Here is a 51,076-nt window from a genome sequence, read left to right on the forward strand (position 1 = left end):
AATGAGCATCTCTCTTATTCATTGTTGTTTCCCTCAAGGGGTTGAAGTAGGTGTAGGTTGCTCAGTGTAGTGTTCATTTAAATGGTAAATAAGTGTTGAGTTTTATATACTTTGGGTGCATGTCTTTCAAAGAAGACTGTTTTCATTGAAGAGTCGAAGGATGAATACATTTCTTTAGATCTCAAATGGATTTCAGCTGTATGTATGAATATCTCATATCTCACTATGGTATATCCAGAAAGGTGATGGACCACTGTTCTCAGGCAGTTATACAATAAGACAGGAAGATTAACCACATTAATATCCATTATTTTTTAGTCACACAGCACATAGTGCTTGGTTATTTTGTATCTGATTCTGAAATGACATTTATGAAAGTCAGAGAGTAGTTTATTATTAAAACAAACTTTCAACTCAAATTAGAATTTGTGAGTGAAACTTGAGAGACACCCAAGTGGTCATTTAGAATATCTGAGTGCTGTTGGAAACTAACAGCTACCATACAGAAGGCTCTAGAGATTACATTGTAAGGAAATGTAAGATTACAGCAGTCTCACGGTTATTGGGAATCCTACATTAGTAGTGAGATCATGCAGATAATGTCATTTGAGTGAAAGGAGTTCTCTGGCATCTATTCCTGTGTATTAGTGATGTATTTACTTTCCTTTATTTGTTTGGACAGGTGATACACAATTTCAAAATGTCATACTTGGAGAATAGCACTAAGGTGACTAAGTTTACACTTTTGGGATTGACTGACAACCCGGAGCTGGAAGTCCCCCTGTTCATAACATTTACCCTCATCTATCTCATCACACTGATTGGGAACTTGGGCATGATTGTGTTGATCTGGCTGGACTCCCGTCTCCACACTCCCATGTATCTTTTCCTCAGTAACCTCTCTCTGGCAGACTGTGTTTACTCCTCAGCTGTGACTCCAAAGGTGATGGCTGGGCTTCTCACAGGGGATAAAGTCATCTCCTATGGGGGATGTGCTACTCAAATGTTCTTCTTTGTGTCTTTTGCCAGTGTTGACTGTTTCCTACTTGCTGTTATGGCTTTTGACAGGCATGCTGCAGTTTGTAAGCCCTTACATTACACCACTACAATGACTGCTAGTGTGTGTGCTCACATGGTGATTGGCTGCTATGCCTGGGGCTTGTTTGAGTCTGCTATACACACTGGATTCACCTTTTCCCTCTCCTTCTGCCATTCTAATGTGGTCCATCACTTTTTCTGTGATATCCCTCCAATCCTGTCTCTTTCTTGCTCTGATATATACGTGAATGAGATCGTGCTCTTTATCTTAGCCTCATTCAATGTCTTTTTTGCTCTGATAGTTATCTTGACCTCCTATGTATTCATATTCATTGCTATCCTGAGGATGTGCTCAGCAGAAGGACGGAAGAAAGCCTTCTCTACTTGTGCAGCCCACCTCACCACTGTGACCATATTCTATGGAACTGTAATATTCATGTACCTACAGCCCAGTTTTGGTCATTCCATGGACAATGACCAAATGGCATCTGTGTTCTACACCATAGTCATTCCCATGTTGAACCCAGTTGTCTATAGCTTACGGAACAAAGAAGTTCATAATGCTTTCAAGAAAGTTGTTGAGAAAATGAAGACTTTTTTCAGTTCTTAATTTTTAAAATTTTAGATTATAAATTTTATTGAAAATAAGTCATATTTTTGAAAAAAATATTGATAGAAATTTAAATTTTTCATGTAAGTATTAGTTTTGCTTTCTCCCATTTTGTTAAAGGATTACCTCCTTTTGTTAATGACTATTTTTATTTAAGAGCAAGCATTGTACTGATCCTTGGTGGTGGTTATTTGGTACTTGATAACAATACAAAGTTACAAAGCTGAATTACTGGAAATCTGACAGTGTATATGTATCTTCTTTTTTTTATTAAACTTTTTTTTTATTCATTTTACATACCAATCACAGATTCTCCTCTTCCCTCCACCTTTCCCTCCAGTCTCCCCCTGCCAAAATCCAGTCCCCATTCCCTCCTACAAGAAGGTAAGCCCTCCCATGGGGAGTAAGCAGAGCCTGGTACATTCAGTAGAGGCAGGTCTGAGCCCCTCCCTCTGCCTCAAGGCTGTGTGAGGTATCCCACCACAGGTAGTGGGCTCCAAAGAGCCAGCTCATGCATCAGGGATGAATCCTGATCCTTAGGAATGGATCCTGATCCTACTGCCAGGGCCCCCTTAAACAGATCAAGTTACACAACTGTCTCGCTATGCAGAGGGCCTAGTCCAGTCCCATGGAGGCTCCACAGCTATTGTTCTAAATTTCATGAGTTCCCACTAGTTTGGTTTGGTTGTCTCTGTAGGCTTTTCCATCATGATCTTGATGCTCCTTGCTCATAGAATCACTCTTCTTTCTCTTTGACTAGACTACTGGAGCTCGGCCTGGTGTTTGGCTGTGGATCTCTGCATCTGCTTCCATCAGTTACTGAAGAAAGGGTCTATGATGATAGTTAGGGTATTCACTGATCTGATTACTGGAGTAAGCCAGGTCAGGCACCCTCTCCATTATTGCTAGTAGTCTAAGCTGGGGTCATCCTTGTGGATTTCTGGGAACTTCCCTAGTACCCAGTTTCTCCCTATCCCCATGATGTCTCCCTCTATTATGGTGTCTCTTTCATTGTTCTCCCACTCTGTTCCTGTTCTAGCTCAACCATCTTATTCCCTTATGTTCTCTTCCTCTACCCCCTACCTTCCATTGCCCTCTCTCTCATCCCCAGTTTACTCATGGAAATCTCATGTGTCTTGCTACTTCCTTCCTTCCCTGTCAAGAATGACTGACACTTCAGTGAACACCTTTAAACTTGCTTTTCCACTGACACTCAGCCAAGCTCACCACAAAATATCTCTTCCTCAGTTTTTTATCATCTTTTTTAGACATGGTCTCCTATAGTCCAGATTAGCCTTAAATTCACCATATAGCCAACATTAATCTTGAATTCCTGATCCTCCTCCCTCTGCCTATCTCCAGTGCTGATTGTAGATGTGAACCACTAAGCCTGGATTTATGTGGTGCTGGGGATAGAACCCAGAGCTTTCTGCCTGTTAGAAATGCCCTTCGCCAGCTATGCTACATCCTCATCACTGTCTTTTTAAAGACAAAAAAGTCTATCAATATATATAAAAGAAACATAGGAAAGTCTCAAAGTAATTCAGACTATCAGCCAGATACCCAGACTAGGATAACAGAAAGGGAAAGTAGCAAAGCTAGTTAGTTTGTATGCAAAGGCAGCTTTTCAGTGGCCTGATTTGTTACTTTCCCCCCTTTCTTTTTTTGTTGTGATGTGTTTTGTTTTTGGAGACAAGAGTCTCATTATGTAGTCTTGGTTGACCTGGAACCAAGATGTAGAGCAGGCTGGCCTTGAACTCACAGAGATCCACTTACCTCTACCTCCCATGTGCTGGAATTAAAGGCGTGTTGGCACTTAATTTTAATTCAGGAGATTTAAAAATCTGTATGGTTAATCAGCTATCTATTGTTGTGTAAGAAGCTTCCTTAAAATTTAATGTCTTAAGAGAATGCTTTAATATTTTACATAATCATATAAACAGCACAATTCTTTTATTTTCATCTATGTTCACCCGTGACATTCTTTATATTAAATAAGGTCATCTGAGCTTGAAGGCCTGAGATAGGTTCATTCTTTTATTGGTATTAAACGTGGATATTGTCTGGGTCTGTTTTCTATCCTCCAATGGCTGGGGCAGCTTGTTTGCAGGATACTCTTAAGAGAGTGTTTTCAAAATCTGAAAGTAAAAGTAAAATACTTCCTCCACTCTAAACCTCCACATTCTTCTTTTTAACAACATCACTGTACAACAGGGAAAGCAAGGCCTACTCTAAGTTAGAATTTATGTATGAAGAATTATCAATTCTTGGGAAAAAGAGAAGCAAAGAATTTGTGGCCATAAGATGATGACTCAAATCTGGTGACATTAGAATAATTTGACTGAGCTAAAATGCTAAAATAAAGAAAGCAAAAAACAGTGGCACAAAACAATCTACTTCTCAAACATCATAAACTAGTGTAGCAGTGTGAAAATGCACTACTTTGTATGCTATGACATTTTTCCCATTTTGTAATGAAGGCTCTGTTAAAACCAGAGATATATTTATAGAAAGAAAAAAAAAACATTTCACAGAAATCCACTACTCCTTTCTCTTGGAAGTCAAGTTTACTTTGTCTTTCCTTTACCAGAATTTTTATGAAGAAGTCTACAGAATGTGTAGATTGTTTCCAGTAGGATGCTGAGCATATATAAGCAACACCATTTTATTCTTTTGCGGCACTGTTCTCAGACGACAATCTATAGACTCAGTCTAGGTGTCCTATGACAGATGGATGGGTAAAGAAAACATGACAATGTGCACAGCAGACTTCTATTCAGCCCCAAATAAGAAAGATATTATGATATTATAAGGAAAAAGCATGGCACTATAAATCATCAGTTTGAGAGAATTAAGGCAGATTCAGAAAAATTATCACATGCCTTCTTTCATATGGTTAAAGTTAGTATAAAATCAATAATAAAAATAATTGAAGTGGTAGATTTACTTCCTTTGAAGAGTATGTGGTGAGGCAAGGACTAGCACAGGGGGACTTGTGAGTGTAATAAAAGTGGTCACAATTAGAGCAAAATACATTCATGAATGAAAATGTCATAGTAATATCCAGTATACTAAGTAATATTTAAATCAATTAAAGAGGTATAGAAGAAACAAATTATAATGTATATGTTAAATTTTTTTCTTTAGAAATTTCATTAGTATCTACTAAATGTACACAATGCTGAATATAATTATGACTTTTCTGTATATACTTTGAATATAATTTGATCATATTTACCCCCACTATTATTCATTATTAGCTACTTTACCACTTGTTTATATATAATTCTCCCCCTTTCAATTTTATGTGTTTTTCTCCAGATATCACTTATAAGAGAAATGTGTTGGTTGCAATAGTTTATTTCACTTACATGACTGATCATTTTAAGTTAGAAATGACATGAATTATTTTTGCTTAAAGGTGGAATAATCCACTATACTATCTACCTCTCTGTCTGTCTGTCTGTCATCTATTACCTGTCTACTTACTGTCTAGCATCATTGTCTACCTATCATAGTTCATTAATTTGTTGACTTGTACTTCATCTAAGTATATGACAGTTATTTTGAACAGATCATCAATAAACATGGTTATGAAAATACCTTTTAACAGAATGACTTTGCTTGGGGGCAATTCAAACCCAGGAGTAGTGTATCAAGATCATAAGTTAATTTTACTTTCAGTCTCTTTTAGAGGTTACTTATAGCAGAGAATCATGAAAGACTCAAAGGCAGCTGCATGACTGGACTTCTACCATAGCATAGATGAAGACACAAAAGCTGAATACAACTTTCAGAGAGTTACGAGTCTCTCTTCCCCATGCCATTGCTACCTGTTTATATATCCCAGGGTTAGGGACTCATGATTTGGTAACTTTATAAGCTTTTGATCACGTAAACTCACACATTTGTTAGCTCCAAATCTTTTTTTTTAATTTAATATTTATTATTATTATTATTATTATTATTATTATTATTATTATTTTACAAAACCATTCAGTTCAACATAATAGCCACAGATTTCCCCGTTCTCCCCCTCTCGCCCACCCCTCCCTCCAGCCCACCCCCCCATTCCCACCTCCTCCAGATCAAGGTCTCCCCCGAGGACCGGGGTTGACCTGGTAGACTCAGTCCAGGCAGGTCCATTCCCCCCTCCCAGACTGAGCCAAGTGTCCCTGCATAAGTCCCAGGATTCAAACAGCCAACTCATGCAACGAGCCCAGGACCTGGCACCAATGCACAGCTGCCTCCCAAACAGATCAAGCCAAATGACTGTCTTAGCCGTTCAGGGGGCCTGATCCAGTTGGGGGCCCCTCAGCCTTTGGTTCATAGATCCTGTGCTTCCATTCATTTGGTTATTTGTCCCGGTGCTTTATCCAACCTTGGCTTCAACAATTCTCGCTCATATAAATCCTCTTCTTACTCACTAATTAGACTCCCAGTGCTCCACCAGGGGCCCAGCTGTGGATGTCTGCCTTCAGATTCCTCAGTCCTTGGATGGGGTTTATGGCACCACTATCTGGGTGTCTGGCCATCCCATCACCAGAGTAGGTCAGTTCCTGCCGTCTCGCGACCATTGCCAGCAGTCTTTTGAGGGGGTATATGTGGATCTCCGTGGGCCTCCCTAGCTCTCTGCTTCCTCCCCTTCTCACCTTCTCATGTGGTCTTCATTTACCATGGTCTCCTATTCCTTGTTCTCCCTCTCTTTTCTTGATCCAGCTAGGATCTCCCACTCTTTCCCTCGACTGTCGCCCTTCATTGTTCCCACTCATGACCAGGCTATTCATGTAGATCTCGTCCATTTCTCCGTGTCTTTTTTTGGGGTCCTGTTTTCCAGGTAGCCTCGCTGGTGATGTGAGTAGCAGTCTAGTCATCCTTGTTCCACATCTAGCATCTTCCTATGAGTGAGTACATACCATATTTGTCTTTCTGAGTCTGGGTTACCTCACTCAGGATGATTTTTTCTAGATCCATCCATTTGCCTGCAAACCTCATGATGTCATTGTTTTTCTCTGCTGAGTAGTATTCCATTGTGTATATGTGCCACAATTTATTTATCCATTCTTCAGTTGAAGGGCATCTAGGTTGTTTCCAGGTTTTGGCTATTACATACAATGCTGATATGAACATAGCTGAGCAAGTGCTCTTGTGGTATGATTGAGCATTTCTTGGGTATATGCCCAGGAGTGGTATAGCTGGATCTTGGGGGAGATTGATTCCCAATTTTCTAAGAAAGCGCCATATTGATTTCCAAAGTGGTTGTACAAGCTTGCATTCCCACCAGCAGTGGAGGAGAGTTCCCCTAGTTCCACATCCTCTCCAGCATAAAGTGTCTTCAGTGTTTTTGATCTTAGCCACTCTGACAGGCGTAAGGTGGTATCTCAGAGTTGTCTTGATTTGCATTTCCCTGATGATTAGGGAAGTTGAGCAATTCCTTAAATGTCTTTCAGCCATTTGGGTTTCCTCTGTTGAGAATTCTCTGTTTAGTTCTAAAGCCCATTTCTCAATTGGACTGTTGGTCCTTTTGATGTCTAATTTCTTGAGTTCCTTATATATTCTGCATATCAGTCCTCTGTCAGATGTGGGGTTGGTGAAGATCTTTTCCCATTCTGTAGGCTGTCGCTTTGCCTTGTTGACCGTATCCTTTGCTCTACAAAAGCTACTCAGTTTCAAGAGGTCCCATTGATTGATTGTTTGTCTCAGTGTCTGCGCTACTGGTGTTATATTTAGGAAGTGATCTCCTATGCCAATGCGTTCAAGACTATTTCCTACTTTCTCTTCTATCAGGTTCAGAGTAGCGGGATTTATGTTGAGGTCTTTGATCCACTTGGACTTAAGTTTTGTGCACGGTGACAGATATGGATCTATTTGCAGCCTTCTACACGCTGATATCCAGTTATGCCAGCACCATTTGTTGAAGATGCTTTCTTTTTTCCATTGTACACTTTTGGCTTCTTTGTCAAAAATTATATGTCCATAGGTGTGTGGGTTAATGTCAGGGTCTTCAATTCGATTCCATTGGTCCACATGTCGGTTTTTATGCCAATACCAGGCTGTTTTTATTACTGTAGCTCTATAGTAGAGCTTGAAGTCGGGGATTGTGATGCCTCCAGAAGTTGTTTTATTGTACAGGTTTCTTTTAGCTATCCTGGGTTTTTTGTTTTTCCATATGAAGTTGAGTATTGTTCTTTCCAGATCTGTGAAGAATTGTGTTGGTATTTTGATGGGGATTGCATTGAATCTGTAAATTGCTTTTGGTAAGATTGCCATTTTTACTATGTTAACCCTGCCTATCCATGAGCATGGGAGATCTTTCCATTTTCTGAGATTTTCTTCAATTTCTTTTTTCAGGGACTTAAAGTTCTTGTTATATAGGTCCTTCACTTGCTTGGTTAGTGTTACCCCAAGGTATTTTATGTCATTTTTGGCTATTGTGAAGGGTGATGTATCTCTAATTGCCTTCTCCGCTTCTTTGTCCATTGTATATAGGAGGGCTACTGATTTTTTTGAGTTGATCTTGTATCCTGCTATGTTGCTGAAGGTGTTTATAAGCTTTATCAAATCCTGGGTGGAATCTTTGGGGTCACTCAAGTATACTATCATGTCGTCTGCAAATAGGGAAAGCTTGACTTCTTCCTTTCCAATTTGAATCCCCTTAATCTCCTTATGTTGTCTTATTGCTCTGGCTAGAACTTCAAGTACTATATTGAATAAGTATGGGGAGAGTGGACAGCCTTGTCTCGTTCCTGATTTTAGTGGAATTGCTTTGAGTTTCTCTCCATTTAATTTGATGTTGGCTGTTGGTTTGCTATATATTGCCTTTATTATGTTTAGGTATGTTCCCTGTATTCCTGATCGCTCCAAGACTTTTATCATGAAGGGGTGTTGGATTTTGTCAAATGCCTTTTCTGCATCTAGTGAGATGATCATGTGGTTTTTTTCTTTGAGTTTGTTTATATGGTGTATTACATTGATGGACTTTCGTATGTTGAACCACCCTTGCATCCCTGGGATGAAGCCTACTTGATCATCGTGGATAATTGTTTTGATGTGTTCTTGGAGGATGTTTGCCAGTATTTTATTGAGTATTTTTGCATCAATGTTCATGAGGGAGATCGGTCTGTAGTTCTCTTTCTTTGTTGCATCCTTGTTTGGTTTAGGAATCAGGGTAATTGTAGCCTCATAGACGGAGTTTGGTAATGTTCCTTCTGTTTCTATTATGTGGAACAATTTAGAGAGTATTGGTATTAACTCTTCTTTGAAGATCTGGTAGAATTCTGCGCTGAAACCATCTGGTCCTGGGCTTTTTTTGGTTGGGAGACCTTTAATGACTGTTTCTATTTCCTTAGGGGTTATTGGACTATTTAAATAATTTATCTGGTCTTGATTAAACTTAGGTATGTGGTATCTATCCAGAAAAATGTCCATTTCTTTTAGGTTTTCCAGTTTTGTGGAGTAGAGTTTTTTGAAATATGACCCTATAAATCTCTGGATTTCCTCAATGTCTGTTGTTATATCCCCCTTTTCATTTCTGATTTTGTTGATTTGGATTATCTCTCTCTGTCTTTTGGTTAGTTTGGATAAGGGCTTGTCTATCTTGTTGATTTTCTCAAAGAACCAACTCTTTGTTTCATTAATTTTTTGTATTATTCTCTTAGTTTCTAATTTATTAATTTCACCTCTCACTTTGATAATTTCCTGGCGTCTATTCTTCCTGGGAGACTTTGCTTCTTCTTGTTCTAGAGCTTTCAGATGTGCTGTTAATTCACTAGTGTGCGATTTCTCCAACTTCTTTATGTGGGCATTTAGTGCTATGAATTTCCCTCTTAACACTGCTTTCATAGTGTCCCATAAGTTTGGGTATGTGGTGTCTTCATTTTCATTGATCTCTAGGAAGTCTTTAATTTCTTTCTTTATTTCTTCCTTAACCCATTGGTGATTCAGTTGAGCATTATTCAGTTTCCATGAGGTTGTAGGTTTTCTGTAGTTTTTGTTGTTGTTGAAATCTAGCTTTAAACCATGGTGGTCTGATAGAACACAGGAGGTTATTCTGATTGTTTTGTATCTGTTGAGATTTGCTTTGTGGCCAAGTATGTGGTCGATTTTAGAGAAAGTTCCATGGGGTGCTGAGAAGAAAGTATATTCTTTCTTGTTAGGATGGAATGTTCTGTAGATATCTATTAGGTCCAATTGGGTCATGACATCGGTTAAGTCCTTTATTTCTCTGTTAAGTTTCGATTTGGGAGATCTGTCCAGTGGTGAAAGTGGGGTGTTGAGATCTCCCACTATTAATGTGTGGGGTTTTATATGTGGTTTAAGCTTTAGTCATGTTTCTTTTACATATGTGGGTGCCCTGTGTTTGGGGCATATATGTTCAGAATTGAAACTTCATCTTCGTCGATCTTTCCTGTGACGAGGATGTAATGTCCTTCTTGATCTCTTTTGATTGATTTTAGTTTGAAGTCTATTTTGTTGGATATCAGGATGGCTACCCCTGCTTGTTTCTTAAGACCATTTGATTGAAAAGTCTTTTCCCAGCCTTTTATTCTTAGGTAGTGTCTGTCTTTGAATTTGAGGTGTGTTTCTTGTATGCAGCAGAAAGATGGGTCCTGCTTTCGTATCCATTCTGTAAGTCTATGTCTTTTTATAGGTGAATTAAGTCCGTTGATATTAAGGGATATTAATGACCAGTGATTCTTCATCCCTGTTATTTTTGGAGGTAGTGTGTGTGTACTTCTCTTCTTTGGGGTTTACTGTTGTGGCTTTATCTATTGCCTGTGTTTTCAAGTGTGTATCTGACTTCCCTCGGTTGGAATTTTCCTTCTAGTGCTTTCTGTAGGGCTGGGTTTGTGGATAGGTATTGTTTAAATCTGGCTTTGTCTTCGAATGTCTTGTTCCTTCCGTCTATGATGATTGAAAGTTTTGCTGGGTATATTAGTCTGGGCTGACATCCATGGTCTCTTAGTGTCTGCATTACATCTGCCCAGGTCCTTCTGGCTTTCAAAGTCTCCATTGAGAAATCGGGTGTTATTCTGATGGGTTTACCTTTATAGGTCACTTGGCCTTTTTCCTTGGCTGCTCTTAATATTCTTTCTTTATTCTGTACATTTAGTTGTTTAATTATTATGTGTCAAGGGGACTTTTTTTGGGGGTCTAGTCTGTTTGGTGTTCTATAGGCTTCTTGTATCTTCATAGGCATTTCCTTCTTTAAGTTGGGAAAGTTTTCTTCTATAATTTTGTTGAATATATTTTCTGTGCCTTTGAGTTGGTATTCTTCACCTTCTTCTATCCCTATAATTCGTAGGTTTGGTCTTTTTATGGTGTCCCAGATTTCTTGGACATTTTGGTTCATGACTTTGTTGGCTTTAGTGTTTCCTTCGACTGATGGAACTATTTCTTCTACTGTATCTTCAATGCCAGAAATCCTCTCTTCCATCTCTTGCATTCTGTTGGTTATACTTGCATCCGAAGTTCCTGATCTTTTACTCAGGTTTTCTATTTCCAGCATTCCCTCTGTTTATGTCTTTTTTATTTTTTCAATTTCCCTTTTCAGTTCTTGGACTGTTTCCTTTGTTTGTTTCATTGCTTTTTCATGATTTTCTTTCAGTGCTTTATTGTTTTCTTCCAGGACTTTATTGTTTTCTTGGAGGGCTTTATTGTTTTCTTCTAATTTGTTTGCCCTTTCCTCTAGTTGTTTACAGCGTTCTTCCAATTTTCTTGTCTTTTCCTCTACACAAGCCTCTACCTTCTTCATGAAGTTACTCATAAGGCTACTTTCTTCTGCTTCTTCCAATTTTTGGTGTTCAGGTCTAGATGTTGGAGGCGAGCTAGGTTCTGGTGATGCTGTATTGCTCTTCATTTTGCTGTATGTACTTCTGCCTTGACGTCTGCCCATCTCCTTGTGGTTCCTTCTTGGTCTTATCAGTGTACTTGTTTCACAAAGAGCTGACAGATTCAGGAAGACTCTCTCTCTTGTCCAAAAGGGAGTTCTCTTGTCCAACTCTTTGGTCCAGAAGGGAAGTCAGGGGCAAGCTCTGGTCCAGAATGGCAGTCGGGGACAGGCTGGGAGCTGGGGGCCGGTCTCTAAGTCTCAGGAAGTGGCTGGGGTCTCAGGCAGATGGGCGTGGGGGCAGGGCGCGGAGACTGCAGGGGCTGCTGGGGGCTTGGAAAAGGGGATCCCTCCCGGTGGGGCTAGAAGGGGAGCTGCCCGGTGGCCAGAACCCGGTGTCAAGCTGGGCAGGCCTCCCCGGAGTGGCTGGTGCCCAGGGATGGGGTCCGGGTTGGACCCGGGTACTCACCTCTGCTCCAGAAGGGAAGTCGGGGGCAGGCTGGGAGCTGGGGGCCGGTCTCTAAGTCTCAGGAAGTGGCTGGGGTCTCGGGCAGATGGGCGTGGGGGCAGGGCGTGGAGACTGCAGGGGCTGCTGGGGGCTTGGAAAAGTGGATCCCTTCTGGTGGGGCTAGAAGGGGAGCTGCCCGGTGGCCAGAACCTGGTGCCAAGTTGGGCAGGTCCTCCCGGAGTGGCTGGTGCCCAGGCACTCACCTCTGGTCCAGAAGGGAAGTCGGGGACAGGCTGGGAGCTGGGGGCCGGTCTCTAAGTCTCAGGAAGTGGCTGGGGTCTCGGGCAGATGGGCGTGGGGGCAGGGCGCGGAGACTGCAGGGGCTGCTGGGGGCTTGGAAAAGTGGATCCCTTCTGGTGGGGCTAGAAGGGGAGCTGCCCGGTGGCCAGAACCTGGTGCCAAGTTGGGCAGGTCCTCCCGGAGTGGCTGGTGCCCAGGCACTCACCTCTGGTCCAGAAGGGAAGTCGGGGGCAGGCTGGGAGCTGGGGGCCGGTCTCTAAGTCTCAGGAAGTGGCTGGGGTCTCGGGCAGATGGGCGTGGGGGCAGGGCGCGGAGACTGCAGGGGCTGCTGGGGGCTTGGAAAAGGGGATCCCTCCCGGTGGGGCTAGAAGGGGAGCTGCCCGGTGGCCAGAACCTGGTGCCAAGTTGGGCAGGTCCTCCCGGAGTGGCTGGTGCCCAGGCACTCACCTCTGGTCCAGAAGGGAAGTCGGGGGCAGGCTGGGAGCTGGGGGCCGGTCTCTAAGTCTCAGGAAGTGGCTGGGGTCTCGGGCAGATGGGCGTGGGGGCACGGCGCGGAGACTGCAGTGGCTGTCGGGGGGCTTGGAAAAGGGGATCCCTCCTGGTGGGGCTAGAAGGGGAGCTGCCCGGTGGCCAGAACCTGATGCCAAGCTGGGCAGGCCTCCCCGGAGTGGCTGGTGCCCAGGGATGGGGTCCGGGTTGGACCCGGGTACTCACCTCTGCTCCAGAAGGGAAGTGGGGGGGGCAGGCTGGGAGCTGGGGGCCGGTCTCTAAGTCTCAGGAAGTGGCTGGGGTCTCGGGCAGATGGGCGTGGGGGCAGGGCGCGGAGACTGCAGGGGCTGTCGGGGGGGGGGGGGGGCTTGGAAAAGGGGATCCCTCCCGGTGGGGCTAGAAGGGGAGCAGCCCGGTGGCCAGAACCTGGCGCCAAGCTGGGCAGGCCTCCCCGGAGTGGCTGGTGCCCAGGGATGGGGTCCGGGTTGGACCCGGGTACTCACCTCTGGTCCAGAAGGGAAGTCAGGGGGCAGGCTGGGAGCTGGGGGCTGGTCTCTAAGTCTCAGGAAGTGGCTGGGGTCTCGGGCAGATGGGCGTGGGGCAGGGCACGGAGACTGCAGGGGCTGCTGGGGGCTTGGAAAAGGGGATCCCTCCAGGTGGGGCTAGAAGGGGAGCTGCCCGGTGGCCAGGACCTGGTGCCAAGTTGGGCAGGTCCTCCCGGAGTGGCTGGTGCCCAGGGATGGGGTCTGGGCTGGACCCAGGCACTCACCTCTGGTCCAGAAGGGAAGTCGGGGGCAGGCTGGGAGCTGGGGGCTGGTCTCTAAGTCTCAGGAAGTGGCTGGGGTCTCGGGCAGATGGGCGTGGGGGCAGGGCGCGGAGACTGCAGGGGCTGCTGGGGGGTTAGCTCCAAATCTTATGAAATTCCCTCTGTCCTCTAAGAGGGAATATTTCATTTGTATGATGTAGCTACACAATAATACGTGCGCGCGCACGCGCGCGCACACACACACACACACACACACACACACACACACACACACACACACTTACTTCCAGGAAATGTTGTGCATGACTGTTCTTTCTCAACAAGCTGATATATGTAGGTCTTTATAGACCATTAGTTACTGCTTATCTTGGTGAATAGAATGAAGGCCTGAGGATGTCCTCCTGGGCAGCAATTCCTCTGTAGACTTTGTGCATGTCCAAGTCCTTTGAATTCAAGACAATGGTGTCTAATATCCAACATGAATCTTTAAGACACAATTTTAGAAGGAACAGCCTATGTGTCAAAAGCATTTTGGTATTTATTGAACATAGAAAGTTACTATTTTGTGAAGTTTTATTTCAAGATTGCATATTTATTATAGGTAAGCAACAACATCCAGTTCAAACAAATGCTCAGTTAAAATTAACATTCAAGTTCACAAAGTTGTGCTCCTTCCTCTTAGAGTTGCTGGCCACTTCACAGAGTGCAAACAGACTTCCTTCTATTTTTTCTCACAGGATCTCCATGTGGCAGGTTGGAGACTATTTTGTAACCCCCACATAATAATCACTTTTTCCTTGTATTTGTCTGTCTCTGGAGAACTTTGGTGTTCAATTAGTCATTAGTAAATAACTTCTTCATCAGGAGTTTTCCTTCTTTGAGAAGGACTTCCAACTGGATCCCAAGTGACACAGTGCCACCTTCCTTAAAGAGTAAGGAAGGTTTCGAGCTTAATCTGTTTTGTTCAGACTGCAGAAACAGAAGATCTGCTGTGTAAAGGTAACTATTTTCCTATAGAATAATCAGTTTAGCGTTCTGGCATCTAATATCCTCCTGAGTTCATACCTCTTTACCAAGAGTGTAGACATCAGAACTGCTTTCTCTAAAGTAGACAATGGGGATATTTCCAAATAGAAGATGGTATCATTATCACACTTTGAAATCTATTTTTAAGATTGTGCTTATAACATGGATAACTCTTAGCCAACAAATGAACGATTGAATGAAGTCTATCTATGAACAACCACTTTCTTGTTTGATGAGCTTTGTAGCATGTGTTTCTAAAGCAACGTTCTCACAGAACTTTACATGGACTTTTCATTGGCTCATGATCAAGTGTTCTGTTAGTATGGAATTTATAGATAGAAGTACAATTTATATTAGAATACAAAAAACACACATCTGTAACCACATACACACCAATGTGGATATATTCATAGAATAAATAAAGCTTCCATGCAGTCCCACTCTCCTTTACTTTTGAGTTCATCTTTATGCTCCTTTTTGTCTTAAATAAGTTAATATTTGCAATCATTAAGCAGAGCAGTGGCATAAAATACCTATTTTAGAAACTGTTACTAGCTAGGTAGTGGTGGTGCAGCCTTTAATCCCAGCACTCAGGAGACAGAAGCAGGCGGATTTCTATGAGTTCGAGGCTAGCCTGGTCTACAAAGTGAGTTCCAGGACAGCCAGGGCTGTTACACAGAGAAACCCTGTCTTGAAAAACAAAAAACAAACCAAACCAAACAAACAAAAAGGAAACCATTACTAATAATACCAATGGTATTTAACACAATTTTTTAAATTGCTGGTTTAGTCAGTTATTTAATTTTACCATCCACTAATGGATTGTGACTTTTCATCTATAAAATACTGTGAATAAACTATCATAGCTTAATTCTCAAAGATTCACATTAGGCAAATTCAAGGAGAGTACAGTGTATTTTAATAACACATGTATCACACTAAGCATATTTAAATTATATTTAAATGGCATTCTGTTGGCAATTATTCTCAGATGTGTTTCAAAAAGTTATAATTTCACAAAAATTACAATCTATTTTGAGAGAATTCTTCAAGAAGGACACTGACATTGCTTGTATGGAACATAATATAATATATAAGATACAAAAATACAGTCTTATGACAATATCAAAAAAAAGTGTGAGAGGCATTCCCTGGTTCTTCATGTATAGTCTCAGAGCAGGCATCATCAGGGTTTTTTTCAATTCTTTATGGGAGCTGCTCTTCAAAACTATTTTCTTTTAAATATTTATCTTTATTTTATGTGCATTGGTGTTTTGCCTGCATATATGTCTATAAGGCTTTTGGAGTCCCTGGAACTGGAGTTACAGACAGCTGTGAGCTGCCATGCGGGTGCTGGGAATTGAAACCTGGTCATCTGGAAGAGCAGTCAGTGCTCTTAACCACCGAGCCATTTCTCCAGCCCTGACAAAACTGTTTTTGAGGAGGAATTACAAGTATTTCCTATGTGGTTTATCCACCTAAAAGTGGATTTCCTGTGTGAAGTGTGTTATATGATGTGATAGTCACTTGAACAGGAGGAAAAATCAGAAGAAGCTACTCTGGGTTTTAATTCAGTATACAATAGGTACTCAAGTGTATGGGAATATGTTTCTTCAGTAACTACAAAGCATCTCATATCTTCACTTTTTTTTCAGAGGAAAATAGGATCTTTGGAGAATTTGGAAGTTATTAAGTAGAAAAGTAATTAAGTAAAATCATTAAGTTAAAAAAACCTAAGTTTCTGGCAAATGAGGTATATAGCCTGAAGCTCAGGCACTTTCTGTTGTCTCACATTGATTTACATTTACAAAGTTCTTGGATCATTCTGTAGCTTTATTTGTTTCTCTGTCCTTTCTCCATCTTTACCCTTTTCAGTCTCTATTTATTGTTTTGTGGTGTTGGGCAATGAACCCAGGGTCCTGTTCAAGGCAGACAAACTCCTTACTAGCTTGCTCTGCTCCCTCTCACTGTTCTTATTTATGTATTTTTAGACAGAGTCTTTCTGAGTTACTCAGGTTGGCCTTGAACTCACTCTGACACCCTGGTAGGACTGAACTCACAATCTTCCTGTTACTGCTTCCAGAAAGAATTATGTTCTATTATGTGTTCAGCTCTAGTCTAAATATAATGAATGAGTCCCAGAGAATTAACTTTGTAACAGCAAAGTTTATATTGTTTAGTTCTTGGGCTCAAATTTAGTATCTTTAGAGTGTAAACCCATAAGACTTAGGACAACAGTGTCTGGCACAAAGAAAAATATTGCTAGTGCTATGTTTAGAACTACAAAGAATGGACCCATTTATAGCTGGTCATGGATGGAAGAAAGATTTATGTGGCTTTACCTGTCACTGTGGAACTACTATGGCTAGATTCAGAAAAAGTGATAAACATTACTTTCAATGTGTATCCCCTGGTAACCCCTGTATGTTACAAAGGATAGTTCTAATCCAATGAATCTGAGAGATGAACAGATAGAGAGGAGGAAGAGTTGAACACTGTTGAGAGAATGTAAGAATGGTGAGAGGAGAGAGTAACAGGAATGACTTATATACATACACATGTGAAATTATAAGAGAAATAATAAAAGTTGAAAAAAATGTAGTCTGCACCAATGTGCTCTCTATTTGAAAACACAAAACTTCAATACTTACTTGTTAGCCCCATCATCTTTAAGAACAGATATTTGAATATCACATGAGGTTTCTTTGTCCCAACTTTCCCAGGGACTAATTTGAAGCCTCTGTTCTTTCTAGCTATGACCCAAATGGTAGTGTCTCCTGGAGGTAAGTGACTAAGGAATGCATTGAGGGTATATGTTGAAGAGACATTAACCATGTATGCTCATGGATTACATGTGGAACAAGAGAGTAAGAGACCCAAAGCTGAATTATTCTGGTATTAAATTCTTGCTTGCTGAATGATTTATCACATTTTCAGTAGATATTTACCATGGATTTTGTAAACTAAGGAAGCTATTTTATAATGAGATTATGCAGTCAAATAAGGTAAGTGGTCAAACCTGAGCTTCAACAGGTTATGCTGTAGCACAAGATGGTATTTTAAAATTCCCGTTTATTATTCCTTCTGAAACACCATCCTTGTTAATATTTAATATTTGTGAAATTTTCATTTTTGCCTAAGCAAGTTTGAATTAAAGTTAGACAATTATCTACATAAGCTGCTTAAGTAATATGGTTCAAATATTTTTTCTTTCTCATTTTCTCTCTTAAAATAACATGCATATATCTTTGCTTTTATTAATAACATCATATATATTTAGAATGATATAATGGTTGTTCATAGTGTGTTAACTATACATTAAGCAGTATTCTGAGCAATTTCAACCTATAACTCACTACACTGTTTTCTTCCCTATTTTATAATGTGTTTACTTGTGGGGGTTACTGAGAATTGAACCCAGGGCCTCATGTACTCTGGGAAAGGCATACTTCAGCAATGTGTCCATGTCTTTTCTTAATTTTGACAGGTAAAATACAATATCAAAATGTTATATGTGACCAACAGCAGTAGAATGAGTACGTTTATACTTTTGGGACTAACTGACAACCCGAAGCTGGAAGTCCCCCTGTTCATAACATTCACTTTCATCTATCTCATCACACTGATTGGGAATTTGGGCATGATTGTGTTGATCTGGCTGGACTCCCATCTCCACACTCCCATGTATATTTTCCTCAGTAATCTCTCTCTGGCAGACTGTGTTTACTCCTCAGCTGTGACTCCAAAGGTGATGGCTGGGCTTCTCACAGGGAATAAAGTTATCTCCTATGGGGGATGTGTTACACAAATGTTCTTCTTTGTGGCTTTTGCCAGTGTTGACGGTTTCCTACTTGCTGTAATGGCTTTTGACAGGCATGCTGCAGTTTGTAAGCCCTTACATTACACCACTACAATGACTGCTAGTGTGTGTGCTCACATGGTGACTGGCTGCTATGTGTTCAGCTTAGCTGAATCTTCTCTCTATACTGGGTTTATCTTTGATCTCTCCTTCTGCCATTCTAATGTGATTCATCACTTTTTCTGTGATATCCCTCCAATCCTGTCTCTTTCTTGCTCTGATATATACGTGAATGAGATCGTGCTCTTTATCTTAGCCTCATTCAATGTCTTTTTTGCTCTGATAGTTATCTTGACCTCCTATGTATTCATATTCATTGCTATCCTGAAGATGCGTTCATCAGAAGGACGGAAGAAAGCCTTCTCTACTTGTGCAGCCCACCTCACCGCTGTGACCATATTCTATGGAACTGTACTCTTCATGTACCTACAGCCCAGTTCTAGTCATTCCATGGACAATGACCAAATGGCATCTGTGTTCTACACCATAGTAGTTCCCATGTTGAACCCGGTTGTCTATAGCTTAAGGAATAAAGAAGTTCATAATGCTTTCAAGAAAGTTGTTGAGAAAATGAAGACTTTTTTCAGTTCCTAATTTTTTTAATTTTAGATTATAAATTTTATTGAAAATAAGTCATATTTTTGAAAAAATATTGATGAAAATTTAAATTTTTCATGTAAGTATTAGTTTTGCTTTCTCCCATTTTACTAAAGGATTTCCTCCTTTTGTTGATTACCATTGTTATTTAAGAGCAAGCATTGTACTGATCCTTGGTGGTAATTATTTAGTACTTGATAACAATACAAAGTTACAAAGCTGTATTACTGGATGTATCTTTTTTTATTAAGAATTTTTTTATTCATTTTACACACCAATCACAGATCCCTCTCTTTCATCCACCCTTCCCTTCAGCCTCCCCCTGCCAAAACCCAGTCTCCATTCCCTCCTACAAGAAGGTAAGCCCTGGCATGGGAGTCAGCAGAGCCTGGTACATTCAGCAGAGGCAGGTCCGAGCCCCTCTCCCTGCCTCAAGGCTGTGTGAGGTGTCCCACCCCTGTTAGTGGGCTCCAAAAAGCCAGGATTCTGATCCTCAGGAATGGATCCTGATCCTACTGCCAGGAGGCCCCTTGAGCAGATCATGCTACACAACTGTCTCACTATGCAGAGGGCCTAGTTCAGTCCCATGGAGGCTCCACAACTACTGTTCTAAATTTCACCAGTTCCCACTAGTTTGGTATGGTTGTCTCTGTAAGTTTTTCCATTATGATCTTGATGCTCCTTGCTCATAGAATCCTTCCTCTTTCTCCTTGACTGGACTCCTGGAGCTTGGCCTGTTGTTTGGCTGTGCATCTCTGCATCTGCTTCCATCAGTTACTGGAGAAAGGCTTGTGATGAGAGTTAGGGTATTTACTAATCTGATAACTGGAGTAAGTCAGTTCAGGCACCCTCTCCACTATTGCTAGTAATCTAAGTTGGGGTCATCCTTGCCTATCCCCATGATGTCTCCCTCTATTATGATCTCTTTCATTGTTCTCCCACTCTGTTCCTGTTCTAGCTCAACCATCTTATTCCCTTATGTTCTCACCCCCACCCCCTACCCTCCATTGGCCCCCTCTCATCCCCAGTTTACTCATGGAGATCTCATGTGTCTTGCTACTTTCTTCCCTCCCTGTCAAGAATGACTGACACCTCAGCGAACACCTTTAAACTTGCTTTTCCACTGAAACTCAGCCAAGCTCACCACAAAATATCTCTTCCTCAGTTTTTTATCATCTTTTTTAGACATGGTCTCCTGTAGTCCAGATTAGCCTTAAATTCACCATATAGCCAACATTAATCTTGAATTCCTGATCCTCCTCCCTCTGCCTATCTCCAGTGCTGATTGTAGATGTGAACCACTAAGCCTGGATTTATGTGGTGCTGGGGATAGAACCCAGAGCTTTCTGCCTGTTAGAAATGCCCTTCGCCAGCTATGCCACATCCTCATCACTGTCTTTTTAAAGACAAAAAAGTCTATCAATATATATATAAAAGAAACATAGGAAAGTCTCAAAGTAATTCAGACTATCAGCCAGATACCCAGACTAGGATAACAGAAAGGGAAAGTAGCAAAGCTAGTTAGTTTGTATGCAAAGGCAGCTTTTCAGTGGCCTGATTTGTTACTTTCCCCCCTTTCTTTTTTTGTTGTGATGTGTTTTGTTTTTGGAGACAAGAGTCTCATTATGTAGTCTTGGTTGACCTGGAACCAAGATGTAGAGCAGGCTGGCCTTGAACTCACAGAGATCCACTTACCTCTACCTCCCATGTGCTGGAATTAAAGGCGTGTTGGCACTTAATTTTAATTCAGGAGATTTAAAAATCTGTATGGTTAATCAGCTATCTATTGTTGTGTAAGAAGCTTCCTTAAAATTTAATGTCTTAAGAGAATGCTTTAATATTTTACATAATCATATAAACAGCACAATTCTTTTATTTTCATCTATGTTCACCCGTGACATTCTTTATATTAAATAAGGTCATCTGAGCTTGAAGGCCTGAGATAGGTTCATTCTTTTATTGGTATTAAACGTGGATATTGTCTGGGTCTGTTTTCTATCCTCCAATGGCTGGGGCAGCTTGTTTGCAGGATACTCTTAAGAGAGTGTTTTCAAAATCTGAAAGTAAAAGTAAAATACTTCCTCCACTCTAAACTCCCACATTCTTCTTTTTAACAATATCACTGTATATCGCGTAAAGCAAGACCTACTCTAACTTAGAATTGATGTATGAAGAAAATTACCAACTCTTGGGAAAAGGAGAAGCGAAGAATTTGTGGCCATAAGATGATGACTCCAATCTGGTGACATTAGAATAATTTGACTGAGCTAAAATGCTAAAATAAAGAAAGCAAAAAATAGTGGCACAAGCAATCTACTTCTCAAACACCATAAACTAGTGTAGCATTGTGAAAATGCACTACTTTGTATGCTATGACATTTTTCCCATTTTGTAATGAAGGCTCTGTTAAAACCAGAGATATATTTATAGAAAGAAAAAAAACATTTCACAGAAATCCACTACTCCTTTCTCTTGGAAGTCAAGTTTACTTTGTCTTTCCTTTACCAGAATTTTTATGAAGAAGTCTACAGAATGTGTAGATTGTTTCCAGTAGGATGCTGAGCATATATAAGCAACACCATTTTATTCTTTTGCTGCACTGTTCTCAGAAGACAATCTATAGATTCAGTCTAGGTGTCCTACGACAGATGGATGGGTAAAGAAAACATGACAATGTGCACAGCAGACTTCTATTCGGCCCCAAATAAGAAAGATATTATGATATTATAAGGAAAAAGCATGGCACTATAAATCATCAGGTTGAGAGAATTAAGGCAGATTCAGAAAAATTATTACATGCCTTCTTTCATATGGTTAAAGTTAGTATAAAATCAATAATAAAAATAATTGAAGTGGTAGATTTACTTCCTTTGAAGAGTATGTGGTGAGGCAAGGACTAGCACAGGGGGACTTGTGAGTGTAATAAAAGTGGTCACAATTAGAGCAAAATACATTCATGCATGAAAATGTCATAGTTATATCCAGTATACTAAGTAATTTTTAAATCAATTAAAGAGGTATAGAAAAAACAAATTATAATGTATATGTTAAAATTTTTTTCTTTAGCAATTTCATTAGTATCTACTAAGTGTACACAATGCTGAATATAATTATGACTTTTCTGTATATGCTTTGAATATATTTTGATCATATTTACCCCCAGTATTATTCGTTATTAGCTACTTTACCACTTGTTTATATATAATTCTCCCCCTTTCAATTTTATGTATTTTTCTCTAAATATCACTTATAAGAGAAATGTGTTGGTTGCAATGGTTTATTTCACTTACATGACTGATCATTTTAAGTTAGAAATGACATGAATTATTCTCGCTTAAAGGTGGAATAATCTACTATACTATCTACCTATCTTTCTGTCTGTCATCTATTATCTGTCTACTTACTGTCTAGCATCATTGTCTACCTATCATAGTTTATTAATTTGTTGACCTGTACTTCATCTAATTATATGACAGTTATTTTGAACAGATCATCAATAAACATGGTTATGAAAATACCTTTTAACAGAATGACTTTGGGGGCAATTCAAACCCAGGAATAGTGTATGAAGATCATAAGTTAATTTTACTTTCAATCTCTTTTAGAGGTTACTTATAGCAGAGAATCATGAAAGACTCAAAGGCAGCTGCATGACTGGACTTCTACCATAGCATAGATGAAGACACAAAAGCTGAATAAACTTTCAGAGAGTTACGAGTCTCTCTTCCCCATGCCATTGCTACCTGCTTATATATCCCAGGGTTAGGGACTCATGATTTGGTAACTTTATAAGCTTTCGATCATGTAAACTCACACATTTGTTAGCTCCAAATCTTACGAAATTCCCTCTGTCCTCTAAGAGGGAATATTTCATTTGTATGATGTAGCTACACAATAATACGCGCGCGCGCGCATACACACACACGCACACACACACACACACACACACTTACTTCCAGGAAATGTTGTGCATGACTGTTCTTTCTCAACAAGCTGATATAGGTAGATCTTTATAGACAATTAATTACTGCTTTTCTTGGTGAATAGAATGAAGTCCTGAGGATGTCCTCCTGGGCAGCAATTTCTCTGTGGACTTTGTGCATGTCCAAGTCCTTTGGATTCAAGACAATGGTGTCTAATATCCAACATGAATCTATAAGACACAATTTTAGAAGGAACAGCCTATGTGTCAAAGGCATTTTGGTATTTATTGAACATAGAAAGTTACTATTTTGTGAAGTTTTATTTTAAGATTGCATATTTATTATAGGTAAGCAACAACATCCAGTTCAAACAAATGCTCAGTTAAAATTAACATTCAAGTTCACAAAGTTGTGCTCCTTCCTCTTAGAGTTGCTGGCCACTTCACAGAGTGCAAACAGACTTCCTTCTATTTTTTTCTCACAGGATCTCCATGTGGCAGGTTGGAGACTATTTTGTAACCCCCACATAATAATCACTTTTTCCTTGTATTTGTCTGTCTCTGGAGAACTTTGGTGTTCAATTAGTCATTAGTAAATAACTTCTTCATCAGGAGTTTTCCTTCTTTGAGAAGGACTTCCAACTGGATCCCAAGTGACACAGTGCCACCTTCCTTAAAGAGTAAGGAAGGTTTCGAGCTTAATCTGTTTTGTTCAGACTGCAGAAACAGAAGATCTGCTGTGTAAAGGTAACTATTTTCCTATAGAATAATCAGTTTAGCGTTCTGGCATCTAATGTCCTCCTGAGTTCATACCTCTTTACCAAGAGTGTAGACATCAGAACTGCTTTCTCTAAAGTAGACAATGGGGGATATTTCCAAATAGAAGATGGTATCATTATCACACTTTGAAATCTATTTTTAAGATAGTGCTTATAACATGGATAACTCTTAGCAAACAAATGAAGGATTGAATGAAGTCTATCTATGAACAACCACTTTCTTGTTTGCTGAGCTTTGTAGCATGTGTTTCTAAAGCAACGTTCTCACAGAACTTTACATGGACTTTTCACAGGCTCATGATCAAGTGTTCTGTTAATATGAAATTTATAGATAGAAGTACAATTTATATTAGGATACAAAAAACACACATCTATAACCACATACACACCAATGTGTTTATATATTCATAGAATAAATAAAGCTTCCATGCAGTCCCACTCTCCTTTACTTTTGAGTTTATCTTTATGCTCCTTTTTGTCTTAAATAAGTTAATATTTGCAATCATTAAGCAGAGCAGTGGCATAAAATACCTATTTTAGAAACTGTTACTAGCTAGGTAGTGGTGGTGCAGCCTTTAATCCCAGCACTCAGGAGACAGGGGCAGGTGGATTTCTATGAGATCGAGGCTAGCCTGGTCTACAAAGTGAGTTCCAGGACAGTAAGGGCTGTTACACAGAGAAACCCTGTCTTGAAAAACAAAATCCAAACCAAACAAACAAAAAGGAAACCGTAACTAATAATAGCAATGGTATTTAACACAATTTTTTAAATTGCTGGTTTAGTCAATTATTTAATTTTACCATCCACTAATGGAATGTGACTCCTCATCTATAAAATACTGTGAATAACCTGTCATAGCTTAATTCTCAAAGATTCACATTAGGCAAATTCAAGGAGAGTACAGTGCATTTTGATAACACATGTATCACACTAAGCATATTTAAATTATATTTAAATGGCATTCTGTTGGCAATTATTCTCAGTTGTGTTTCAAAAAGTTATAATTTCACAAAAATTACAATCTATTTTGAGAGAATTCTTCAAGAAGGACACTGACATTGCCTGTATGGAACATAATATAAGATATAAGATGCAAGAATACAGTCTCATGACAATATCAACAAAAAGTGTGAGGCATTCTCTGGTTCTTCATGTATAGTCTCAGAGCAGGCATCATCAGGGATTTTTTAATTCTTTGTGGGAGCTGCTCTTCAAAACTATTTTCTTTTAAATATTTATCTTTATTTTATGTGCATCGGTGTTTTGCCTGCATGTATGTCTATAAGGGTTTTGGAGTCCCTGGAACTGGAGTTACAGACAGCTGTGAGCTGCCATGCAGGTGCTGGGACCTGAAACCTGGTCATCTGGAAGAGCAGTCAGTGCTCTTAACCACCGAGCCATCTCTCCAGCCATGTCAAAACTGTCTTTGAGGAGGAATTACAAGTATTTCTTATGTAGTTTATTTACCTAAAAGTGGATTTCCTGTGTGAAGTGTGTTATATGATGTGATAGGCACTTGAACATGAGGAAAAATCAGAAGAAGCTTCTCTGGATTTTAATCCAGTATACAACAGGTACTCAAGTGTATGGGAATATGTTTCTTCAATAACTACGAAGCATCTCATATCTTCACTTTTTTCAGAGAAAAATAGGATCTTTGGAGAATTTAGAAGTTATTAAGTAAAAAAGTAATTAAGTAAAATTATTAAGTTCAAAAAACTAAGTTTCAAAATGAGGTATATAGCCTGAAGCTCAGGCACTTTCTGTTGTCTCACATTGGTTTACATTTACAAAATTCTTGGATCATTCTGCACCTTTATTTGTTTCTCTGTCCTTTCTCCATCTTTACCCTTTTCAGTTTCTATTTATTGTTTTGTGGTGTTGGGCAATGAACCCAGGGTCCTGTTCATGGCAGACAAACTCCTTACTAGTATGCTCTGCTCCCTCTCATTGTTCTTATTTATTTATTTTTAGACAGAGTCTGAGTTACTCAGGTTGGACTTGAACCCACTCTGTCACCCTGGTAGGACGGAACTCACAATCTTCCCGTTACTGCTTCCAGAAAGAATGATGTTCTATTATTATACGTTCAGCTCTAGTCTAAATATAATGAGTCACAGAGAAGTAACTTTGTAACAGCAAAATTTATTGTTTAGTTCTTGGGCTCAAATTTAGAATCTTTAGAGTGTGAATCCATAAGACTTAGTACAACAGTGTCTGGCACAAAGAAAAATGTTGCTAGTTCTTTGTTTAGAATTACAAAGAATGGACCAATTTATAGCCAGTCATGGATGGAAGAAAGGTTTATGGGGCCTTACCTGTCACTGTGGAACTACTATGGCTAATTTCAGAAAAAGGGATAAACATTACCTTCAATGTGTATCCCCTGGTAACCCCAGTATGTTACAACGGATAGTCCTAATCCAATGAATCTGAGAGAGGAACAGATAGAGAGGAGGAAGGGTTGAAAACTGTTGAAAGAATATAAGAAATGGTGAGATGAGAGAGTAACAGGAATGACCTATATACATACACATGTGAAATTGTAAGAGAAATAATAAAAGTTGAAAAAATGCAGTCTCTGTACCAATGTGCTCTCTATTTGAAAACACTAAACTTCAATACTTATTTGTCAGCCCCATCATCTTTAAGAACATATATTTGAATATCACATGAGATTTCTTTGTATCAACTTTCCCAGGGACTAATTTGAAGTCTCTGTTCTTTCTAGCTACGATCCAAATGGTAGTGTCTCCTAGAGGTAGTGACTAAGGAATGCATTGAGGGTATATGTTGAAGAGAGCATTAACCTTGTATGCTCATGGATTACATGTGGAGCAAGAGAGTCAGAGACCCAATGCTGAATTATTCTGGTATTAAATTCTTGTTTGCTGAACGATTTATCACATTTTCATCAGATATTTACCATGGATTTTGTAAACTAAGGAAGCTATTTTATAATGAGATTATGTTGAATAAGGTAAGTGGTCAAACCTGAACTAAAACAAGTTATGCTGTAGCACCAGATGGTATTTTAAAATTCCCATTTATTATTCCTTCTGAAACACCATCCTTGTTAATATTTAATATTTGTGAAAGTTTCATTTTGACTAAGAATTTTTGAATTAAAGTTAGACTATTATCTCCATAAGTTGCTTAAGTAATATGGTTCAAATAATTTTTTTCTCTTTCTCATTTTCTCTCTTCAAATAACATGCATATATCTTTGCTTTTGTTAATAAAATCATATATATTTAGAATGGTATAATGGTTGTTCATAGTGTGTTAACTATACTAAGCAGTATTCTGAGCAATTTCAACCTACAACTCACTACACTGTTTTCTTCCCTATTTTATAGTGTGTTTACTTGTGGCGGTTACTGAGAATTGAACCCAGGGCCTCATGTACTTTGGGAAAGGCATAATTCAGCAATCTGTCCATGTCTTTTCTTAATTTTGACAGGTAAAATACAATATCACAATGTTATATGTGACCAACAGCAGTAGAATGAGTACATTTATACTTTTGGGACTAACTGACAATCCAGAGCTGGAAGTCCCCCTGTTCATAACATTCACCTTCATCTATCTCATCACACTGATTGGGAACTTGGGCATGATTGTGTTGATCTGGCTGGACTCCCGTCTCCACACTCCCATGTATCTTTTCCTCAGTAATCTCTCTCTGGCAGACTGTGTTTACTCCTCAGCTGTGACTCCAAAAGTTTTGGCTGGGCTTCTCACAGGGGATAAAGTCATCTCCTATGGGGGATGTGTTACTCAAATGTTCTTCTTTGTGTCTTTTGCCAGTGTTGACTGTTTCTTACTTGCTGTTATGGCTTTTGACAGGCATGCTGCAGTTTGTAAGCCCTTACATTACACCGTAACCATGACTAGTAGTGTGTGTGCTCACATGGTGATTGGCTGCTATGTGTTCAGCTTAGCTGAATCTTTTATCTATACTGGGTTTATCTTTGATCTCTCCTTCTGCCATTCTAATGTAATTCATCACTTTTTCTGTGATATCCCTCCAATCCTGTCTCTTTCTTGCTCTGATATATACATGAATGAGATCGTGCTCTTTATCATGACATCCTTCAATGTCTTTTTTGCTCTGATAGTTATCTTGCCCTCCTATATATTCATATTTATTGCTATCCTGAGGATGCGTTCAGCAGAAGGACGGAAGAAAGCCTTCTCTACTTGTGCAGCCCACCTCACCGCTGTGACCATATTCTATGGAACTATAATCTTTATGTACCTACAGCCCAGTTCTAATCATTCCATGGACAATGACCAAATGGCATCTGTGTTCTACACCATAGTCATTCCCATGTTGAATCCAGTTGTCTATAGCTTAAGGAATAAAGAGGTTCATAATGCCTTAAAGAAAGCCATTGAAAAGATGAATTATGTTCAACACCTAGTTTTAATTAGAAAGTTATACAATTTGCATAATTAATCATTCATCTATTGTGTAGCAGAAAATTCCCTTATTTAGTGACTCAAGAAAATGGTTTACTATCATATATACTTGAGAAGCCCCTTTGTTTTGCATCTGGGCTCACTCATGAGATTTTGTATATTTTGTAACTTCGGCTGAGCTTGGTGTTCCAAGATAGTCTCATTTTCCTTTATTGTTAATGATACTTGGCATTTTCTAGGCAATTTTTGCTCATCTATACTGGATCTCTTATCATTTAGAGCATAATTCACCTGGCTTACTCAACATTTTCAGGCAGTATTCTCATAGACTACTATGTAACTCACATGCTAATTCAAATGTTAAGTAAAACAAGTATGAATTTCCTCCACCACTCTACACCAGGAGATGGCAATTAAGCCTCACCAAGAGTCAAATATGAAGAGGGAGATACCAGTTTTTGAGAAAGAGTATAAGAACAATTTGTCTTTTTGTGATGGCTGGAGCTTCATTAGATCAGAGCTGGTGTGGAAAAATAATGCTAGTCTGCTAACAAATACAAAATATGTTCAAAGTGTAGAGAATAAGAGACTGTGGAGTTCTCAGTCTTAACTGGGATATACATATCAGACTCCTCTTTCCAGGCCTCTAGGATCTTTGTGAAAGAGAGGGCTGGGAGATTGTAAGAGGCAGGGATGATAGACAACATCAGGGAAACAGTGTTTTCCGGACACAGCATGGCAGTTATACATATGCACTCCCAATGATTCTAACAGCATACACAAGATCTGCACAAGTTCAAGCCAGACAAAATCCCAGCATAGAGGGAGGAGGTCAACATGAAATTCCATTACTAGTCAAGGAACTATTGGGAGAAGGAAAATCAGTTTTCTTTAGTGATGTGACCATGAGCAGATCAACTACACATGAGGGCAGGCCCTACTCCCAAGACTATTTGGGGGCCACACATTGGCACACATTGGACTTTATGTGTTGGGAGGCAGAAAAATAAAACCCAAAATTTGATGGGAAAGGATGAGAGGGTGCTTATGAGTGGAATTGGGGGAGGGTGGCTATGTTCAAACATATCATATGAAAATATCAAAGAATTGATAAAAATATTATTTAAAAGGAAACAAAATATGAAGCCACACATAGATATTATTTCTCAAAAAGCAGTAGCTCAGGTGGAAGTGTAAAAACAAACTGTCTGGACTGCTGTGTTTTAGATGTTATGATAGGATTAATGTCTTTTTCCATTGTCTCTTTCTGCCATTAAAAGAATATTAAAAGTCTTGGAGTATTAAAAAAATCTCTCTTCTTCATTTTTATTGTTCATTCAGGGAAAGAAAATGAAAAGAGATGGGCAATGTTTTCTTTAACAATTAAGTTACTGGCTATACACACTACTACTGTGCCTCATATTCTACCCAGAATTTAGTCTCATAGCCATAACCAATTGCTATTGGTATTGAATATCTCGCTGAATGACACAGTACCTACCTGAAATCCAAATATTCTGGAAGAGAATAAAGATAGAGTTTGGAAGTAAACAGTCCAACAAGTGGTATCTGAATCTAAACTACCAAACTTGCTTAAAAATGAATAAATGTAAAATAAATTATCTTGTATTTTCCATCCCTGGAACTTCTTTTACTAGACTCTGAGTAACTCCTTTAACACAATCATTCTTCATCATTACCATCATTCCCTGTTGCTCGTAACCACTTAAGGTCTTTTACCATTGTCATTTAATTTACATAAATCTCAGAAATATTATATGTTTTGTTAAATAAATATAATGATGTAATTTATGTTTGAATCTCTTGAATCATATATAATACTAAAAAATCTGGATTTCAAGCTTCATGTCAAAACTAATCAGAAGTGATAAAGAAGGTCACTTCATTTTGACCAAAGGAATAATTTATCAAGAGGAAATTATGATTCTGAACATATATGCTCCAAACTAGGGAATATCCAATACCAGTCATTAGTCCAAAGATTAACCCCAACACAGTAATAGCAGGAAACTTCAATACCCTACTTTCACTAGCAGACAGGCCATGAAACAGTGCACATAAATGAAGTCATAGTAGTGTTATAATTCTATACCATAAAACTTCTGTCTAGGCTATGCCTGAGAACCCAAAACTGGGTGATAAAAAGAAATAAATAGGTTTCCTTTCAGTTTTGCAAGCTAATTTCATAATTAAGGTATCAGATGGTTCAGTTGTCCAGTTATAAGTGCATCCTCTGGAAGGCACACCCTGTCCTCACTTAACAGGTAGAAAGGTAACCTTACAGAATGTGGTATGAGTCTGTAAGGGCTTTGCACCTATACTGGAATTTATGGCAGAAGAGATCACTGAGCCATTAAGTGTTTACTATACTGAATATAAAGATTGTGAATTTCTGAGCCCAGCTATTTAAAGAGTAAAAATTTTATTTAGAAGTAAAACCAATAGTGTGGCTCAGAGATAATTTAATAAAGATATTTATACAGATACAAGAAAGCCAAATGGCATTCAGAAAAACAAAGATATAATTATCCTGAAAGCATCTGGAGAGGCTGTTCTATCCATCAAAGACCTATAGTGGCAGTACCTCATGTACAATTTTGAGACAATGATGCATGGTGCCTATGAGACATTGGATCATGCTACCTATAAAGAATGCAAATGCCTCTGCTTTTTGCATCCCAATGAGATGCCTACTACTTAGCAATCCTAATTTAAGTTCACACCAGTGATTTTGCAAGTACAATTATAGAAAGAACAGTGATGGCATCCATAGGAAGCTAATTCTGCAAGAGTGCAGAGTGCAGGAGCTGGGTAGACATAGCTATTATCACTTCAGTTTCAAAACATATTTTATTAGTTTCTTTTCTCTTGTCATGGTAAAATACCATGACAAAAATAGCTCGTTGAAGAAAGACTCTATTTTGCTTATGGTACCAGACTGAGGGTCCATAATGGTGAGGAAGGCATAGCAGTGTTTGGTAGGAGGAAGAAGATGGTTGATCACATTTCAACCACATACAGAAATCAAACAGAGTGAATGGGAAGTAGGTCAAGGCTACCAACCCCCAAAGTCTGCCTCAGTGTCCTACTTCATCAAGGCAAAATCTCTTAAAGGTCTCACAACATCCCTGAAACAGCTCCACCCCTGGATAGCAAGTGGTTAGATACATGGGACTATGAGGAACATTTTTCATTCACGTCACTATAAATACTTTAGACAGCGTTGGGGCTGAGGCATGGAAATCATTACAGAGGTAGACTAGCTGCAAAAAGGCTGTGCTAAATTTACTGTGGCTTAGCAGAGCCAAGAAAAAAGATCCTTAGCATGTTCCACAAAAGGCAAATGCAGCTTGGTAGAGCCACAGGGACGCATCATCAACACAATTCCAATGCCTGTGAAATACTCTGTGACCTTCTAAAACATTTTCATTTTTATTATTATATAATGATTATGATGTATTTATAGTTTACTGTGATATTAAATACATATAACCAAGTGTGGAATTACCCAATCAGGGTAACTAATGCTTCCCTCTTTTATAGCTTTGGTTTTTGAAACCGTTGAGGATTTCTCTTGCTGCATTATGGTAAGCTATAGACTTTGTACCGTGTTATGGAGGAGTATTAGAACTTATACTACTTCTTTTCAGCCCTTAGCAATCAGTTTATCATTTAACATTTACATATGAAGATAGTACATGAAGTATTTGTGTTTCTGCTTTTATTTCTCTTTAACATAATAATTTCATAATTTATCAGCTTTGATGCAAATGGTATAAAAACATCATTTTGGGGAGAATAATAATATTCAGTGTGTTTATATATCATGTTAAAGGTGCATTTATCCAATGATCAGTATCTAGGTTTATTCTGTATCTTAGATGCTGTAAGTAGCACAATAATAACCTCCTTGGTGTGTAAGATTACATAACTATCCTTTTGATGTTCTGATATTGTTTCCTTTGGGTTTTTCAAAGCAAGTAAATTTGTATAATTGCATGAATACACTACATTTTTTACTGGTTTCTTGGTTTTCCAAAAGAGTATTATAGCATAAGGCATCTATAACTTTACTGTAAGTTTTTCATTGAGGCCAATGGAATTCTTTAAGTGACTTAAGCAACATCTATCTCCCTCACCAACTCATTCCAATATTCCAGCTTCCAACACCAGCAGGCATTCCTTGTGAACACACAAGCCAAGCATACCAGGGAAATGGCCCAACTCCAGCAGGCACCTTCTGCTAAGCCACAAGCCACTTCTGCCTAGAAGCCAGTATCCCAACCTCCAACACTAGCAGGCATTCTCTGTGAACACACCAGCCAAGCAGGTCAGGAAAGCAGGGGAGCTAACTGAAGACATTAACCACACCTCTCTCCTCTAAACCCAATCTCCCAGCCTCATCCCTAGCTCTAAAAAGAGCACCTGTTGAGACTTCCTTTCCTCTCTTGCCTACATCTTCAGTGGATCCTTCAGATTTTCCCCTTTTAACCTTCCTTTCCCCATGGCTGCTTTATCTCAGCCCACAGCTCCAGCAGTCACTCTCTGCTAACAAACAGGCCACTACTAGCAGGTAAGCAGGTAAGCTATCTGTGGTGTTTCCCTGTCTTTCTGTTCCTCTAGAATCTAGAGGATCTAGAGTTTAGATCCAATTCTCCCATCTAATCTTCAGTGCTATAGCAGAACTTCTGGGGTGATTTCTTCATCTTACCCTGAATTCCAAGGAGACAAAATACGCAGATCCTTGTTGAATACTCTGCTTTCCAACCTCCTGTGAAGCCCTTCATTTCTCTATTAATCCCCATTCCTAAATGGCAGAAACACGTTTTTACCTGCAACCCCCATTGGTGACACTTATCAGGTACACAGAAAATTTCCTACCAGGCAACATACTGGCACTATGCTCTTAAAATCCAGAGAGAAAACAGAAACCAACAAAAGAAAAAAAATGCACCCAACAAAGAAATCCAAAAACCAGTATCTAGACCTATAGTCATCTTAATCTGAGATGCCTAGATGTCAGCATAAAAACACAACCTTTAACAGCTAGGGTAATATTTTTCTGCTAGAGACCAACTACCCTACTGTGACAGTCCCTAAATATTCCAACAGATCTGAAGCACAAGAAAAGACCTTAAAAACATGAATGATGATGGTGGAGGTGCTTAAAGAGGAAATTAATAAATCCCTTAAAGAAATGAAGGAAAATGAAAATAAACAGTGAGGAAAATGAATAAAACTGTTCAAGATCTGATAGTAGAATTAGAATCAATAAAGAAAACCCAAACTGAGGAAATTCTAGAAATTAAAAAAAATTAAATATTCAAACAAGAACTGCAGAGGCAAACTTTACCAATAGAATATAAGAGATGGAAGAGAGACACTCAGGCTTTAAAGATATGATAAAAGAAATGGATACATCAGTAAATAAAATGTTAGATCTATAAAAACTCCTGGCATAAAACACCCAGGAAATTTTGGACAAAATGAAAAGATAAAAACCTGAAAATAATAGAAATAGAAGGAGAAGACACACAGCTCAAAGGACCAGAAAGTATTTTCAACAAAATCATAGAAGAAATTTTTTTCTACCTTAAAGGAGATGCTTATAAAGCTACAAGAAACGTATAGAACACCAAATAGTTTGGACCTGAAAAGAAATTCTTCACTGCACATAATGATGAAAGCACTGAACATACAGAACAAAGAAGAGTTGACTACAATCATGAAAACAGAGAGAATAATCTCATGTCAAAAAAATCAAAAGAAGGGAAACACACACACACACACACACACACACACACACACACACACACACACACCCCACACACACACTGATATACCACCACCACCACAGGCAACAAAATAATAGGAATTAACAATCATTGAACTTTGATATCTCTCAATATCAATTGTAATAATTCCCCAATAAAAAGACACTAACAGAATGGATGTGAAACCAGGATCCATCCTTTGGTAGCATACAAGAAACACACCTCAAAATCAAGGTAGACATTACCTCAGTGTAAAGAGTTAAAAATGATATTTTCAGCAAGTGTATGTAAGAAAAAAAGCTTGTGTAGCCATTTTAATACCTAACAAAAGAGAATTCAAGCCAAAGTTAATCAAAAGAAACAGAGAAGGATACTTTATACTCATCAAAGGAAAAATCAACCAAGAAGACATTTCCCTTCTTAATATCTATGCCCCAAACAAAAGGGCACCCAAAGCTATAAAAGAAACAGTATCATAACTTAAATTACATATTGACCCTCTCATCCTGATAATAGTAGCTTCAGTACTCCATTCTTACCAAGAAACAGCTCATCCAGACAAAAATTAAACAGAGACCTGTTGGAACTAAAAACCATTATAAACCAAATGAACCCAATGGATATTTATAGAACATTTCATTCAAATACCAATAAATATAGTTTCTTTGCACCTCATTGAACTTTCTCCAAAATTAACTACATACTCAGATACAAAGCAAGTCTCAACAGATACAATAACACCCTGAATCCTATCAGACCACCATGAATGAAAGCTGGATATCAACAACAGAAAGCTTACAAACTCATGGAAATGGAACAACTCTCTACTGAATGAAAAATGGGTCAAGACAGAAATAAAAGAAGTTAAAAACTTTCTAAAATTGAATGAATGAATGAGTTGAATGAAAATGAATGCATAATGTACCCAAACTTATAGAACACAATGAAAACAGTTTAAAGAGGCAAGTTTATAACTAAGTACCTACATAAAAAGTTGGAGAGATTTCATACTAGAAACTTAACAGCAAACCTGAAATCTCTAGAACAAAAAGAAGTAAGCACACCCAAGAGGAAGGATGGAAAGAAATATTCAAACTCAAGGCTGAAATAAATAAAATAGAAACAAAGAGAACAATACAAAGAATCAATGAAACAAAGAGTTGATTCTTGAGAAAATCAACAAGATTAACAAAACTTATCAAAATGAACTAAAACTCAGATATAGATTATCTAAATTAACAAAATTAAAAATGAAAAGGGTAATATAATAACAGACTCCAAAGAAATACAGAGAATCATAAGGAAGTAATTTAAAAACGTCTTCTATCAAATTGAAAAATCTAAAAGAACTGGATTGTTTTCTTCATAGGTACCAGTTACCAAAGTTAAATAAAGGTCAAATAAGCAATTTAAACAGGCATGTAGTATACAAGATGTATACATGTGGAAGAATGAAGATAAATCCATACTTATCACCCTGCACTAAACCCAAGTTGAAGCGGCTCAAAGACCTCAACATAAAAGTAGATATACTAACATGGATAGAAGAGAAAGTGGAGAATAGCCTTGAACTCATTGGCACAGAAGACAACTTTCTGAACAGAACACTGATATATAGGCATTAAGATCAACAGTTAATAAATGGGCATATGCCCAAGAGTGGTATAGCTGGGTCTTGGGGGAGATTGATTCCCGATTTTCTAAGAAAGTGCCATATTGATTTCCAAAGTGGTTATACAAGCATGCATTCCCACAAACAGTGGAGGAGAGTTCCCCTTGCTCCACATACTCTCCAACATAAAAACACTGCCTTCAGTGTTGTTGATCTTAGCCATTCTGACGGGTGTAAGGTGGTATCTCAGAATTGTTTTGACTTGCATTTCTCTGATGATTAGGAATGTTGAGGAATTCCTTAAATATCTTTCAGCCATTTGAGCTGTCTCTGTTGAGAATTCTCTGTTTAGCTCTATAGCCCATTTCTTAATTGGACTGTTGGGTATTTTGATGCCTAATTTCTTGAGTTCTTTATATATTTTGGATATCAGCCCTCTGTCAGATTTGGGGTTGGTGAAGATCTTTTCCCATTCTGTAGGCTGTTGCTTTGTCTTGTTAACCATGTTTTTTGCTCTACAAAAGCTTCTCAGTTTCAGGAGGTCCCATTTATTAATTGTTTCTCTCAGTGTCTGTGCTACTGGTGTTATATTTATGAAGTGATCTCCACTGCCAATGCATTCAAGACTACTTTCTATTTTCTCTTCTATCAGCTTAAGAGTAGCTGGATTTATGTTGAGGTCTTTGATCCACTTGGACTTAAGTTTTGTGCACGGTGACAGATATGGATATATTTGCAGCCTTCTACATGCTGACATGCAGTTATGCCAGAACCCTAAGAGTTATGCCAGAACCCTAAGAAAGACACAGGGATCGCCCAACAACAGAGAAATAGATGAGATCTACATGAGCAAACTGGATGTGAGTTGGGGCAGGTAATGAAGGGCAAGGGTTGGGGGAAAGGGAGCTTAGGGGAGCTGGAGATCCCAACTGGATCAAGAACAGAGAGGGAGAATAAGGAAAGACATACCATGATAAATAAAGACCCCATGGGAAGAGAAAGAAGCAAAGTGCTAGAGAGGTCCCTAGAAATCCAAAAAGATACCTCCACAATAAACTACTGGCAATCTTCGAGAGAAAGCCCAAACTGACCTACTCTGGTGATCGGATGGCCGAACACCCTAACTGTTGTGATAGAACTCTCATCCCATGGCTGATGAAAGCAGATGCAGAGATCCATGGCCAGGCCCCAGGTGGAGCTCCAGGAGTCCAATCAGCGAAAGAGAGAGAGGAGGGATTATATGAGCAAGAGATATTGAGACCATGATTGGAAAAAGCACAGGGACAAATAGCCAAACTAGTGGAAACACATGAACTATGAACCAATAGCTGAGGAGCCCCCAACTGGATCAGGCCCTCTGGAAAAGTGAGATAGTCGATTAGCTTGAACTATTTAGCAGGCCTCCAGGTAGTGGGACTGGGACCTGTCCTTAGTGCATGAGCTCGCTTTTTGGAACCTAGGGCCTATGCTGGGACACTGTTCAGCCTAGGTGAAGGGAGGAGGGGACTGGACCTGCCTCAACTGAATCTACCATGCTGAGCTGAATCATCAGGGGAGTCCTTGCCTTGGAGGAGGTAGGAAATTGGGGAGGGGGGATTGGGGAGAGGGTGGATGTGGGGTGGGAGGAGGGAGGACAGGGGAATCCATGGCTGATATGTAAAATTAAATTAATTATAAAATAAAAATAAAAAACAGTTAATAAATGGAACCCCTTGAAATGAAAAAAAGCTCTGTAAGGCAAAGGACACTGTCATTCAGACAAAGTAGCAGCCTACAGAATGGGAAAAGATTTTTTACCAGCTCCACATCAGATAGAGGTCTAATGTCCAAAATATATAAAGAACTCAAGAAACTAAACATCAAAAACCCAAATAACCTAAATAAAAATGGGGTACAGATCTAAATAGAGACATCTCAATAGAGGAAACTCAAATGGATGAGAAAAAAATATTCATCATCCTTAGCCATCAGGAAAATACAAATCAAAACTACTTTGAGATTCCATGTTGCACCTGTCAGAATGGCTAAGATGAATAACACAACTGACAGTATGCTCGTGAGGATGTGGACCAATGGGAACATTCATCCTCATCTATTGCTGGTGGGAGTGAAAACTTGTACAGCCACTATGTAAATCAGTACAGCAGTTCTTCAGAAAGATGGGAGTTGATCTACCTGAAGATTCAGCTACACCACTTGTGGGCATATACTTTAAGGATCCTTCATCCTATCACAAGGATACTTGCTTAGCCATGTTTATTCTTGCTTTACTCATAAGAGCCAGAAAATGGAGACAACCCTAGATGTTCTTCAACAGAGGAATGGACCAATACAATGTGGTACATTTTCACAATGGGGTATTACTCAGTTGTTAAAAATATGGCATCATGAAATTTGAACGTAGATGAATGGAAGCAGAAAAACGTCATCTTGAGTGAGGTAACCCAGAAAGGCAAACATGGTATTTATTTCCCTATATGTGGATATTAGCCATTAAATAAATAATAACCAACTTACAATCTGTAGACCCAGAGAGGTTAGGTATAGAGAAAGGGTCTCAGGAGTACACATGAATCTCCCTGGCAGGGAGAAATAGAATAGAATAGATTTATAGGTGACTGGGGACTGAAGTTAGGGGAAGGATTGGAATGAGAGGATCAAGTGTGGAGGGGAATGGGAAATGGTTTGACAGAGGGAATGTAGGGAGAGACAGCTAGAACTGAGAGACATCTGAGGGGTGGTATGGAAACCTAGTGTAGTGGAAACTTCCTAAAATCTATGAACACAATCCTAATGAAGTCTCATTATAATGGTATAGATGGAGTCCCAACTGGCCATCTCTTGTCACCAAACAATGCTTTCAGTACTGGCTACACCCAATTGAGTTCTGTCCAAAGGGGTCCCATGGAAATCTTCAAACAACTCAGGTGGTTTCAAGACAATAAGTTGTTCTCCTCAAACTGACAGCAAGGACTCACTGCTGAGGACAACACCCACAGAACTCAATGAACATGGAGAGGTCAATCTGCCACCTACATGGAACCCCCACTCCTATGTTCTAGTGTGTTTTGTGCAGGAAGGAAGGTACTCTGAAGGCTACCAAAAGAGAAACATAAACACCAACCCAGCCATGAAACCTTGGATCTACACTCTGTCCTGCCTTTAAATTATGCTAGGGTAACAGGGGCACAAAACTTACTGGAGTAACTAACCAATGTCTGCTATGACTTAATACCCACTCAACATGAAGAAGTGTAACATGAATTGATAAATGGTATTTTAATAAAAAAAAACCTGGTGCCAGATACTGGGATAAATGATGAAAGATCAGAGAGACAAAAGAACAAGCCACTGCCACATATCACCTTGCCAACTCCATGAATCCTCTGATTGAATGCCTCTGAGTCTTCAGCCAAAAAGCTTTCCAGCTGAAAAGCCTTTAGTTCCTGTCTCCTCATGCCTTATACACCTTTCTCCACCCTGTCATATCACTTCCTTCTTAGTATTGGGATTAAAGGCCTGTGTGCCTGCCAAGTACTGGGAACAAAGGCATGAAATCCCAAGTGCTGTAATTAAAGGTGTGTGACTCCCAAGTACTGGGTTAAAGGTGTGTGCCACCACTGCCTGACTGTTTCTCTTTTAGACTGAATCAATCTTATGTAGTCTAGGGTGGCTTTGAACTCACAGAGATCCAGACCAACCTCTGCCTCCTGAGTTCTAGGATTAAAGGTGTGTGCCACCACTGCCTGGCCTCTATGTTTAATCTAGTAGCTTGTTCTGTTCTCTGATCTTCAGGCATATTTTATTAGGGCACACAATATATCATCACAAAGGAGCATATATTTGACACTGCTTGGATGACCAAGAATCGTAGACTAGATAGCCCAGAGACCTAAAGTAAAACCCAGTACTACTGGACTTAAAAAATCCAAGAAATAAAATGACTCCTAATGATATTCCACTATATTCATAGCTAAATGCCTTATTCAGTCATTATGACAGAAGCTTCCTCCTGCAGCAGATGGGAACAGACACAGAGACCCACAGCCAGACAATATGCAGAGAGACAAATCATGGATGAGATGTCTCCACCAAATCCCTACCTTCAGAGCTTAGGAAGCCTTGAGGAAGATGAGATGGAGAGTCTAAGAGCAAGAGGGGATGGAGGACACCAGAACAACTCCTCTAAATCAACTGATATGAACTCACAGAGACTGAAGCACCAAGGACACAGCCTACATGGGTCTGGCCCAGGTCCTATGCATGTGTATTATGGCTTTCAGCTTAGTTCTTTCATGGGACTCCTGAGTGTGTCAACAAGTGGGTCTCTCATTCACGTACCTTGTCCTGGAGCTCTTTTACTTCTGTTGGTTTGCCTTTCCCAACTTTGATGTGATGTTTTTTTTCTATCTCATTATGTTTTATTTGGTTATGTTTGGTTCTTATCTAGAAAATAATTTGAAAAAAAAGTACTCATACAAATGACAAAAAATTCATATACTCCTCAAAGCCTTTACTGAAGGCCTTAATTCTGTCATTAATATACCTTTCTAGCCTTTAATATAATGGAATGAATTAGTAACGATAGGAGGAAATTTCAGTTATCATGTATTGCCAGGGAAACACAAACCAATATAACACTTTAAAATCATCATTTGATAATGTTTTATAGTGTTAAAGAAAAACTTATCCAGTATGCTGGTGATCCTGCTTCTGTGTATTTATTCAAGACAAATACAAGTCAATACTTATGTAAAAATATTGGTAAGTCCCATAGCATACTTAGTATTATAAACTAGCTTAGATACTGGAGGAGGGGTATCAGTGTCTTCAGTTAATTGCTGGTTAACTCCCCATGCTCCAGTGGATGCTCCAAACCCATTGTTACATCGATGGTCCTGGTTAAAGTCAGTGTGTCATAAAACAAACCCAAAATATATAAGTATGGGGTAGTGACTTGGTGGGAGGATGGGGCTTGATATAGGGAGAAAGAAGAAAGGGCTAGGGGATTAGAGTAATCAAAACGTATGATATATGTGTATGCTAGTTCCAACGAATAATCTCAATTAACAAAAATTATATACATACTCATTCATCAGTAAGTAACCTGGGTAAATTCACATATTAGATATTATTTAATAATCAAAAGGAACAAAGTACTTATGTGTGAAACGTATGCATTAGGGTAGAGAAAATAAGGCATACTTGGGATGATAGATATTGTAAGATGACATTTAAATGTTTTATTTTTTTGTGAAAGAAAACATATAAGGATAAAGCCAGTATATTTTAGGAGCTGATTGTGGGCAGACAATTATTTTATTAAAGATAAACAAAAGTGCTTTTTGAACTGATGTGTTTAATTTGAATTTGGTTCTGGCTATGCAATCATATACATTTATCTAAAGTAAGAATCCAGCCCCAGATTAGTTAGTACATTTTACTAAGCATAAACTGTACCTTAATGTGAAACATATATGACAGAAAAATATAGATGCATCTATATGTTTGTGCAGCCATAAAGTTAGGTCCCAAAGGCAGTTTAATTGCTTCTACTTAAAGTAAATAGAGAAAGGCCCCATGCTTGCCTCATAGGGAGCCTATTTCCCTTGGGTCTTCATGTTTCTAGATCTCCCTCTTGGTCCACTTTATTAGCCTGTAAAATCCCAGTATGATGTCTGCCTGACATACTTTTTAGCAGAGATGAGGTGTAGACACATCAGTATTTTATTTACTCTTCCGAATGGGAGAGTTAGTACAGGATAACCTCCCTCAAACTGAGGATTTTGTTAGTCAATGAATATGGACAGATAACACTCCAAATCATAATTATACTAAATGAGTTTAAAGTTCTGATAAGAGTGCTTTTATTTGCTCTTTAGAGACACACATCTTTGCTTATAATATATTTGGTTCATGAATAAAGGAACTAAAGTTGGAGTAAGGTAAGTGACATTCGTAAGATGTTTCCAAAAAAGAACATCTCCAAAATAATTCCCCCCCTGTTTTATTTTTTTATTGCATGTATATGGATGCTTTAGCTTGCATATGTATTTGTGCATAACATGCATGTAGTGCCCAAGGAGATGAGAAGTGGGCACTGAAACCTTTAGAATTGGAGTTACAGATGGTTGTGATCCACCATGTGGGATTTGGGATTTGAACCTGCATGTGCTAGAGCAGCCAGTGCTCTTGGCCACTGAAGCATCTCTCCAGCCCCAAATTTATACATTCTCCCATGTCAAAGTTTCAGACTTTTCAGCACCTTTATTCAAGGAAGTAGGTAAAAATTTCTATTTACTGGTATGATTCTGTAACTTCTGTTAGAAAGGTTATTTTGTTTAGTTTTCAAGTAAATAGTAAGTGACCAGTTCAAGGGAACAGTAAGAATAAGTGCTGTATTCAAGACTTGAACCCAGGTATGTGGTCACAGGCTAATATTTTTTCCCTCAATTTTTCCTTATCTTGGAGATACTGAATCTTTTAACTACTCTGTGAGCAGTTATGTATTATATGGTTGAATTTCTGATTTCAGACTCTTTATTTAGGATTAAATATTTTTTTTATCTAGAGGCAAGGTAAACTTCTATCTGCTATATACACAACTAGCAGAAGTACTTTTTATTTGTATGTGTGTGTAAGAGTGCCAGTAAGCATGTGTAGAGGGCAGAGGACAGCCTTGGGTGTCATTCCTCAGGCACTGTCTGCCTTGTCCACCCATCCATCCATCCATCCATCCATCCATCCATCCATCCATCCATCCATCCATCCATCCATCCATCCATCTATCCATCCATCCACCCATGCATGCATCCATGTATCCATGCGTCCATCAATCCATCCTTCCATTCTTGAGACATAGTCTCTTTTTTCCCTGGCCTGGAACTTCCCAAGCTGCCAGATATGGCTTCCCAGGAAGCTTCAGTGATCTGTCTCCAATCCTAACATTGTAATCATAAGGGTGTGCTCCATTCTTTACATTCATTGGTGTGCATTGTGGAGATTGAATTCAGGTCCTCATGCTTTTAAGGCTAATACTTTACTGATTGAGACTTCTTTCTACACCTTAAGCATACTTACAACAATCACTTTATGGAGGTATGATTGCCATATACAAGATTGTGCACATGGTTTAGTTAAAAGTTTAATTTGTGCAAAATCAAAGAAATAGCTGTATATATATATAAAATTATCTCATTATCTGAACACAGAACTAGTTGTGGGAGTTTTTTCCTTTTCTAAACAACACATTGAGGTTGGGTTTTGAGTGTTAGAACTTTCATTAGTGGTAAGGGTAATGATTCTTACCAAATGTCATACAGCTTCACTAAGAGGATGAACACAAATATGATGGGAAATACTATGTCTTAGTTTTGACTTTATCTTGGCCATTATCAAACCTCCATAGGGGACAACACAGACAAAAATAACAAACATGTAAATTGGCAGTTTTTCAGTCTACAGAGGGGACTAAATGAGTTAGCCAGAACTGAGATGAATTTCAGTACTTTTCTCATTATTTAGCCTTATAATAACTTCACACCCCAACAGGCTGATAATAATGTGGCTGGACACCTGGCTATTCATTAAGTTGAAACTGGATTCCATCTTGAGTCATGTGAGAGGCTTTTATTATTAGTTGTAAAACATAATATTCTAGGAATGAGTTAATATTGGCAATATAAATTCTTTTTTCTTTAAACAAGTTCATATATATATATTTATATAAGTACTTTATGCATGCCTGGTACACACAGAAATCAGAAGAGGCGGTTAGAATGCCTAGAACTGCAGTTCAAGATGATTGTGAGCCACCATGTAGATACTGGGAACTGAACATGGGTCCTCTGAAAGAGCAACATGTACTCTATAAACTGCTGAACTATCTTGCGGTGATATGTGTTCCCCAATATATTGTGCCCCCTAATAAGCTTATCTGGGGTCAGAGAACAGAACAGTCACTAGATATAAAGACCAGAAAATGGTGGCACACTCACTTTTAATCCTAGCATTCTGAAGGCAGAAATCCGTCTGGATCTCTGTGAGTTCAAAGACACACTGGAAACAGCTAGGCATGGTGACACATGCCTTTAATCCCAGGAAGTGATGGCAGGAAGCAGAAAGGTATATAAGGCATGAGGACTGGGAACTAGATAGAGCCTGGTTAAGCTTTTAAACTTTTAGCAACAGTTCAGCTGAGATCTGTTTAGATGACACAGAGACTTCCAGTTTGAGGAAACAAGATCAGCTGAGGAATTGGCGAGGTTAGCTGTGGCTGGTTCTGTTTCTCTTATCTTTCAGTGTTCACCCCAATACCTGGCTCCGGGTTTGCTTTTACTGATAAGACCCTTTAAGATTCGTGTTACACTATCTCTTCAGCGCCATGATTTCTTTTTAAATTTAGATTTAAAATTTTCAGAATTTTATACATTAGCACTCTATTTTAGCATTTTCACCTCTCCTTCCCAATACTACAACTCCTCAAGTATTCCCCTACTCCCTCTCAAATTCATGATTTCTTCTTTAATTATTGTTACATATTTACATGTGACCCATATGTATATGTATTCATATACATATTTATATGTGCATATAAATATGGTATGTGGAATCCATTTGATGTTATTCATATGCCTATAGGCTGAGCACTTTGGATTAGATCGCATACTGGGGGCTCACTCCTAGAGAATATTGATTCTCCCTTTCTCCACAGCCATTAACTTCCTGTAGCTCTTCATCTAAGTGTAGGGACTTGTAAAATACGATGCTTTCTTAAAGCTAAGGTTAGAACAGCTCTGTGGACAGACATTAGGGAATTGTCAGTGGATGCATGTCTTTTCTAATTTAAAACACTATACAATAACTAAGTAAATCAATAACTTTAGAAATGGTGAATTCTACTAACCAAAACACATCTGCGGATTGAAGGTAATCCATGAACTATGCAGTTGAAATTCTGACAGCCAAAACTGAGCTCAATAATATTCTTTCAAACTAGGCTATATGGATTTCAAGTAAAAAAAATCAATAGGAGTACTTCCCAGAGCAGTCAATCATTTGAGTGAGAAAACAGCAGTGATGAGAACAGTAATAGTCAAATTACAGAGGCCAGGACTTCCAGAATGCACGCACACATAGAACCCCACACATTGTCAACCCAACAGAGATCATTATCCCAAATATTGTCGTGAGCTCTTGATGGTGTTTTCATTTGTAGTTTTAAATGTGTTATTTAATTATGACAGCTCATTTTAAAGGTGGAATTGGTGAGACTAGGGTAAGTTGGAATGAAAGCAATGTTGTCCAGGTACTATGGACCAATATACAACTCTTTCCAGAGTCCTTTATTCTGACCACTGATGTGTCTTTGCTTCAGAACAGCTTCAGTTGGCTATGCATCTCTCTTCTGTCCCTGTTATCCTAAACATATATTGTGTCTATCTCTTATTAATTCATTAGGAAACTCAAGACCGAATTTGGGTCTCTGAAGACAAAACTTGATTTAGATCTAATTAACATCAGTGAACTTGAAAACCACTTGCCTGGGCTCAACAGGTGAATTACCAGTAAATACTTGTGTTAGTATGAATAAATTATTCACATATCTGTTCTATAATTTGCATAAATGTGATAATTAATCAGTGTCATAATATCACTGAAAGGGATAAAAAAATAAGTGATTTATCTAGTTTCCACATAAATAACATAGATTTATAAGATTTTATGAGACCAGAGGAAACTGAATTTTCTCAAATGTATTCATTCCAGGTAATAATTTTGGACAGTTCATTACATATTCTAAGTATCAGTTTATACACACATAAAGTTAAAAAATTGAGATTATTTATAAATATCCTTCTGTGGAATATTTTAATATAGATAATTACAATCACTAATTATATATTATTAACAATTATATGATTAATTAATAACATATAAGTATAATGCAGATAATTAACCATGTTCTTAGATATATGAATTTATAAGTATTAATTTATACCATAATTATGTATATGGTATTTACACACTGCAGCATTTCTAAGTTTGTTTTATTTATATATTTTTAAATTCTAATTAGCTTTAATGTATTATAAATTGGTTCCAACTAGTATAAATGTTTGATAAAACATCAATCAAACATGCAATATATATACTTTTATTTACTTTATTTACATTTTCATTTTATTTAACTTTTTGTGTATTGTAATAATTGTGTACATTTATGAGGTCTACACACGTGTTGAGTTGTATTGATCAGATAAGGCTAATGAATGTTTTTATCTCCTTATTAAGTATGGCGCCCTAAGCTCACTTCTTCCCATTTTTTATAGAAGATACAGCAGTTTATTGTGAACTACTTTTACCCCACAAAAGCACTAGATTTTATTCCTTCTTACTGTTTTAATTGCTTATTATTGAGACATTCTCTAGATCTTCTTTCCACTTATGCCTCAGCATCTAGTTAATTAGTATCCTGTAGTTGTAGGCCTCTTGAGCCCACATGAGTGGTCAGACCCCATCCCCAATGACCTCTAACTGCCAGGTTCCACCCATAGTGTATTCTAACTGCCCTTAACTGCTGGACCCTGGCCCCATCCTACAGAGTAAAAAAAAAATCTCAATCTCTGGACATGAAATTCTACCAATATCCACCCTGGAATGCTCCACCCCGAAAAATTCCACCCCTTTCTCAAGAAACTCTATATAAGCCCTCTATCCTGGTAAGTTTGCTGTTATTTTTTGCTCAATCAGAGGTAACCACTCCCTTGTTTTTTCCCCTCCTAATAAATCTCTTGTGTGGGGTTTGTTGTGTCATGTGACTTTGTTATTTCTTAGCTTCCAGCTACCAGGATACCTTTCCATCCAAGCTTCAATGCTTACAGTAGTCATATCAACTTTTCAAAAAAACCTTCCACATGTAAATAATCATTTGTCTTTCTATGTCTGGTTTATTTTATTTAGCACAGACTCCAGTCCATTCATTTTGCTAAAAATGGCAAAATTTCATTCTTTCTACAGATGAATAATATTCTTATGTGTATCTATACTGCTTTTAAAAGTTATTTCTTTTGGTTTTGAGAATAGTTACATCATTTCTCCCTTCCTTTTCTCCTCTACAAAATCCTCCTATATTACTCTTCTTGCACTTTTTTATATTCATGGTCTCTTTTTCATTAATTATTGTTATGCACATTTATTTATATTAATACATTCCAAAATATATAAGTACCACATGTATAGTATCAGTCTGTATAATGTTACTTGTATGTATGTTTTCAAGGCTGACCATTTAGTTTAAAATCTATTCCTTTGCTGAGGAAATCAACTCCTAGATTAATTTCATCTCTGAGGTGTTGTACAATGAACATGGACATGCAGACAACTTGTTGACAGAACTCCCACTTTTCCTTTGGATTCACACCCAGAAGGGGATTTAACTTTTATTGAAAAGCTTTTTCTTTGAAAATATCATGCATGTATAGTGGACATTCTGATTCTTATAATCCTCTTTAATCTCTCTCCCACTGTATTGCCCCTCTGCCTGCTTCCAAGTTCCCTTCCCACATTTATGCATTTTTTAAGGAACCTATACAGTAGTCTCTGTAAGGTTCCACAGTATAGGTTCTCCACAGTTCTATTTTCTCCATATTCTTCATCATTAGTATTTATTAAATATCCATTCTAAGTTGAATGACATGATAACTCATTGTATGTTTTATTTGAAACAAAAGTCTATTTTCATTTATTATTCTCTTTTTCCCCACAATTCTCATTTCTGTAGGACATCCACTGGCTCCCAGATAATTGATGGAGAATTGTACCAAAGTGAGAGAGTTCATCCTCCTGGGACTAACCAATGATCCAGGCCTGCAGGTCGCCCTCTTTATCATGTTCACCCTCATTTACTTCATTGATGTAGTTGGAAACCTGGGAATGATCATGCTGGTTCTTATGGACTGTCGTCTCCACACACCCATGTACTTTTTCCTCTGTAACCTGTCTCTTGTAGACTTGGGTTATTCCACAGCTGTGACTCCCACAGTCATTTCTGAGTTTTTCATAGTCTCCAAGGTCGTTTCCTATAATGCCTGTGCTGCACAGATGTTCTTTTTCATAGGCTTTGCCACTGGGGAAAATTATCTCTTAGCATCAATGGCCTATGACCGCTATGTAGCAGTGTGCAACCCCCTGCATTATTCCACCAGGATGACAACAAGTGTTTGTATTCGCCTGAATGTTGGCTGTTATATCTGTGGTTTCTTGAATGCCATTTTTCATGTTGGGGACATATTCAGCCTATCTTTTGGTAAATCCAATGTGGTCCATCACTTTTTCTGTGATGTTCCAGCAATCATGGCTCTATCGTGCTCTGATATACACCTTAGTGAAGTGATTCTTGTTTTTTTGTCCACTTTCAATGTCTTCTTTGCTCTTCTGATTATCTTAGTTTCCTATCTTTTCATATTTATTACCATCTTGAAGATGAAGTCAGATAGGGGACATCTAAAGGCTTTGTCCACCTGTGCCTCCCATCTCACCACAGTCTCCATATTTTATGGCACTGTCATTTTCATGTACTTACAACCCAGCTCCAGTCATTCCATGGATGCAGATAAAATAGCATCTATGTTCTACACTATGATCATCCCCACACTGAACCCTTTGGTCTACAGCCTGAGGAACAAGGAAGTCAGCAATGCGTTTGAGAAAGTAGTTAAGAAGGCAAAATTTTTATGTAAGAGTGAAATTTCAGATTGAAAATAAATTTTATTAGTCTCCCATATTCCTTGTGCATTAGTTAGGTTTAAGCTCCACAATGCACAGAGGATTCATGCCTAATATAAACATCTCTTCAGAAGTCTATTTTGTATTAACAATACATTTGCAAATATAATACCTGAGTGAGAAAAACCAAGGAAAACTCTAAGGAATGTGTGTGTGTGTGTGTGTGTGTGTGTGTGTGTGTGTGTGTGTGTGTTGTGAGCACATAAAGGCCTAAATAGAAAATTTGGAGTATAGCTAGATGTAGCTGAAGTTTTCTCCAGTCCTGCCTGACCCACAGTCAGGACAAATCTCTCTCACCAGCCAGTCCTGCAGCCGCTCAGACCCAACTGAGTAAGCACACACAGACTTATATTGCTTACAAACTGTATGGCCGTGGCAGGCTTCTTGTTGTCTAGTTCTTCTATCTTAAATTAACCCATTTCTGTTAATCTGTATGTCACCATGTGTTCCTTGACTTTACCTGCTGCCTTTACATGCTGCTCCCTGGACAGCTGGCGTCTCCTCCTCTCAGCCTTCCTGTTCTCCGAATGCTCCTCCCGCCTATACTTCCTGCCTGGCTACTGGCCAATCAGTGTTTTATTTATCAATCAATCATCCACAGCAGCTAGATTTCAATAGAAATCATTTAAATAATTGAATTGATTTATAACAAAATTTCCCCTTTTTTTCTTTTTGTACTTGTTTCTTACTTGTCTTTCTGTGACTTGATACTATTATTTTTAGTACTGAATAATGTTATCTGGTAATATTGTATCTGCTCATGTATTGAAATATATTTGAATTGCTTCCAAATTTTGGAATTCATTAATAAAACATTCATAAACATATTTATGGCTGATTTGTTATTTCTTCAACCTCTCTGCTTGTCCTGTTGGTTTTCATTTTGATGAAATAATCCACATGAGAAAGAAGAAAGTTCTTCAAGACGTCTATTCTTCTTAGTCCCCAAGAAGATCCTCAATAAGCCTGTCTTTCTTAACCAGAACTGAATTCAGTAGACAGACTTACCTCCTAAGAGTGTCAGAAGGACACATGCATTTTGATGTCTAGGAACACAGCAGTCATTCTAAGCTTCTCTAGGCTCAGTGGGAGGAACAAGGCCCTGAAATGTTTTCAGGGGATGCCAGAAAACTGGCTGTGGAGGCTTGGAGTGAGGCTAAATTCTGTGTGGACTAGGACCTCCAAAATTAAAGATACAAACCACTAGAGTAATTAAGTCAATTGTAGTATAAGAGTAATTTAATTTTAGCCAGTGACCAACAGCTAATTCCTCAGAGTCTCTTGGTGTCGAAGCTTAGGGATACAACATTTTAAAAGGTGAAATCCACAGAACCCACAGTTACATCAGTGTTAGATGAGGGTCAGAGTCAAAGACCTGGCAACACTTTTTGGTGAGGGAAGGCAGAAAATAGTAGCTATTTTAGATACAGCGTGACAATTACTTTTGATTTAAACATTACTTATTTTTGTTAATGCATCTGGGCCATGGTCAGTCAGGGTCATGTGTTACCAAGGCAGATATGGCTTTTGTAGGGACAGGGTAGAGGGCTGATAGTGTCTTAGACACAAAATGGAGTCAGGACAAGATGGTGTCACCTTGGCCACTTCATTGACTCATCCTGTCCTCGTATTCTGAATATAGAAACTCTATGTCCCATCCTGGGAGGTGTCTGCTTTTATACTTCTATTGAATTTTTTCATTGATGTCTTCAAAATAACATACATAGAAGCAAACACTTAGGTTAGTCTCCAAATCTAAGTTCTGATTGTATTTAGAATAAATCTCAGGATGATAATTTGCAAGGACTCTATGACTTCAGAACTATCAACATATTGATCATTTTGTACCACAGTTTCCCCTTGATTTACACAGTTGGTAACACTAATCCTTGAACACAAGAAGTACATTTAGAGTTGACAATGCTAAACAGATTTCCTTGATGTAACATGAATTTTAAAAGGTCTTATAAAAAAAACAGAGCCAGATATTGGTGTGAAAGCTGAAAGTTCAGAGAAGCAGAACAGCCAGCCACTAGCTTACCTCTACAAAATCCTCAGCCTCAGAGAGCGAGTTCTTGTTTTCTCATGCCTTATATACTTTTATGTGTCCTGACATATTACTTCCTAGGATTAAAGTCATACCACTGCCTGGTTCTGTTTCTCTCAGGTAGCCCAGTATGGCCTTGAACTCACAGAGATTCAGATGTATCTCTGCCTCCCGAGTGATAGGATTAAAGGTGTATGTCACCACTGCCTGACTTCTATGACTACTTTAGTGGTTCTCTCTGTCCTCTGATACCCAGGTAAGCTTTATTGGTGCACACAATATATCACCACATTTCCTCTTTTTGTCTAAATAAAAAAGAAGGTTATAACTAATAGAAGAAAAACTATATACAATAAGTACAATAAGTATATACAATATATACAGGTAATAAGTACATCAACAATGTCTAGTCCATTTGCATTTAACAAATTCAGAGAAAATACTTCATTATCTATCCTATCTCTGAATCCAAAGGATTGTATTTATTTTACCTTCTATCCTAAGTTGCATTACCAACTGAAAACTATCTTTTGATGCCTTTCAAACTTATACACTTTACACCTCTTGGTGAGTTTCTTTTCTGAATTTGTTAACAAGGAAAACTATAGCTATAACTATCTAATTTTAAACTTCCTCAGAGACTTGAGAAGGAAACAATACTAAGTAAACAGGAAGCACAGGCAAGCAACTTCCAAAAAGTATGAGAAATGACAGAAATGACTAGCTGCCTGGACAGTCACCCAAGGT

General features: G+C 38.6%; 4 protein-coding genes across 5 annotated transcripts in view; all 4 read left to right on the forward strand.

The window, feature by feature from the left end:
* The first annotated feature begins 700 nt into the window (after positions 1–700).
* Positions 701–1,648, forward strand: LOC102915011 (olfactory receptor 5B2-like). Its single transcript, XM_006994219.2, has one exon. The coding sequence runs from the start codon at positions 701–703 to the stop codon at positions 1,646–1,648; it is 948 nt and encodes a 315-aa protein (XP_006994281.1).
* A 16,363-nt stretch (positions 1,649–18,011) lies between these two features.
* LOC102928608 (olfactory receptor 5B2-like) lies at positions 18,012–18,959 on the forward strand. The gene has a single exon (XM_006998933.3). The coding sequence runs from the start codon at positions 18,012–18,014 to the stop codon at positions 18,957–18,959; it is 948 nt and encodes a 315-aa protein (XP_006998995.3).
* Positions 18,960–27,145: 8,186 nt separating this feature from the next.
* Positions 27,146–28,126, forward strand: LOC102916577 (olfactory receptor 5B2-like). The gene has a single exon (XM_006994224.4). The coding sequence runs from the start codon at positions 27,146–27,148 to the stop codon at positions 28,124–28,126; it is 981 nt and encodes a 326-aa protein (XP_006994286.4).
* Positions 28,127–47,284: 19,158 nt separating this feature from the next.
* The window catches only part of LOC102916896 (olfactory receptor 5B2-like), a 4,636-nt gene continuing 844 nt past the window's right edge, over positions 47,285–51,076 (forward strand). Inside the window, exon 1 of one of the 2 annotated variants that reach the window (XM_006994225.3) lies at positions 47,285–48,210. In XM_006994225.3, the coding sequence (XP_006994287.2) occupies positions 47,305–48,210 (906 nt within the window). In that variant the 5' untranslated portion in view covers positions 47,285–47,304. Of the gene's footprint in view, positions 48,882–51,076 lie in introns of those variants that run through there. The other variant, XM_076567338.1, reaches the window with a different exon arrangement.

Source organism: Peromyscus maniculatus, chromosome 1 (assembly GCF_049852395.1).
Source record: "Peromyscus maniculatus bairdii isolate BWxNUB_F1_BW_parent chromosome 1, HU_Pman_BW_mat_3.1, whole genome shotgun sequence".
Taxonomy (NCBI): domain Eukaryota; kingdom Metazoa; phylum Chordata; class Mammalia; order Rodentia; family Cricetidae; genus Peromyscus; species Peromyscus maniculatus.

Excerpts from the sequence above, each read along its gene's own strand:
- LOC102915011 (XM_006994219.2), top strand. The coding sequence starts at position 701 with ATGTCATACTTGGAGAATAGCACTAAGGTGACTAAGTTTACACTTTTG.
- LOC102928608 (XM_006998933.3), top strand. The coding sequence starts at position 18,012 with ATGTTATATGTGACCAACAGCAGTAGAATGAGTACGTTTATACTTTTG.
- LOC102916577 (XM_006994224.4), top strand. The coding sequence starts at position 27,146 with ATGTTATATGTGACCAACAGCAGTAGAATGAGTACATTTATACTTTTG.